Consider the following 72089-nt stretch of genomic DNA (forward strand, 5'->3'; position numbering starts at 1 on the left):
ATACATATAATAATAGATGGAAAAACAATCTTCTATGCTATGACTTCAAGAGAACACATTTTTGCAAACTTCATGTGGGGATGAGAATTCTAAACAAACTCTTAAATTTGCATATCTATAATGCAAGAAGAAGATACCTCTAAGGAGAGCTTTAAAAATTAGGTCACACTAAATGAGATGGTCGTGTAGAGTGGCTATGTTTAAATCAAGTAAGACCAAAAAGTTTTGTGAAACGGCTACTTCCTACAAAAATCTCTATAATAAGAGCAAAAACTAGGCATTCTCTTTTTGCCCCCAAGAAACATACATATGACCTACTAGAGTACAAGAAGAAATTATGTAACGCCAGAATTTTCATTACAACAAATGCAAATGCAACACAAGGTTATTGAAAAGTTTGGATAACGGTTGATAAGCTTATCACCTGAAACATTCATTTCTGGTCTCACATTCTTTTTGTCGATTCACAGATGAAATTCTTAGGCGTTGTCATCCCGAATATCCTCCCAACCTCATTGTGGATTGCATGTCTGTCAAAGATACGTAATTCAATTTCGTTTCATGCCTATCCACAAGCCCACAATTCCCTATATGGTTCCCTCCTGCCACATGTCATCATTTTAGACCTTTAGCTTGGTACACCATTTACCCCTCTCTTGGGGCACAATGAAACCATTTGCCCCTTGGCATTATTACACATTTAGGTGCACCTAGGCCTCTGAGCACTCAGAACCACCTAGTCGATGCCAATACACCCTCACCTAGGACCTTGGCAGTTACTTCCCTTGACCATTTAATTTACGCACATGAAATATTACAAAAGTCGGTCATCCAAGAGAAAATGCCCACCGATCTTTCCGAGGTCATGCTATCTCGGCTAGAGCATAACATTCCTTCCCTCTTCAAGCATCAACGTCCTCGATGATGAAATTTGGGAACACCCTCCGTAACTGGTATACGGATTCCCAAGTAGCTTCTGGTAGAGGTATACCATGCCATGCAACCAACACCTTGGGTATCTTCCGATTGCACACTTGCATTGTTCCTTGGTCCAGGATTCTTGTTGGTTTGCGTCTTGCATTATCCTCTATCTCCTGAAACAAAACAACACCTTCGATTAGTGAGTCACCTGTATGCAAAACTGTATGCAAAATTTTCTTTAAACGAGAAACATGAAACACTGGGTGCACCTTACACCCCGGTGGTAATTCTAATTTATAGGCTACCTTGCCTATTCTTTTTAGAATTAACCATGGCCCACAATATCGAGGTGATAACTTAGCACACTCTCCTGCAATCAAAGACTTAGAGTGCGAAGGAACTCTGAGAAAAACTTTTTCTCCTTTCTTAAATTCTCTATTGGATCGGTTTTCATCCGCATACGCCTTAGCTCTAGCTTGGTAGATGTTAGCTCTCACAAGTGCTAGTAGCTCCTGCATCTAAACCATAAAGTTCGCAGCACTAGGCACTTTCTGAGGTATTCCAACTATGGTTGGATTTGCTAGTCTATAACCATAGTTCAGCTCAAACGGACTGAACCCTGTAGAGGAATGTTTTCTATCATTGTAGGCAAACTCCAACAATGGCAACCACTTGCCCCATGTATGTTGCCTCAATAACACATATGCTGTAAGCATATCCTCTAAAATTTGGTTGATTCTTTCTGTCTGACCATCCGTTTCTGGATGATCCCCACTACTCATTCCTAACTCAGTCCTTAGTGTCTCAAATACCGCAGTCCAAAAATGACCGGTAAATTTGACGTGTCTTTGTCAGACACTATGGATTCGGGTAATCCATGCAGACGAAATATATGTCTAATAAACAAATCCACCACTTGCGGGGCACTAACAGATTCTCTAGTTGGAATGAAGTGAGCCATCTTGGTAAGACGATCAACCACCACAATGCTAGAATCATATCCACCTTGTGTCATAGGCAGCCCTACAATAAAGTCCATGGAAATGCTCTCCCACTTACTTAGTGGTATCTCCAAGGGCTGTAAAAGGCCGGGTGGCTTCACCCATTCTGCCTTACTTACCTGACACGAAAAACAACGTGTCACATATTCATGAATATGCTTTTTCATCTTTGGCCAAAAGAAATCTCTCTTCACGAGATCATATGTCTTCTCAACTCCTGGATGTCCCGCACATGGGCTATCATGGCATTGTCGAATGCCTCTCTGCCTGAGATCATTCTGATTAGGTACTACTACCTTGCCATTCCTTTTCAGCATACCATCCCTTATGGCATATCTTGCATAAGTTTGGCCTTTTCTAGATGCCAGGTCATCCTTTTCCCCAGGTTTTAACACATGAGCCTTAGGCCATAGGCTCTGGATGAACTCGTCCACCTTTTGAGTTTCTCTAATCTCGGCCATTAGAGCACTCTCTAACACCGTGAAACTCATGTTATGCATAATGCGTGACAACGCATCAGCAACTTTATTATCCTTCCCTCTTCGGTACCGAATCGTCAAATTAAACTCCTGCATGAGTTCTGCCCACCTAGCTTGGCGGCCTCTCAAGTCAGGTTGTTTACTAAAATGTTTCAGAGTATCATGATCAACATCCACATAAAACTATGATCCATACAAATAATGTCTCCATGTTTTCAAAGCATGGATAACAGCATACAACTCTAATTCATGAGTTGGCCGATTCCGTTGAGAGGGAGAAAGCTTCTTGCTTTCAAAGGCTACTAGCCTTCCCTCTTGGAGGAGAACTGCTCCTACCGCAATGCCACTTGCATCGGTTTCCAGGAACAATGGTTTCTGGGGATCAACTATTTTTAACACTGGTCCTGAGACCACAACTTGTTTTATGGTATTAAAACTTTCTTGTTGATTCTGTCCCCATATAAAAGGTACTTTATTTGAGGTCAGATCAGTCAATGGCGATACTATTTCGGAATATCCTTTGATATGCCTTCGATAAAATTAGACAAATCCCAAGAATGATCGCAAAGCGGTCAAACTCTGAGGGATTGGCCAAGTCAGTATCGCAGCCACTTTCTTTGGATCCATTTCTACCCCCTCTGGAGTAATTATGAATCCTAAATATTCAAGTCTAACCATACACAATATAGTTTTCTTCTTATTTACATAAAGACTGGCTTTCCTCAAAGTACTGAACACTATTCTTAAGTGTTCGTGATGCTCAATAATACTTTTACAGAATATCGTCAATAAAATGTACTACAAACTTTCTGATATACGGATGTAGTAAATCGTTCATAAGCATGACGAATGTAGCTGGAGCATTGGTAAGTCCAAAGGGCATTACCAAAAACTCATAATGACCAAACCTGCTTTTGAAAGCGGTTTTATGCACGTCCTCGGCTCTAATACGGATCTGATGGTAGCCACACTTAAGATCTATCTTACTGAAAATTACGGCCCCATGTAAAGCATCTAGCAAATCATCGGATACCTGTGCTTAATAGTGATATTATTCAATGCTCTGTAATCTATACAGAGGCAAAAAGTATTATCTTTCTTCCTCTTTAATATCATTGGCGAAGCAAAAGGTGAAAAACTGGGTTGAATCTGCCCCAGCTTGAGGTATTCTTCCAGTTGTCTTCGCACCTCAGCTTCCTCTGTAAAGCTTAATCTATAGGGAGGTCTATTTACAGGTTCTGCCCCGGGATAAGCTCAATTTTATGTTGAACATTCTGCTCTGGAGGTAACCCATAAGGTAACTCATCCCTAAAACAATCAGAGAACTTCTCGGATATCTCCTTAGCCAACTCGGCCATTTCCCCAGCTTGGGTAGCCTCAGTGCTAGCCGATGCATCATCAATCGACTCTACCGATGCTATACACAGACACAGAAACTCTTTCGGAGTCTTCCGAATTTCCATGGCTGAAATCAATGGTCCTCGAGGTAAATCCTTTTCACCTCACAAAACATATTCTACCCCGTTCATCTTGAACTGGTAAATATGCTTTTTCCAATCAATGGCTGGATTTTTCCAAAAATGCCAAGCCATGCCTAGGGCTATATCTGCGTGAGCAAGCCTGGTCAATTCAAAGTCCAGCTTCTCAACATAGTCCTGTATTCGAAGTTCCAACTGGGTAACCCTTTGGTCCCATACTTCAGTTAAACTTCCGTCCGCCATCTTGACCGTATAAGCATAGTCAGACGGACTAGTTTTCAACTTGAGCCTCCTAATAAGCTTCGAGTTAATTACATTGTGTGTTGACGCTGAGTCGAACAACACAATCACATCATGATTGGCTACTTGCCCTTTCATTTTAATCAACTCGGGCTCATCGAAAGCTGTATACCCTATTGCTGCGGGCTTTGAAAGGATGTTATCAAGTGCATCGCTTACTTAGTAACAAACACACTTAACAACACAGGTACTAACCTCTGAGAAGGTCCCGCTAATTGCATCTGCATATGTTCCGCATTGGGACTCTCCTGCATTTCCGCGTCGCATTCAGATATTATCATATTGGCCGTGCGACGATCTTTGTTTAGTGGACAATCTTTCCACTGATGTCGCTGAAGGCAGCCGAAGCACAATCCTTCTTTTCTAGCTTTTCTTTTTGCTCAAGGGTCAACGAGGACTTTGACCAAAGCCCGGGCTGCCATTGGAGTTACTTTTCTTTTCACCCCAACGGTGGTACTTGTCTTTGCTTGTCCCTCAACCAGCTTCACCTGCTTGGTTTGGCCACTTGGCTGTGAGACACTTGTCTTTGAAGTTCATTTCCTCTGAAATCCTCCTTTTCTCGGGTACTCATGCTGAGTCCCTGCCTGCACAAACCCACTAGGTCTGCCTCTGGCATCCTCATAGTTCAGGGCTACTGCAATAGATTCATCTAATGGAGTCACATATTTAGCCCGAACTTTCATTTTAATCTTTTTGTTCAGTCCATAGATATAGTCTTTCAACTGAAACGACATAGGGAGAGGGTCTGTTATTTTCATAACACATTCCCTGAACTTGTCAGTGTACTCTGCCACCGACAAATTGCTCTGGCGAAGGTTTCTGTAAGCATCCCAAGCTCGGGACTCGTCGTCAGGTGGAAGAAAGTGTTTCTTAAATTCAACCTTAAACCCTTCCCAGGTGGTAGGGGCAACTTGATCTTTATGTTGCTTTATCCACCATCTATCCGCTGCCTCAATAAACAGGTGAGTGGTCTCACGGATTTTCTTTAGATCAGATCTGATTTCGCAAATGGCGAAGGCTTCTTTCCACTTGTGTAACCAAACCTCGATCACATCAAAACTGCGCTCAGTCATCCGACCAGCGTCCTTCTCCGGTCTATAGTTGGCAATATTAGGTACCTTGACCTTCGCACGTTCTGATGAGTGTATACTGGACTCTGGCTCTTTTCATTTCTAGATGGTCTAGCCGACAAGGCTTGCACCATCTCTCTAATTTCATTTTGACCAGCGTTCACTTGAAGCTACTGGTTCATGATCTGTTGTAAGGCATCTTCTAGTACAAAAATCCTACCCACCAGAGTAGGTGTTGTGTGATGGGACATTTCTTGTGCAGACCGTGCTCTAGATTCACCAGGATTCACCCTAGCATCTTGTCCCTTTGCCTTCATTGTTTCAAAAGGAAAAACATATTATTTTTATTTTTTTTTCTTCACTTAGAATTTCCTTCTGCTGTACAGGAATAAATCGGCTGCAAACTCTACTATACAGGAACAAATCGACTGCAAACTGGAAACTAAAATTTTATATAGAAGGAAAAAAAATGATGCTCCCTGGAAGCTCCACGAATCACAGATGTCCAAACTTCCCTCTTTTGCGAAAGCCTTTACAAGTCTCGAAAATCCAAGCTATTCGCTTCTTCAACCTGCTCTCTATTTCGGAATCAGCCTCAGCCCACAGGTTATCTACGTGACCACAAACGCTCCCTTCTAATCTCGTCGTCCAGCGTATAGCAATTCAGGTACTATAGAATCTGAGAATCCTAAGGCTTTCGCACTCACAAGTTGGAAGTGGATTGGATTTGTGTATTTTTTCAAAGCTGACAAAAGGATCGCACGTCATCCAGACTGAAGACACGCTTTTTCGAAACAATTTTCCCTTCATACAACTCATTTGAGTGGCCAGCCATCGCATTCTTTGAGTTACATTCTGTACAAATATTTTCAAGCGGGTGCTCCGAATGATACGCTTCCTTATCTCTCTCTTGCTTTTTCATCGACCGAACCAAAAATGTGTGGCTTATCAATTGTCGCAGGAGCGTAAGGTTCCCTTTCTCATCAACGGCTCTACGTTGGGAGATCACTATCACCCAAGGCTTCCGTCAACACCTCGCACACCGCTATTAAGGAATTCGCCGTCGTTTGGTGTAAGGCTTGCAAGCAATGAATTATCCAGGAGACAAGGAATGAAGGAGAATTGCCCGCCTGTGTTACACACCCACGCTTGTGATTCAGGCCTTAGTTTTCCGCCATGCGGTTTCTTACAACCTTACGAAAAATACACATTCTCGCCGTTCGACGTCTTATTTCCTTCACTAAGATCGTCACAACCTTGAAAGGATATGAGCCTAGGCTCTGATACCAAATGAAACATTCATTTCTGGTCTCACATTCTTTCTGTCGATTCACGGACGAAATTCTCGAGTGTTGGCATCCCGAATATCCTCCCAACCTCCTTGTGGATTGCATGTCCGTCAAAGATACGTAATTCAATTTCGTTTCATGCCTATCCACAAGCCCACAATTCCCTAGATGGTTCCCTCCTACCACATGTCATCATTTTAGACCTTTAGCTTGGTACACCATTTACCCCTCTCTTGGGGCACAATTAAACCATTTGCCCCTTGGCATTATTACACATTTAGGTGCACCTAGGCCTGAGCACTCAAAACCACCTAGTCGATGCCAATACACCCTCACCTAGGACCTTGGCAGTTACTTCCCTTGACCATTTAATTTACGCACATGAAATATTACAAAAGTCGGTCATCCAAGAGAAAATGCCCACCAATCTTTCCGAGGTCATGCTATCTCGGCTAGAGCATAACATCACCTTTATGAGGGACAAGAAGACCACAAATAGAGATCACAACAAATTTAAATTTAAAATTTAGAGTTCTCCAAAGCCTTTATCAAAGCATGGGAGAACCCAATTTCATTCATTACATGGTATGCTTTCCATTTCTTGGCATTCAAACTTATGAAACTTATCACATACTAAAATCTAATATGAGCGTATCTTCTGAATCTAGAACATATTTCTTATTACGAATTGAAGAATACTAAAGTCTTTCTAGTTGGAACACACAAGGGATGAACTTGCCGTGCAAGGCAAGGGATGGACGAATTACATTGCAAGGCAAGGGAGGGACAAATTTACATAGGAAGGTAAGATGCAGTAACAAGAGATGGGTTGGAAAAAGTTTTTCACATGGTTTGTATAGAACCTCTCATGGACGCTTTATAGTTCAAGACCATAAAACTTACATGAAGGGTAAGAAAGCTACATGGTCTTTAGAATCGGAGAGGGGATATATTTTGAATAAAATCAAGGGCAAGATCCAATCACAAAAGATGGAGATGAACTACATAACGAGAGTTCAATATATGGAAAAGCAACGATCAAGTACAAATAGCACTATTAGAGGAATCAGTTGGTACAACAATGATGTCTCAAGATTACAAAATGACAATGCAACATCAAAGATTATATTCTCTATGAAGATATATACATTGTACATTTGACAGTAGATGTTGAAATAAAATTATCTTTAAATAATTTGGCTACCCTCTTTTAGGCTCAATCTCTTCCCATTGTTTTCTAACAGAAACGATGTTTCAGCTTTCTTTCAAAGATAATAAAGACCAACCTGGATAAAGCTGCTCTCAACGTGAGTTCCATATCCATAGGTGTATGCCGAGTAGGTCAAAACAAATTATAACATATTATACAATTCCAATAGTTTGTGTGTTCCTCAACCAGTCCCTAAAGCTTGAATTGCAAATTCTATCTTGATAAGAACGAACCCTTTTGAATTTTGGTAAAGCTCAACATCTCCAAGGAGGCTTGACATAGCAATTAGGGATGTAATAGCAGCCTCTATTATACCTGTGAAAAACGAGGACCTCACCCTTTTGCATGAGTTGCATATAAAACAGATGATATAAATGCACTTCCATACACTACACTATGCAAGCCCATATCTCTCACAAGGCATTGGATGTAATCTGCCAATTATAAGATAAATAAGGCTAAGACAAACAGTTTTACACTAAGCAGCTGATATCCCTCACGAGGTATGGATGCAATCTGGTCCATATGAGATTGAAAACGCTAAGAGAAATGGATGCAGAACTATGACAGCCTGGAGTGGCTGACCACATCATTTAAAAGGGAATCAAATTTGAAAATTATTGTAACCTAAATACTTGGGAACCAATTTGAATTCATCTGTATCTGTGTTAGCCAAACCACAATTTCAGGGAGCTGTAGGTAGATGGAATGCATGCTTCAGAATGACCGGTAGTTGAAAAAGAAGCACTTGGAACTTCATGACAATGCTTAGTGAAACTGATCTCATATTACATTACTATCATCTTTATTGTCCATATGCAAACTTTCAAACTAACATGCATCGACAATTGGTTAGCACAGCAACAAATCCCTTTAGATGTGCCAAATCCTTTGAGAGGGGTTTGATGCCCCCCATACTCATTCTGCATGTCTTAAACAAGCATAAATAGCATAATATCTCTCATTTGATGTGGGATAATTCACAACCTGTTCACTTTTGGACTTGCAAACGTAAAGCTCCTTTCATAATTATATAAACAAATATGAATACACTGGTCAAGAACTGTGAGAAATTCGTCTGTGAAAAAGGACAGCCAGAACTTCTCTTATAAGGCATATCCATAACATTATTCTACCATTGAGCTGAAAATTTGACCCCCTCGTCGTCATCAGATGTACCTTTGAAAATAGCAGCCTTCCCACGTTGCTCCAGCAGTTTCAAGGCCCGAATCAATACTACTCTGTCAATCCCAACCAGTTCTGCAACAAAGCATAAGGCAAAAAGAAGGTGAGTATTTAACAATAAAATGGCGGCTTATGCATCTCTTGAACATATTTTCAAGACACTTTAGATCTCTTTCACAGACCTAATGGACATTGAATCTTCCACATTTCCTACATGAAAAAAATCCCCCTCTCCTATCAATCTCCTTATTTGGCTGCTAGGCTGCCAATGCTGCTACTGACACTGGTACTGTGTCTGGATACATGTCCACATAAACTTTTCCATGGTAAGACATTGATTGATGTGGAGTCCACAGGTGGATACACTACGGGCAATGTACGCGTGCATACGTACGTGAGTTTTAAGTGTTGTATCTTGGCCATATACTGTTAGAAGATGAGCCTCATGAGGGTTATTTTCACATCAAAACCATGGTGAGTTGTAATGTGCATAAATTTCATGATCATGCCAAGCAGCAAGCACAACGCCTAATTCTTTGACAAAAGTTGCAGGGACCTTAGTTGGGGGTTCGGTTGATGTTCTTATGATTCAAGAACACACAGTTTCTTTCGTAGAGGCCCAGATCTCCAATCACCAATGGTGGGTCGAAGCGGAGGCATCAATATTTTGTTGACCTTAGCCTTGCACCTGCTCTGTTTGATCGGGAAGAGCTCACTGGAGAACTAGCAGTTTGGGCGGGCCTCATAGTAGATGACCTGAAGATCGGGAACCCAAACTGTGCATGCTTACAAAGAGGACAAGGGACCCTTTTGGCAAAATCTTACGAGTTGCTATTGTGGGAGGCCACTTCAACAACCTACCGTTTACCAAATACAAGCTGGGGAATTTGAGAGGGATCTCCTACAGAACAAGGTCCATGGGAGAAATTTGTATTTGCTAATAGCAATCTACGCCTCCCGGAAAAGTTTAAAGGCTTGAAGGAGCTTTTGCAGGTTACATGACAGCTTACTCGAAAAATCCAAATTCTCCATTTTTTTTCAATGTCTGTAAACTATACGACCTTCAATTTGCTATGATCTAATACCATTATGTGCATATGCAGGTCAACCTGGACAAGGTGAACAGTGACAAGGGGCCCTTGCACAAGATCTCACACCAGAGCACAGGCCCCCGGGATGCTGGGCAGCCTAGTCATGCCGAGCAGAGATGAAGGCTAAAGATTCTGAGATGGTTTGACAAAGGTGAGGAGCTGGAGGACGAGGGGAGGAGGAGCACATCGATAGAGGATCACCCGCATTGGCAGATGTCTACAAATAGGTACCTCTGCTAAGTCCCCATCCATGTAACCACCTTTGGTAGAGCACATGCTAAAAAGACAGGGTTAGGAATAGATGATAGATTCTCTCTAATCATCAAGCTCACCTTCTAGCAATAGACCCAAAAATACTTGGGATCACCCCTGAGATAAAGGCCTAGAATTTCACTCTTGAGACCTGGCTCATAAAAAGAAGCCACAGCATCCCATATGCCTCAAATACACACCTGAGGTGTTATCCTACTACTAGGCTCCATGGCATAACACTAAGGAGTCCATGATCCACAATGATCAATCCTTGATTAATAAGAGCTAAGCCACATAAATAGCGGCAGCCCCTACAACTATATTTAGCAGGGCTTGATTATTCACCCTAGACCTCCCTAAGATGCTAGTTACCGTGCCCCTATCCACAAGGATTATTCTCCCTGGCTACTACCCATTATACCTGAGTGAATGCGTCATCTAAGTTAGGTGTGAACTAAATAGGGCTATTTTCCCTTAAATGAGTATTTAACATTCCTTGCAGGTCCTGCAAGAAATCAACAGCAACCTTTACCTTCACGTTCTTAGAACAAACAGCTTGATCTTGGCTTACACCCAGACGTAAGCATAAAGGGGGTGAGCATTGTGGCTGCATGCGCCTTACTATTACATGCAAACTGGAACCTCCCTCAGCCCATCCGCCCTGCAGCTCCCCCTCTGCCTCAGCCCCTGCCTCAACACACACCCTGTCCGTCCACCTTCTCCGCCCAGTACAAGGAGTTCGTGCAGGCATCCATGTATGATGGATGCTTGGGAGAGGTGTAGACTGGTCTCATGTTGAGCTCTCATGTGCTATAGGTGGGAAACCATTAGTCCCTTCCTTGAAAGCCATCAGTCCCACATTAGATCATACTAGCAGGATTTATTGCCACTCCTCTTCATCTTGATGCAGCTTTCTAGACTTTGGATTTCTTGCAGCATGCCATAGCATATGGTGAGATCACAGCAAGATATGCTTCGTGCATATGTTGCTGCGAGACAGTTTGAGGGGGATCGGTATCTCCTACTGCTTGTGTTAGTTTGGACTGAGAGCAAGAGAGGGGGCAAGCTGGGCTGGGGCAGGAGGGGAGAAGGCAGGATAGGAGCTAGAACTCAAGGAGCTCAGGTTTCCTTAGTTAAAGCTGCAGTCTAGCATCTTGGCAAGGCTTAGAAAATAACTTTCAAGAATGGCAAGACAAAGAGGTTGCCAAAAAGAGGCAAACTCAGTTCTAAAGAAGGATAGCACTGAAGGGAACACTTGAGAAAAGCAGTTTGCATTCTCTTTATCCAAGTTGTGACTGCTTGCGAGACAAAAATGTGTCCACCCCCAATAAACAGTTCTAAGAAGCCTGCTTGGGATCAGGAAATCCATCCACCCACATCAGAGTCACACGATTTCAGCAAGCCACAACTTCGACAAATGTGCCACCTTGTAAGTTTCCCTGATGGCAGCTATGGCACAAACACACATCTACACGAATCTAGAAAACTGCCTGAACCCATAATGGAGGAGCAAAACAATTGTTAACCTCATCCCACAAAACTAAAGAATCAAGTTCATCATGCACAGAAGTTCACACAGAGTGATTAGCCTCTATGACATCCCCACAGACATGATTAACACACAATAATTGGTGTAGACCTCTGAACAAACACATGCTCTCAAAAATGTACACATAAGCCACACACAGGAAGATCAACTTATACAAAGCCTTCATATGAAAGTTTTATCAAAACTCAAAAAAAGACATACTCAGTTCTGACAAAGAGTAACTTAGGAGAAGACAATTCAACAAGCAATCCACCTTCTCCTATCCAGCCTACAATACCTTGTGACAACAATATTAACCAACTTCTGTTAACCAGCTTTTGTCTCTCCCAAACAAGCAATTCTAAGCAAAGGGTTTAGAAAAGATAGCCTATAGGCAAAAAAATTAACCAATATCGAGAGGCTGCAACTTGCATGAAAATCTCACATGGTGATATCTGGATGGTTCCACAAACATACCTCAATTTATCATGTAAAACCAAGATAAACTGTACAATTTTTAACCTCATGGTTGTCACTGAAAGTTGAAAAACATCAGTTCCATCATGCATAGCCTGGACAAACTACTATGGCATCCACCCTGATGTCTTCAAGGTCATTGACAAGCCCAAACATTGTGCGAACATATGCTCCCATATTTGCACAGATGTCCAACACCAACAATTGATACGAACTTTTTATACTAAGTTCCTAATAAAACTCCAAGGGCAAAAAGTAGATGCCATCATTGCAAAGGCCAGCACTTACGAAGCAGGTTGATAATAAAGTAGTCCACATTCTCTCCAAGCACAACTGCTTGTGAAGACTAGCATAATTTCTTAAGGCTCTGTCCACCCATAGAATTCTAAGAAATATGTATTAAAAAAGGATATGAGATCTGCATGGCAGCTAACACAGTAAAAACCTGTATCAGGAAAGTTTGGGAACAAACTCATCATCTAGAAGCAAAGCAAACAATGCAGCTTTCAAGTTCATGCTAGTCAGTCACAATTAAAACCTATGAATATCACAGCAATCAACAATGACATGCCATCAGCACCCAACAATGGTGTAGACCATTGTCTTTACTATAGGCATTGTCACATGTATACATGGCATGATGAAATAACATGTGGCAATGCATATCTGAAAGACAAGTACCCTTGAATAATTAAATATAAGCTCACCAACACACAAACATCCATTTCTCTTACAGCAAGGCAAACAAAACTTCCCAATATACATGCAAGTTCCTACCACTGCCAAAGTGTACTTTTCCAGGATTGGGCAGGCACAATACCTGTTTCACGAGTATCATCACCAGAACGAATCTCTTCAATTGTCATCACGCCATCTTCCATCCCATGTTCCCGAACCTGCAATACTCGAAAAAAAAGGGCACGAAACTGTTTCTATAAATACCAAACATCATCCTGGACAAAGCATAATCATTAAACTACATTCGTGACTATGCAAAATTCATCAAGCATTATACACATGCCAAGGAGAAACAACAAATTAGCAATCTGCAAAACTCAAGGAAGCAGGTCAAAAAATGACCGAAAAAGGTCCTCCTCATACCAGAATCTATGTGTTCTTTCCACCTGAGAACACATAGATTCCAGTATTAGGAGGACCTTTTTCGTTCATATAGTGACCTGCATCCTTGAGTTTTGACAATTGCTATTTGCAGATTGGTAACAAATTATGCGAGGCCTTCTTACACAGCTATATGATGGACTTAAAACAGATATGTATCTTGCTAAAGAACACCTGGAAGTTTCCAGACAGGTCTCCTTATTACTGGCAAGTATTGCAGGAACAGATTGGCACTTACCTAGTTTGTATGCGTAAATATGGTGCACAGTTTAAGAATTTTTCTACCAGCCATTTTGGTTGTGCTACCAGCCATTTTGGTTTCTCTACCAGCCATTTTGGTTCAGCTGATGCAGATGTAATAACTTCATAGAATCTTTCTTATTAATACAAACCATCTTTTCTCCTCTGTGTGCTCAGTGCCTTTAAGGACAATCATATTAAATGATAGCATGAATGATCCATTTAATTCTCTCTTTTGGGAGGGCGATAGTAAAAGATGCTGTCCTAATTGCACGCAATGCTGAATAGTAGCCCATATGAGCTTCAAAGTAAACCATCTGAGCATGATGTACCAGATAAGGATCTGCCTTGCAATCGCACCATTTGCTAGTCTATGCTCAAACTTGTCAAGAAGTTTGTAACCGTCTAGGCTTCATTGACTACATTTCGTATGAGCGTCTAAGAAGCAATTAACTCTGACCAAACTCATGTTTGAAGTTTCCTGGATTTCTGTTACGTCATCCATAATCACAGAAGGATCACAACATGGTTATGGCAAGGTGGGAAACCAGGAGGGCTTGACAATGCAACGGTGGACACAATAACTAATGCCTAGGAATATGTAGGCCTGTTATTAGAGTGGGGTACCAAGAAAGGATAAAAGATTAAGGTCCTTTGAAGGAAACTTGGCATTCTAGGAGGATTATCAGTTTAAAGTAATGCCATTTGATTTAACTAATGCCAGCAACTTTTATGACACTTATGATGAGGCCATATTTAGGAAAATTTTCTGCAATATTTTTAGATGATATCCTAATCTTTAGTAAAACGAGGAAAAAGCATTTGGAACATTTGAGGAAAGTGTTCCAATTGCTGCGAGATAATTCTCTATTTTGCAAAAGAATCCAATGTGAATTCTTTGCAAAAGAAGTGAAGTACTTGGGACATATTATATCCCAAGAAGAGATTCGCATGGATCTCGAAAAAGTAAGGGCCATTGGCCACATCCTACAAACCTACAAGAATTGCAAACATTCTTAGGTTTGCCTGGGTTTTATAGGAGATTCATCCAAGACTATCCTAAGATTGATGTTCCGATGACGGACCGGCTTAAGGAGGTGGGATGAACTTCAAAAGAATAGCTTTAAGAAATTAAAAGTGGCTATGGCGTTTGCTCCCGTCTTAAAGGTAGTGGATCCCAATGAACCATTCGTGGTTGAAACAGACACTAGTGATTTTGCTATTGGGGCAGTATTTTTACAAAAGGGTCAACCAGTGCCTTTTGAAAGCAAAAAGTTAGACCGTGCCCAACGAAATTACTCGGCATATAAGAAGGAACTGTATGCTATAGTTTAAGCTTTGAAGAAATTGAGGCACTATTTGTATGGTGCCAAATTTGATATCATTTTGTATCAAGAAAGCATTAATTGCATTTGTAATCAGCCAAAGCTTAAAGAAAGAAAAGCTAGATGGGCTGAAATAATGCAAGAGTTTGATATCCAATTGACATATCGGAAGGGGAAGTTCAATGTGATAGTAGAATCCCTAAGCCGAATGCCAATTGTTAATGAATTGAGTTTTACCCAATTTCAAAACGATTTCCTAGAGTCCTTAAAAGAAAAATGTGAGTTTGATCCTCACTTTTTTGAAATATGGAAAGCAATTGAGAAGAAGGATCCAACTAATCGAGGAGCTTTCACTAAGAAGTCACATGGAAATGGTAACACATCACAAGTTGGTAATAGATAAGGACGTCCAACGTCATGATAAGAAATATTAATAATCCATGATTAGTAGACATTAGAACATTATTATATATTATACGCCAATAGTGTAATATGTATCTGTATCTATGATGGACACTAATCGATTTGTTATGGTGGTGGATCATCTCAGTAGAAAGAACTAGTCGAGCTGGAGCCACTGCTTCAAACAGCATCAAATTTAGCCATGTGACACTTATTCTACTAATTAAAAATGTGCAAACACGTGTCTAGATCCTAGGGGCAATAGGAAGGAAAGGGTGCATTAAGGTGCATTGAATGGTAGATGCATGGGTCATAGGCTAAGGGTAGGTGTAAATGGGAAGATGGAACTTGAGTGATCTCAAGGGACATTAATGAAAGGGTATCACCTTTCATTGTGAATCTCACGTAACATTCTCTCTATTCACCTTGCATTCATTCGCCATCTCTCACATACCTTGCATGTAGGTCGAAAAGAGAAACAAGTACTCTCACAAGGACACTCTTCCCCATTAGAGGGCCAATTGGCATTCAAATTCTACATGCATTTCACACATTCCCATTCTCGAGAAGTCTGGTTCTTCACATCCAAGATTATGTATTGAAGTGCCAAAAATGCCAGGTCCATAAGGTTGAACGCCTTAAGGTAGGAGGTCTCCTACACCCATTGGAGATTCCATCTGGCAAATGGTATCTCCATGGAATTTATTGTTGGATTGGGCACAACTCTATGTGGGTAATTGTGAATCGATTGACCAAGATGACTCCCTTTATTCCAACCAATGAAGAGGTAAAAACTCCAAAATTAGCTAGGCTATTTGTAGAGCATATTTATAAATTGTATGGGCTACCAGCGGGAATTGTTAATGACCAGGATAGCAAGGTTAACAGTTGGAGGGTTGTGTTTATGAGGTTGGAAACTTCTTTGAATATGAGCACCGCGGATCATCCACAAAAAGAAAGAAAGACAGAAGAAAATTTATTAAAGTCTGCTACAGACCGATGGGTCTATCTAACATGCAACGGTAATCTGATCGTGTAATTCATAGCAAGACCACCTTTAAACCTTTAGCGAGGAATTAGTGTTGTACACCATAGAGAGAGAAAGGAGATGAGGGTAGAGAGAGAGTAGAGTCGACAACCGATTTGTGCCCACTGAGGACCCCCTTCCCCAATCAAGGGAGAATTTGCTTTATACTTGGAGAACTGAGAATACAAAGAACACTCTTCGAAAGAGCACAGAACGCACTTCTGAAGAGCTCACTATGCACACATAGAGCAGACCCAAAGTCCTGAGAGGTAACACCGATCAATACCGGCAGGGTTACGATGCTTCAGCTTTGGCGATGTGGCTTTTCAAGGACTCCATAATCTCTGCCATTGATTCGGTGTGGTTTTGTTGGCTTCAAGAGATGGAGACACCATCCAGGTGAGGAGTGATGTAAAACGCCGTCCAAATGCCGCTTCATAAGGTGTGCGACCAATACTCGAAGAATAGGTATCGTTCAGAATGGCCTGCACAAGAGGAAGAAACTGCTCTCACTTTCCATGAGCATCATGACAATATGCTTTCAAAATATCAAATGCCATACCATTATAATTTTCCGTCTCGCCGTTCAATTGCGGATGGAAAACGTTGAACATCTGCAGCTTAGTATCAAAATTATCAAACAAGACTCACTAAAAGTTAGATGTAAACTTGGAGTCCCTGTCGGATGTGATGGTCTTTGGCAACCCTCCAATGGGATACCAATACTTGATAAACAAACGAGCTACATCTTCAGCACAGACCGTTTGTTTGCAAAGAATAAGCATACAATATTTACTAAAGTAACAAACAATAGTAAGATATTGAGTATTACGCATACCTGCAGATGCTGGAAGTGGCCCCACGAAATCCATACCTATGTCCTGAAAAGGACCATCGGGGATTGGCAATGGCATAAGCCTGCCTGCCGCTTTCTTGTGGAAAGCCTTGACCTTTTGGCATATCTAGCAATTCTGAACATAGCCGTATATGTCCTTCCGCATCTTTGGCCAATAGAAATAGTGCTCTAACTTCTCCAAAGTCTCGTTAATACCTCTGTGACCACCGGTAAGGACGTCATGGACATCATGAAGAAGCAACTGCCGTTTGTCTTTGAGTACACATAATCTTTTCTTATAGAAAAGCCAACCGTTCTCTAATGAGTAAAATGGCCTGGAGCAAAAGCGTCGTGGCTAACTGAAACTGCGTGCCAAACTCTGCTGCCTCCGCATACTGTGCCTTCATGCTATCAAGCGTCGAGTACAGTGGCTTGCTCAATGGTCTGGATGAAACCTTTCCGATTAAGAGTGACGCAACAAGGTTGTTTTTGCCAAGAACGTACTCGATCACTTTCCCAAACTACTAGAATATCTGGCTCCACCGTTGTTGCCGATCGCTCCATTGCACGCTAGGCATTTTCTGAAGCCACTTAAGGGCTTGGTGATCTATCTTAACCGTGAAAGTCCATCCATATAAGAAAGGCTTCCAATGTTTTAATGCCTGGATGACACCGAGGAGCTCTCTATCATAAACTGAATAGTTCTTTTCGGCATCGTTAAGCTTTCTGCTATAATGTGCCACGGGCCTATCTTCTTGCTGTAAAACTGCCCCGATGGTGACATTGCTAGCGTCTATGATTATAAAAAATGGATCATCCCAAGAGGCGATCTTCATAATCGGTGCTGTCGTGGCCAACCGTTGCAAGTCATGAAAGGCCTGCAAAGCTTTGCCTGTGACTTGAACTGTGTGTCTTTAAGCCCTTGAGTAAATCTGTAAGAGGGGATGCGTGTGTCGAGAAACCATCCATGTGTGAGCTGTATGCTTGAAACAAACCACAAAGGATCGGATCCGTGAGCCGTCATGGGGACAACCCAACTTGTAATAGCTTGAATCTTCTCTGGGTCCAATCGAATCCCTTGAGCACTCCAAATACTAAATTTCCTGCAAGCCGAATTCACTTTTCTTTGCTTTGAGGTATAGCTAGTTATCACATAATAACTGAAGGGCACATCGCACATCCTTAATATGATGCTCGACTGTAGCGGAAAAAATAAGGATATCATCGAGAAAGATGAACAGTCACTTCCCAATATACTCTGCAAATACCCGTGACATCATCTTGTTGAATGTTGGTGGTGCATTCTTCAGACCAAAGGGCATTACAACGAGCGACTAAGAAGGTCTAATAAACCCTGCGAGCAGTAATTGAGATAATTGCTACTCTGACTCCCCCTCCATAGACTTCGAAAATCGATACGGGAACTTACTTGGAGGTGTCGAGTCCGAAAGTAGATTTATGCGATGGTCTTCCGGTCGTTTGGTGTTGGGGTAAAGGCACTATGGCCACCCAAGTACAGTTAGTACACTTAAGTACAGTTAGTACTTTTATTTGTTAAGTACACTAAGTACAGTGTACTTAGTGTTATAACCTTATCCTTATAAAAGGTTGACTGTGTGCTTGGGGAGGTACACACATACTTTCAATTATCCCCACACTCCTTGTGTCCTTGTGTGTGTGTCGGTGTGCTCTCTTCCTACTCAGCTCACTCTCTCTCATCCTCTCAACTGGTATCAGAGCTGGAGCAAGCACATTCTCCCTCCCACTCGTCTTCTTCAGTTGCAGCTTCAGTTGTAGCTCATTTTTTTGTTCGCGACATTGCCCAAACGTGGGTCTTAGCAAGTTGGAGCAGCAGCAGCACACAGAGAAGAAGAAGGAGCAGCAAGCTTCAAGGAGAAGCAGCAGCAGCATTTGCTACTGCATCACGCAAGGAGCAACATCAAGCTACTCCAGCAGCGCCAGCAGCTGCTAGCGCTGCCAGTGCCACCAGCGTCGCCTGCAAGCGACTCCAGCAGCAGCGGCGCCACCAACGTCGCTAGCCAGGCGACGCCAGTAGAAGCGGCGCCACCGTCGCCAGCCAGGCGACGCCAGTAGAAGCGGCACCACCAGTGTCGCCAGCCAGGCGGCGCCAGCAGCTCCGCCACCAGCGCCAGCTGAGCTACCAGCTCCAAATTTTGGCGCCAGTACAGGTGCAATTTCTGAGCTCATCGTGAGCATTGTTGGTCAAATGCACTCTCAGTACGTAGATCTACTGTTTATGCCTACTGTGTGAGAGAAAATCTCAACATTGAACTGCAGAATCAAGGGGCTTTTGTAGCCACAGCCAAGCATTGGCTTGTATACGCATGTGTTTGCATTTATCCTCCTGTTTGGAGTTGATTCTTGCAGGATTTGGATGCATTTTGTGACCTACGGGACAATGGAAGATGCATATAGTACACTAAGTACTACATTGTAGAATTGAGCACTGATTGTGCAAGATAAATTGGGGATTTTGCAATTGGAATGCATATCAGTGGTGGGGAAGCAACTAAATGCCTTACAGTGATCAGTGAAGCGGTACATGCACTAAATTCTCAGAATTTTGCTTCCAGTCAAGGGGCTTTTGCCTAATTCTTGTTCTACAGTGTTACACAGTTTTAGGGGCAACTGGAAGCTTGATGTTGACAGTTTTGAACAGTTAAACAGTCAATTTACTGAAGTACAGAGTGCACAAACTACTGCGGTTTTTTACTGTAATAGCAGGGCAGATGCTGTTGAAAATCAGGGTACTGCTGGATTGTACAACAGAGCATTTATTGATGCATACAGTTCTGCTGTTCTGAATCTGCAGCAAGCAGTAAACAGTCAGAATTCTCTGATTAAGTGGGAGAAAAGTTGCAGGTGCAGGTCCTGTTTTTCATTGCAGGAATTTTTTTTTTTTTTTTTGAGCACAGTACAAGTGCCTGTGTGCACTTTGTTTGCAAGGAGTCAGGCACCCAAGTGTGGGTTATATTTCTTGCTGATTGTAATGGCTTCATCCTCGGAATCTTCTCTTCTCAATATTAAAAAGTTGCAGGGTGCTGCTAACTACCCAATGTGGAAAAAGATGGTCCTGAATGTGCTAATTCTCAGGCAGTTTCATGCTCCTATTATACACAAAGGTGTGAAGCCCAGTGGCACAACTGATGATGCTTGGACACTAGCTGATCTGTCAGCAAAGTCCATAATTGAATTGTCACTCCATGAGAGTGTTGTTTGGAATGTGGATGGTGAAAAAACAGCCTGGGGTGTGTGGAAAAAGCTACAGGACACATATGAGCAGCAAAGTGTAGCCACAAAGATATATTGGTTGCGCAAGTTCTTCAATCTGAAGATGAAGGAAGGGACCTCCATGGATGCACATCTCAATGAGTTTAATTCAATTGTCACTCAACTTGCAAATCAAAAGTATGTGGTGGATGAGGAAACCAAGGGTATGGCACTCTTGATCTCTCTTCCTGAAAGTTGGGATACATTCACCACAGCTGTAACAAATGCAAATACTTTCATAAGTTTTTCAGATATCACACGGTTGATTTTGCAAGAAGAGCAGAAGCTGAAAGCTCAAGATGCAGTAAAGCCTAACAATGCCTTAAATGCAAGGGGGAGAAGTCAGCAAAGAGGCAAATCTCAGGAAAGGGGAAAAGGGAGGAGCAAGTCCCGCTCCAACAAAGATGTTGAGTGCTACTACTGTGGCAAAAAGGGACATACCAAAAAGCAGTGCTTTAAACTGAAAAATGATAAGAGAGACAAAGCCAAAAACACTGATGCGTCAAATGCAAAGGCAATTGTACCAGTAAGCAATGGCAAGAGCAGTGTGAAGATTGAAGAGCTTCATTCTACACACGGTTATGACAGTGAGGGAGAGGTTCTATTTCTCTCTACTTTGGATGCTCATTCTCTCCATGCAGGAAATTTTGCAGACATGCACTCTTGGATCATTGACTCAGGTGCCTCATTCCATGTTACACCTTACAAAGAATTGCTTGTAAGGTATGCAGCAGGCAGTAATGGAGTCGTTTTTCTAGGGGATAATCATGCATGCAGTATTGTCGGTGTTGGAGATGTCAAGCTTGTATTTGCTGATGGTACTCAGCTTATGCTTCACAATGTCAGGCATGTACCTGAAGTCAAGAAAAATCTGATTTCTACTGGCATGTTGGATGACGAAGGTTTTGTGACCAGCTTTGGTCATGGTTTCTGGAAGGTCACCAAAGGTGCCCTGGTTGTTGCCAGAGGCTCTAAGGTTGACACAATGTATACTCTCCATGCTAAAGTATGTAATCATGCTGATATTCATGCCACCGAGCTGCCGAATATTTCTATGTGGCATAGCCGGATGGGACATATGAGCATAAGTGGAATGGAGCAATTGGCTCGCCTTGGCTACACCGTCTCTTAAATTTTCTGATTTAAAGTTTTGTGAGCACTGCATATATGGTAGACAGTTACAGTGTCCTCATAAAAGGAGATTAGGACATAAAAATGCTCAACTTGAGCTTGTGCATACAGACGTGTGTGAGATGCCTAGTCCTTCACTTGGAGGTGCACGGTACTTTGTCACATTTATAGATGATTCCACAAGGAAGGTGTGGGTGTATCCTCTTCGATTGAAGAGTGATGTCTTTCCAGTGTTCCAGAAATGGCTTGCTATGGTTGAGAACCAAACAGGCAGAACACTGAAGGCTTTGCGGTTAGATAACGGTGGGGAGTATATGTCTAATGCATTCAATGCATTTTGTGATGCTAGAGGTATTAAAAGAGAACTCACTGCTCCTTACAGTCCAGTGCAAAACGGCACTGCAGAGCGTATGAATAGAACCATACAGGAAAAGTCCCGCTCTATGATGTCACATGCTGCTTTACCTCATGGATTTTGGGCTGAGGCTGTAAAAACAGCAGTACACCTCATCAATAGGTCACCAAATAAAAGACTAGATGGCAGAGTGCCAGAGGAGCTTTGGACAGGAAAACCTCCTTCCTATAAGCACTTGAGGGTCTTTGGCTGCACTGCATACGTGCATATACGCAGAGAAGATCGCAGCAAGCTTGATCCTAAGTCTCTTAAATGCATTTTTCTTGGATATGGTGACAGTGGTGAGATGGGTTACCGCCTATGGGATCCTGTGAATAAGAAGCTAATACGCAGCAATGATGTCTTATTTGATAAGTCATGTATGTTTAAGGCAGCAGATAAGCCTTCTGATGCTTCAGAGGTTGACATTGATGACTCAGGACATCCTGTACAATTCAGGCAAGCTGCGAATCAGCCACAACAGCAGCGTAATCAGCCAATGCATGATGCTGCAGCAGGTCCAAATGGACAGCCCACAGTGGCGGAAGATGTACTACGGGACATGCCACCTTTGGAAGACCTCCCATGCATAATTCTGCAGCCTGATCTACTGGAACAGCCACCTGTTTTAGGTGAGCAGCAAGTTGGACAGCAAGACCAATGGGTTCGAAGGTCCACTCGACAAATGAAACCGCCAGACAGATTTGTTCCAGGAGCAGATTTTATTATGCTTACAGACTGTGGAGAACCTTCCTCTTACAAGGAAGCCGTGCAAATGCATGATAAAAGGCTATGGGAACTAGCCATGAAGTTTGAAATGGACAGTCTCCATAAAAATGGTACTTGGGAATTGGTGCAATTGCCTAAAGGCATGAAAGTACTGCCATGCAAGTGGGTGTATAGATTGAAAGTCACACTTGGAGCTAAGCCAAGGTATAAAGCCATGTTGGTTGCCAAGGGCTTTAAGCAGGAGTATGGTGTCGATTTTGATGAGATCTTTTCTCCAGTGGTTAAGATGACCACACTCAGGATTGTACTTGCTTTGGTTGCATGTGAGAATTTGGAATTATGCCAAATGGATGTGAAGACAGCCTTTCTTCACGGTGATCTTCATGAGGAGATCTACATGCAGCAGCCAGAAGGATTTGCAATCAAGGGCAAGGAGTCACTTGTATGCAAGCTTAAAAAGAGCCTTTACGGGCTGAAACAGGCACCAAGGGAATGGTATAAGAAATTTGATACCTTCATGAAGTCCCAAGGTTTCAGGAGAAGTGATGACGATCACTGCTTATATACCAAAAGGGCTGCAAATGGCAGCTTAATCATTCTCATTTTATATGTGGATGACATGCTTATTGCTGGTAAAGCTCGTAAGGAGCTTGATGACCTTAAGAAAAGATTGCATGAAACCTTTGATATGAAGGACCTTGGTGATGCAAATCACATACTGGGAATGCGGATACGGAGAGACAGGGGACAGCGTTTGTTGTATTTGTCTCAGACCAAATATAATGGCAAAGTATTGCACAGGTTTCATATGGAGGGGGGGAAGACCCTTAGTTCTCCATTGCCTCCATATGTGAAACTCAGTGCAATGGACAGCCCACACTCAGATGCTGATAGGGCTGAAATGGCCAAGATTCCGTATGCTTCAACTTGTGGCAGTCTCATGTATGCCATGGTTGCCACCACACCTGATATTGCGTTTGCAGTGGGAGTGGTTAGCAGATATATGGCAAATCCAGGCAAGAAGCATTGGAATGCAGTGAAAGGTATCATGAGATACCTGAAGGGCACACAGGATTTGTGCATATGCTTTGGCAAGCGAGATGCAAAGGTGCATGGTTATGTGGATTCAGATTTTGCTGGTCATCCAGATAACCGGAAGTCTACTACCGGTTATGTTTATACATTCACTGGAGGTGCAGTGTCATGGATGTCAAGGATGCAGCAGTGCATAGCCTTGTCTACCACGGAAGCTGAATATATTTGCAGCCACAGAGGCATGCAAGGAGGCCTTATGGTTATCTCGGCTAGTGGGAGACTTGGGCATTACAGGTGATATTCCATTGTTGCATTGTGACAGTCAGAGTGCTATTCAGTTGGCACACAATCCTGTCTTTCATGCAAAGACAAAACACATTGATGTGAAGTATCACTTCATCAGGGAGGTAATAGATGATAAGCTGATTCAGCTTGTCAAGATTCACACAGATGATAATCCAGCAGATTTGTTGACAAAAGGCTTGCCTGCAGAGCGGTTTGCACATTGCCGACAGTTGATGGGTATAGGTTGAGCCTCATTTATTTTTACTTGAGGGCATATTGCCTTTAAGTGGGAGGTTGTTGGGGTAAAGGCACTATGGCCACCCAAGTACAGTTAGTACACTTAAGTACAGTTAGTACTTTTATTTGTTAAGTACACTAAGTACAGTGTACTTAGTGTTATAACCTTATCCTTATAAAAGGTTGACTGTGTGCTTGGGAAGGTACACACATACTTTCAATTATCCCCACACTCCTTGTGTCCTTGTGTGTGTGTCGGTGTGCTCTCTTCCTACTCAGCTCACTCTCTCTCATCCTCTCATTTGGGAGGAAGCTGAGATGGCAAATCATCCTGGAGCATGATGTCTTGGAACTCTTGGAGTAGATCCACCATTGCTTGCTCCATCAGAAAAGCAGCTTGAACTGCAATGATTTGGCACTGGATGTAGACCAGTGCACACATGGCATCGTTGCGGGTGGCGCGACCTGCTTGAATATGCGAGATTAACGGAATCCTTGGTATGCTCCGATCGCAGCGTGTCATGGCGGGCTCGAGGTAAAACTTCCACAATAGTGAAGGTGTCCTGCCACCAATCAGGCATCGGTACATGCTCACGGAACCACTGAATCCCGAGGATCATGTCGCACCCCATCAAAGGAGTCAAAATAAAATCCCATGTAAGCATTGCCTTCTGAACTAAAAAAGTGAAATGGATGGCCTTATGCGTGATGTGTGTACGCAAGCCGAGTGAACCTATCCACTGCAAGCTTGTGAGGCACCAAGGTGCACCCCACTGTCTTGGCAAGTTGAGGGGAGATGGCATCTTCTGAACTCCCCATATCGAACATGACAATAAACTGATGCCCGTTAGCTGTGCCGTACGCTCGAATGAGCACATTCTTTTGATCTGAGAAATCGCCCTCCTTACTACTCTGAAAGACCACCGTGGGAACGGCGTTCAAAGCAAGGAAGACGACATTCGTAGTTGAGAGTGGAGGCGGGGTTGGAAGCGCCAATACATTGGTGACGGACGAAGTAGGCACTTTCACAGCCTTCTCGGCAACCCACTTCGGACAATCCTTCTTGCCATGCCCAACGATGTGGTGGCAATGAAAGTAGCGATGTTCTTGGTGGTACCGCTTCTGCTCGCCGGAATGTAGATAGCCTCCTGTAATGCCCGCTTTAGCCTTCTCATCTGGAGTCATCTTGGGCTTGGACTCCCTCTTTTGACCAAAAGCCTGGCCGTCTTTCTTTTGAAACTGGTTGTCTTTCTTTTGATCCTTACCTGCTGTGTTGTTTGACTGCTGCGGGGCTTTGGAATCTTTATGGACCTGCTTGTTTTTCCCCCCCTTTCAGCATCTCTCCGGATTCTGTGCGAGAATCAACGCTCGCTCGTAATTCGGTGCGTCGAAGTTCCGAATGGTATAACGGATGTTGGTATCCAATCCTTTAATGAATCACTTCATCTTGACACCCTCCGTCACACCCAACACCAGGTCACCGCCTCACCCATAAGATGAGGGGTTGCGAGGTGGACTTTGTCTTGCTCATCTTGAATCCGCGCTAATGGAAAATGAGCTATAAATTGATGAATAAATTGCAAAATTGCTGAATGGTCACACTTACCATCATACTTAACAAAATTTGGAGTGGAAAAAGTGAGTGGTATTACCTTTGTCGATGACGAAGCTGTGGCGGTAACAGCTACTGCACTCAAACTTGCCTGCATAGCGGCTAACATCTGTTTGTGTTGGAGAAGCATCGCCTCTCGATCTAGCTTTTGTTGCCTCTCTGCCTGGGCGAGCTCTGCGTATCGCAATGCCTCCTCATTTTTGTGTTCCTCACGCATCCACAAGAGCAGTTTTTTGAAATTTGTGGTTCCCCTTTCTTCTAGCAGCTTTTCTACTTCTTTTTCCTCCAAGCGTTGTTTTGTCTGGTCCAGCTGTCTTTTGCTTTCTTCTAGATAGGATGAATGTTCTTGGAGTTGCTGTAGGAGAACCCGATTCTGCTCTCGAAGATTCGCCATCACTTCTTGAGCACTTAGCGGAAGCGTATCTTGTGGGTAGTCTTTCTCCTCTTCAAAGTCTTCAAGGTTGAGTCCTTTTCCTGACCCTTCCATGGCGCTTGATTGTGTGTTCTTTCAAGATCTCAACACAACCATACACTTGCGGTAGTCAAGCTGGATACAGACCGAAGCTCTGATACCAATGTAACATGCGACGGCAATCTAATCGTCTAATTCACAACAAGATCTTTAAACCTTTACCAAGGAATTAGCGTTGTATACCATAGAGAGAGAAAGAAGATGAGGGTAGAGAGAGAGTAGAGTCGATAACCGATACCCACTAAGGGCCCCCTCCCCAAATCAAGGGAGAATTTGCCCGAGAAATACAAAGAACACTCTTCGAAAGAGCACGGAACACACTTCTGAAGAGCTCACTATGCACACGTAGAGCAGACCCAAAGTCTTGAGAGGCAACACCGACCAATACCGAGACCTTGATGCTGTCCACACTGATGATGTAGGACGCTTCTGCAAGGCAAGGGAGAGGCTTGTGCTGTCCACCAGAATGCAGTGATAGGTCCTATAAGAAAGCTGAGAGATGACTGAAATAAAGAGCTGAGAATGAGCTGTGTAAAACTGTAAGAGATAACTGAAAAGAGCTGCTGAAACAGACCCAAATCTTCCTCCATTCGCTGTCCCGACTCCCCGTCTGATGCGTTGCATGAACAACTTCCCAGAGGGCTGAACTGATGCCAAAGGCTGAGGCTGGTCAGAGGGCCACTGGGGGTGAGTGTCAGGCTGTTCAGAGGGGGCTGAGGAGGAGCTGTAGGAGGCTGAAGTGCTTATGCAATTATTGCATTAGGTTTGGGAGATGATTATGTGCATCATATTTCAGATTTGCAATCTCCTTATGAGGCTTGGCATAAGTAGATGTGCTATTTGGTGCTAGCTCTCATAACTCTAAATTGACTTTGAAGATTAAGTTTTTTGATTAAAGATGGATGGAGACACTGTTGCTATAATCCCTATGAAATCCCTCACGCTCTTTGAATTCCATCTCGCTCTTCTGAGAGAGCAATAATTGTGAACGAAACTTCCTTTTCTGCTCTCCCTCTCTCTCTCTCTCTCTCTCTCTCTCTCTCTCAACAGAGACACTAGGGCCCAGGACAACATGTCGGGCTGGACCTCCCCGAAGGTATTTTTATTACTTGAAGAGAATCTGTTACAAAAGTTCAGCGTAGAGCTGTCTGATACTCTCTTTCAAAACGTGAAAAATCCCCTTTATTACAAGAGCTTCAAGCTCATTTCAAATTGGCAACATGCCACTTGTCTAAAATCTAGACTAAGTCCTATTACATGCCACTAAGGGCACTCTGGAGTCTTCAAAGCACTTGGTCACACGAACCGCCTCCTAGATGCTTGTCAGGCTCCCGTAGCGCTTAGGAAAAATAACTCTTCCTAGTACCTCCAACAATTAATTAAAGCGCACCACCTGTACCTGAGCCATAATCTCCTCTCTCTGAGTCGCACTGACTCTATAAGGTGGTCTGTTTGGTGGCTCACTACCAGGCATTAACTCTATCTGATGATCTTCTAGTCTCTCTGGGGATAACTCCCCTGGCAAAGTATCAGAAAAGCAATCTTTAAAGTTTACAAGAAACTGAAACTTATCTTTGTCTGCATCATTCATTTCAGCATGCATATCATTCTCTTTTTCTTTTACAAAAACCATGTACGCAGAAATTGCAGACTTTATTGCTTTACCACATGTAACATCAGATACAATGGGGATAGTCTCCCCTTTATTCCTGGCAATTAAACGCTGATTTTTTCCCCTATGCACAAACTCCAGCACTCTTTCAGGAAGAGTCAACTTCACTGCCTTGCGATGAAACCAAGGCATTCCCAAGACTACATCATGATGTTTCAGTGGAGAAATGAAGAAGTCTTCCTGATCCACATAACTCTGTACATGAAGACGGAGCTTCCCTATCAAGGAAGTGACTGGCACATGATTCCCACAGAACATCTGATGGCATCCAAAGTCCTGCCCAACTCCTCCGTCTTTATTCCCAGCCTCAGGGCTAGATCCTCTGATATGAAATTATCAGTAGCCCCTGGATCAAATAAAATTAGCGCTTGCTGGTCTCTAACTTTGCCCCATGATAGCAGCAATTCTCGTTCTTCTAGGTTTGAAGCATGACCCAGTATGTCAGGAATCCCCCCCGCCATTGGCTTTTGCGGTCCTCGTGGCTTCTCTGCCTCTTTTCCCTTCGAAGTTGAAGGCTTTTCTGGGCACTGGGCAGCCACATGCCCCTCTTTGCCGCACCTGAAGCATTTTCCATCTCTACGGAATTCAGCTATTTGTTCAGGGGTGAATAGAGATTTGCCTTTATAAGCCTTTGAAAACTCAATACCCCTCGGCTTCTGAGGCTGAAACCCTTTCTTTTCAACCTTGGGGTACTCTTTCTTTTCTAATTTTGAAAAATCAGTTTTCTTTCTATCAGCATGTCCTGCATGCAAGGATAGCACTGTAGATGGATCTTGTAACGGCACAAGACTAGCTACTGAAGCTGAATGCATAAGGTCTTGAATGTTCTTTGCCCCCAAAGCATTCACCTACTGCCTGAATTCTTGGAGTGAGACCTGCTCTGTACTTTCTCATTTGGGTCCCTTTGGAGATCTTTTTGAAAGGTGCAACCTGCAAATAAGCATCCCAAAACTTTTGGTTGTACACATCCACTGTATCTCCTGCATCCATATGCAAACCGTCCCAATCTTGAAGAACATGGTCTCTAAACTGTTTAGGCATAAACTGCTGGTAGAAGGCTTTCTTGAAGTCCTTCCACTTCCTTGGGGCTGACCCATCTGTGGTCTGTGCACGCCACCATGCACTAGCTGTTGCTGTCAAGTGCAAACTGACCATTCTTAACTTGGAGGATTCTGAAAACTTTTCTGTGCCGAATGCAGCATCAAACTGCCTGATGAACTGCAATGCTTTGTCTGTATGACCATACTGTCCATTGTAGGTCATAAACTTGACAGATTTACCTCCCTCTTTAAATTCCTTGGTCTCTCTGGAAGACTCTCTCTTCCTAGACTTCTTATGTTTTCTTCTTTTCCTGGATGGTTTATCTGATAAGGAAGAAGAAGATACAGAAGTCGAACTCGAGGTAGACGGTGATGGACTAGGAGATTGGTGATGATGCCTCGATCTCTTCCTGCTATGAGACCATCCCCTATGAGATCTCTCTTTCTCAGACTATACACGAGAGTGTGCCTCTGGCATTGGCACGTCATATACTGCATTAGGCATAGCTTCTGCTTGAAACAAATGCCGAGCCCTTGGATCCTTTCTGAGATTTTCCATCTCTTGTATACGAGCATGTACCATCTGTTCAAATTCTTGTTGAGTTTGCTGCACACTTCTCTGTCTTGGATGTACATCCCTATCTTGTGAATCCCACTGGATAGGTGATTGATCCATATTCTGAGATCTGCAAATTTTTTTTTCACACACCGTGTAGGTAACTGATGCACAACTACCTTTGCTTTTCCAACAGAAAAATACCTCAACAAGAGATGTCTTGCATTCACAACTTGTGCCAGTAATTGGGCTATCAGTTCAAAGCATAAACCCACAAAATTGCTAAAGCATCAACAATTGTATTGCCCTTTTTCTGGCTACTGCAAAAAGCACTCAGAAGCATCTGATTCATCTTCCCAGTGCACAAAGGCATGCATTTTCTTTTTCTGCAAATCTCTGATTTCTCTGTTTTTCTGCTGCTGCTGCTTTTCTGACAGTAGAAGTCTGACAGGCAGGTGAAATCTGCTAGCAGAAACAGTCTCTGCAACTGTCCTTTTTTTTTTTTTTTCAAAGAACAGTAACCAGATGGAGTAACTGGTTAGTTACTCTAACCAGACTGACTGGTTCTGGTCTGGTTAGTCTGCAACTAGACTAACTGGACTAGTCACAGTCTGGTTACAGTGACCAAATTAGTCTGGTTGGGTCAAGTTAGCTAGACCTCTGACCAGGGTTAACTAGCCAGAGTTAAACTTAACCACTGGTTAGCCATATCAGCCTGCCACGTGTCTTGCCACGTCATCTGCTGAGCTGTCTGCCACATCAGCTACCTGATCTGGATGCCACATGTACTGCCACGTCAGCTGGTGTCTTGCTTGCCACGTCACCTTGGTTGCCACGTTGGCTTCCACATCAGCCTAAGGTTGAACCTTGGCTGAGAAAATACGCGCAGACGACGGAATTCTCCAAAGTTTCGCACATCGCGCCTTCACGTCCGGCGAGAAAAGAAAGATGAAAGCTTCCGTCAGCACTCAACGTAACCAGCGCAATTAATCTCCATTATGAAACTTATGTCGAGCCACGGGCCTGCTCCATATATGCCTTCATGGAAGCCTCGCCAATCGTTGCGCAATATATAACGGGATCACCCATGTGATGAAACCATCTACTCAACAATTCGTCATAGCATAGCCTCCTCGAGCGCTATCACCTTCACCAGGGTATGCAAAATGACACAGGAAGCCAAAAATCATTTCGAGCGTTCACACGATACCCAGCAGCTACTTCGCTCGTTGGCAATTTGATCGCTTCATTCGCTTTGACTCTCCGTTAGAGGCGTCCTTACGCCGTCATAGGCATGAGACCCCAGGCCTACTAGCCAGCACCCCTTGTGCCCACGCCATCACCAGCGTATCTTGCCTCAGGTGCCTTCCTTCACACTTGCGTATAGTCTAGCTTCAGCATACAATCCAAAACTGAACAATTTGCGCTATCTCTGCCCGTTAGCCACTATTGCCTCCTCACTAGATCGTCACAACCTAGGAAGGCCATGAGCCTTGGCTCTGATACCAATATAATCCCTATGAAATCCCTCACGTTCTTCGAATTCCATCTCGCTCTTCTGAGAGACAACAATAATTGTGAACGAAACTTCCTTCGTAATAACCAGAAAGTACACTTTCTTTTCTGCTCTCCCTCTCTCTCTCTCTCTCTCTCTCTCTCAACAGAGACACTAGGGCCCAGGACAACATGTCGGGCTGGACCCCCCCGAAGGTACTTTTATTACTCGAAGAGAATCTGTTACAAAAGTTCAGTGTAGAGCTGTCTAATACTCTCTTTCAAAACGTGAAAAATCCCCTTTATTACAAGAGCTTCAAGCTCATTTCAAATTGGCAACATGCCACTTGTCTAAAATCTAGACCAAGTCCTATTACATGCCACTAAGGGCACTCTGGAGTCTTCAAAGTACTTGGTCACACGAACCGCCTCCTAAATGCTTGTCAGGCTCCCGTAGCGCTTAGGAAAAATAACTCTTCCTAGTACCTGCAACAATTAATTAAAGCGCACCACCATGGCACCCATTAATTGTTAGCGCTTTGCATGCAAATAACACACTGTGGACTAATTCTAGTCACGGTGGGCGTCCCCACTGAACACATGTGCACACCTAAACAAATATAAAAAAATATATTTATTCTCTGGTTGACCGGAGTCAACACTCTTGATTATAATTAAGGAGCTTTGACCAAGGGTCGAGGCGCCTTAATTATAGCCAAGTCTCTCCAACCGAAGTTGGCATAACTCTCCAACCGAAGTTGGCATAACTCTTCGACCGAAGTTGGCACATCTTGGTTAACCGGGGTTAACCCTCTTGGCGTATGCCAAGTCTTGTTGACCAAAGTCAACACTCTCTGACCGTAGTCAGCTCTGTAGTTCTCTGGCTAACCGCAGTTAACCCTCTTGGTAATAAACCAAGTCTCCTTGACCAAAGTCAGGTTTACTTGACTAGAGTCAAGTATCTTTGACCATAGTCAATCCCTTGACCATTAAAAGAACTCTTTGACCATAATTAACACATATAAAACACTTTAATTATGATCAAATAAATGGTCAACTGTACTTTGACTTAGGATATTTACATTGTGGTGACAGTTGCGACTCATGTCTGCACTATGATGAGTCTTATGACACAATTGGCCTCAGTCAACTCTCCAGTCACTGAAGATGATGCAATGGTTGTGCTCTTGAAGAGTATGCCTCACGACTTTGACTATGTTGTGACTACTTTGAAAGATTTTCCCCAACCATCACTAGAGTGCTCTACAAGAAGAAGAAAGAAAGAAGACTTCAAGGAAGATAGAAGATCAAACTCAAGCACTTAAAGTGAAGTTATCAAAAGGCAAGTACAAAGCATATAAGCACTGTGGCAAGACCAATCATCTTGAAAAAGATTGCTATAGAATCAATCCTTACACTTATTATGGCAAAAACAATAACTCAGAAGCTTTGCAATGAGAAGAAGAAAGACAAGGCAAATATGATTGAAGTAAGAACTCCATCTAAAAATAAAGAAACAAACTCGGTGGTAAACTTTGCTAGTCGGATCTTGTACCCTGATACTCCATTCAGTTCGAAACCTACCCTTTCAACACGACTAAATCTGTGATCGAACTCTGAGACCCTGCTCCTGTCTCCTTGATTTGATGAGACGGTCTCTATGTCGGACTGCTAAAAGCTGCTAGACGGTCTCTATGATGATCAAACTAAAAGGGTCGATCAAGTCATTGAGGATATGCTTCGAGCATATGTAAGTAAACGGCAAACTAATTGGGAACAATATTTGCCCATATTAGAATTTGCATATAACAGTGCCAATGTAACCGGCCTTTGACTGACAAAGGACAGTAAATCTTACTCTATCTTCTCACAACACCAAAATACAACCACCATGTTCCATTGCCATTGCCCAAACACAATACTTAGAGCAGACAATTCCATAGCATAGCATAGCATCACTGAACCATACAAAACAAGGGAACCATTGTAACCGGCCTTTGACTGACAAAGGGCTATATATCTTACTCTATCTTCTCACAACACTAAAATACAACCACCATGTTCCATTGCCATTGCCCAAACACAATACTTAGAGCATACAATTCCATAGCATAGCATCACTGAACCACCAAGCGACCTCTAGATATCCTGTGAGCCTGTCTGCACTGTGGGAGCGGAGGCGCTACCCTCCCCATGAGCATCCAGTAATGCTCCAGACCTGTGCTCTGCTGAACCGGAGTGAGCTGCTACCGCAGTAGGCTCTAGACCAAATGCCTCAAGGTAGAGCTGCAAAACCTGTGGTGAATCTACGAATTCATTCTCCTCCATCCAGATCGCATCGTTTGCAGAATAATTCTTGCACTTCACTCGATAACGTCTGGAAACTCTACCATTAACCTTTCGATCCTTATGTGCCACAATCTGCTCAGGAATCAAGACTTCATCTTGCTCATCAACTTCAGGTTACTCTTCAACTAGCATATCCTGTGGCACTTCTCCATGAAAAGTCTTCAACAAGCTAACATGGAAAGCATTGTGGATGGTCCATACCTCATTGATCTTCTCAAGAACTTGAAAGGGCCCATAGTACCTCATATTTAGCTTGGTATACAGCTTTACCTTTCCTTTCTTGCTCCTGAGATGTGCCTTAAGAAAACGCAGCAAAAATCAATCACCTTCCTTGAAGACCAGGTTCCTGCAATGCTTATCTGCAGCTCTTTCTGCTTGTCCTGGCTGCATTGAAGGGCATATTTAACCTTTTCATACGCTGTCCGTAAGTCTTCCGCATACTGATCAGCCACAAATATCTTCTCTTTTGTGTGCGAAATAGGAAGAACCTTTCTCCCAACTTCCACTATTTCAAACGGTGCCTTACCAGTGGAAGAATGCACTGTGTTGTTGTATGCATACTCAATCAGCGGCAAATATTGTTCCCATTTTGCTTTGTGCTCAGACACATAACAACGTAGCAAATCCAATGCTGTAGAATTTGCCTCTTCTGACTGGCCATCAGATTGTGGATGATATGAAGATGAAAACAACAGTGAGGTACCCATGTTATCAAACAAACCTCTCCAAAAAATGCTGGTCATCCGTGAATCTCTATTGCTCACGATAGACTCAGGCATCCCATGAAAATAAACTTCAAGAATTCCTTTACCATTTGCTCAACTGTAATCTTCTTCCTCACTGGAATGAAGTGAGCCGTCTTGCTAAATCTGCAAATTATAGTCCATATGCCATCATGACCAGAAGGAGTGCGAGGGAGATCAAAAACAAAATCCATAGCAATGCTCTGCCATGGTCTATCTGGTATAGGCAAAGGCTGAAGTAAATCGGGCTGCTTTTGCATGTCATACTTCACCTTCTGGCAAATGATACGTGTCCTGACATAAGCCTCAACATCCTTCCGTAGAGAAGGCCAATAGAAGTAGTGCTCCACTGCTTTGATTGTAGCATCAATACCCCTATGTCCTGCATACGGTGGGGCATGACTTTCAATGATCACCTTATGCCTCAATGGCTGCGTCACACACAGCTTACCGTGCATCATCATGAATCCCTCCTTGAGTGTATAATGATCATGCCGATTCCCCTCCATAAGCTAATCATAAATACGTGCAAAAGCATCATCTATAGCATACTACTCCTTCATGGCCTCTAGCTCATTGTGATAAGCAATAGTAACTGCAGATACCTGTGGTTTCTTGGACATAGCTTCCGTACATGGCCTTTTGGAAAGTGCATCAGCCACTACATTCTTCTTTCTAGCCACATAGATGAAAAATGGAAAGGAAGTTTGCCCATCTCATGTGCTTCTCTCACAACTTTCTCTGAGTAAGATGTTGACATGTATTGGAACATAGGACCAGGAAATTCAAACCACCATGAAATATTTGCACTCAAAATGCTACCAGCGTGAGGTTAATGGAAAGTTGAGGTTTGCTTACAAATTGCAAGATAATCTCAGCCCAATCTTGAGTTTTCCGCCAAAGAATCAAGCATCTTCTATGTCCTTTATCTAGCCATTCAGCTCGGCCTGAAATATGCCCAAAAAACAATATAAATATATAAAGAGAACGTTTATCCTCCCAACAAAGATGGCCATTAAGATCAGCACTTCACCTTCTGCAACTAGTGCCCCCAGGAAAAGTTCCCTAGCTTCATAACTTAGTTTCCCTGTCCGTCCAACATGAAGAGATGGACAAAAACAAGGCTTGTAAGTCAACGTAATTAGTTCACTAATATCACATGCTGGAACTCTCTCTCAATGAAGATAAACTTAGACCCAACAAGTCACACTCTGAGGCCTAGCCCGTTGATCTTCGACCTTAAAATACCCCTGACTATGGGTGGGTTCTGTGTCACTCACTATCGATTGATGTGTTCACAAACAAAGGACTATCTTCCTCGAGGCGGATGATGAAAATTTTGTGCTGTTTGCAATACTTAAGGATGAGCTCTTTCCACAATAGGATCTGCTTATCTCGAGTATCCTTGACGGGCTGCAGGCTGTAAGATCCAAAGATTCTCAGCAGAAAAACAACTTGCAAAATAAGATGATGTGGGTCCTGATACCAGAGTTGGAATAGCCAACAGCTAAGAACTCAGCAGCTAGTGACGGTGTTAGCAGAGATCTTACGTGAAGTAAGGCGGGTAGTTGAAGAAATAAGGCCATCGGAACTCCTCCATGCGAAGTACTCTTCAGCCCACTGTAGAGGTTGTTTTGCTGTTTAAGAAACAGCTTATTTTAATCAAACGAGAGGAGAGACGCAAATGGGAGTAAGGAAGAAGAAGCTTTTCTGAGAAGAATGAGTTCCATACCGAAAATATAACTGACAACAACACGCCCTTGTGAAGTACATGGACCAGCAAGATGATGGTTTTTCAACTAGGCAAAGGTAGACTAATGGGTTCTTCACTTTTGGACAATCAAGAGCACCAAGATGTTGATACAGAATGTATGAATGCTTCTCATATAGACATGAGGACTATATATAACTATGCCAACTATATATTACTATGCCACCACATCCATTGCAACGAGCTCGCAAATGTGAAGGCAATTTCTAATTGTAAAGCTTTATGTTGAACTTTTCTTTTTTAAAGAAGAGAAACTTATGTCCCATTTAATTTGAGTATATTCTTTGACTTAAATATCTCTAAAATTAATATTATGACAACGTAATGATAGATAAGGTAACTCACTATGGACTCTATATAACTCATTTCAAACTATGGGTTGTATAAAGTCTATCAAGCTAATAAAATGGTACACTATGCCAAGAACTTGTGCTAGAATCCAATTTGTAGTTAAAATGTTTATCAATCACAATCCTTACTTAGAATTTCATGATCAAAGATTGAGGATGGTAAAATAGTCGCCATGAACATGTTTTCATTCCAAATGGCATATGGCATCAATTAGCATATATGCAACATACCACCCTTTGCAAATGAAAGGCAAAAAAAAGCTACAAGAAAATGTCTACTCTTTTCTTTTTTTTTTCCTAAAGAGTATAAAAAGGGCATAATGAAATATTCCCTTTTCTATGTAAAAAAAGCCTTGTTCCCCTAGCATGTCTAAATTGAAATACCAAATGGGTAATGCTACGTTAAAATTGAACTTTTTGTGGCAAATTGGGGAAACCATATATATATCCACTTTTCACTATAAATATGATAGTAGTTAATTGGACAATAAGTTGGTAACTAGTTCCAAAGTTTCAGAGGTTTTCTAATGTCACAAAGAAGGAGCTCCTAGATGCAAGCTTTGAGCACCACAAGACAAGAGGCGGCTTTGAGTGGGAGGAGGTGAAAAGATAAGAGGAACTTTGGGAGAAAGTCAAGGGAATGAAGGGAGGGGATGGAAGGTCTAAGAGCTTTGGGTTAAGACTTAGACAAAATTTCAAAAGCCAATCCAAGTTTTTGTTCATCGACAACATGCATCACGATGAAATGAAATCTTGAAGAGGACGCAGATCAATGCATGTGCCAAAAGGAGTTTTGAGTGTTTAAATTATGTATTTGTTTTGGCCTTAGCCATTTTTGTATTATATTTTGGTTGATCCATTTCCTTGATTCCAACAAAGTAAACAAACGAGAGCTCCACTGGATCTAGACAAAGGGAGCGAATTGGATTCCTGAATCTAGCATTGACAAAAGAAGCTATTCGAGATCTAGGGAAGAATGAGGCCTACCTTTGGCATTTAATTTATAAACCACCATCCCAGATTACTAGAAACTTTTCCACTAAACTAATAGTATAATCTCTATAAGAATAGGTCGCATTTACAAAAGGAGCTAAATGGAGTGATCATATGCATGCTTTTGCATAAAGTGGTTGATGCGCTCCGCCTAATGTTGAGATGATGAGGCACAAAGTGGATCTCTTGCAACCTCTTGCATTACTCTTAAGCCACAGCTAGTTATGAGACCATTCACATAAGAAACTAATCAAACAATGGAGCATGACTCCCTGAAGCGAAGGCTTTCTACTCGCTAGCTGAGCGAACATCCACCTTCAAATAGGGAGTGGTTGAGGATGGTCGTGTATCTCTGTCCATGCAAAGCATGCCGCATGGGTTTAGTACCCATTGATTATCATGATTTAGATGCATAAATTCAATTTTTTATTCGTACAATACATCATCCTTGGAAGTGCTCAATCTCAATCTTAAAAATATTATGACATGTCTCAATTGGTATCGAATTCATTTAACATTTCACAATGCATCTTCACTAACTAGTATCAAATTCATTTAAAATTTCACAATGCATCTTCTGTAATGGAGAAATATTGTATATTCATTCTTATTGACCTAAATGTCAATTGCAAATCTCTCACATCAAATTTGCCTAGCTAAGTTCTCCTTGAATTGACATCTCATCTCCAAGTTGTGCCTCCACAATTCAACCATCCACATAAAGTGTAATGATTTAAGATTTTCATCTTATTTCAAATTGTATAGATGTATCAACACCTCTGTGCCCGTGAGATGACATCCAAAGAACACCACCTGGACCTCCACTCTAAACTCTTCTTTGACTCAACAAAGACCCCTCCCAAGCTCAAGACATGCATATGTACTTTTGCATGTGGAACCTCCACAGTCACCACATTCGCACATACAAAGACATGCATGATAGACATTTTTGGAGGCCTTCTCCCAAATTTTTGCGCATCTCCAACAAACACCTTGACCACTATTCTAATATTCAAGTAGCCATCCACTCGTATGTGCTTCTCCAAATGTGATATAGGAATGGATTAGGGATAGAGGCTGGGGTGCATGCTAATTGCATTGGTTAACAGAGGAACAAAGGTGCTATTTTCAACATGCAAATAATGAACAACGAAAGCATAATTACAAGAGGTCCGAGAGAAAGAGAGAAGAGTGAGAGCATACCTTGGCATCATATGGGTCGAAGAGAATTGTAATGGAAAAAGAGTGGAAAAGGAAATAGTGAATAGGATTGTCCCTCCCTTCAAAAGGTGGAAATGCATAAAAGACTAAAAGTTTGACTTTAGTCTTCACCTGTAATATGCAAGCTTATGGAATGCAAAATCTCTTTCTCTCTTCTCTCTTCTCTCTTTAGTCTTGAGTTTTGAGTTGTGTTGTGCACCTTATGCTTGCCTATTGTGAATGCCACTTTCCCACACTCCCTCTTATTCCATTCCTTTCTCCTCCATCCCTCTCCCTCTCCATTCTCTTCTCCTTATCCCCCTTCCCCTTTCTTATCTTATGGTTTCACTATGGATTCAAGTTCAAGAGCCATTGGAATGACACCCTTGGTCGGCTCACGAATGCATTACCCCCACAAGGAGTAGCTTGGTAGAGTAGTCTTTGTTGGCATTCCATCAAAGTCCCCATGACATACAAGTCACTGTCGTTAGACTACACATCTTTGGTTGGCTCGTGCATGCATTGCTCCTTAGTTTAGGAGAGGAGTCTCTATCGACATTCCATCAAACTACCCATGACGCGTGAGTCATCACCAGACTATACATCTACTATGATGCCAACCGGTCCCATTACATACACCCAAAATACTTCTTGATGAAGCAACGGTGGCCCTGGTCCAACCTTTGGTGACCTATAAAAGTAAGATCCCAACCTTTTTTTCAACTTTTCCCATTTTGATATCCCCCTTGTCCCCACCACCCTCAGTCTAGTTTACCAACTTGAGTCCTCTAAAAACACCTACGGCATGGTACTTGACCCCAACATTGCGGCCACATGCCACTTTTTTGGGCTTCTCATCATTTTGCTCCATGACATCTACGCCAGTGAGGAGTGCCACCTGGACATCTATTTTGAACTCTTCTTTGACCTCAATGAAGGCCCCTTCCAAGCTCAAGACATGTGCATGTACTTTTGTGTGTGGGACTCCATAGTCACCATATTTTCACATACAAAGACATGCACGATAGTCATTTTTGGAGGCCTCGGCCCCAATTTTTCTGCATCTCCAACAAACAACTCAATTGCTATTCTATCATGCAAGTCACCATCTTCTCCTCCCTGATTTGCCATATGTGATCCAGGGATGGATCATGGATAGGTTGGGGGGCATGTTAATGACATTGGTTAGTAAAGGCACCATTTTCGACATGTGAAGAATGAATAATGAAAGTGAAGCTACAAGAGGTATGAGAGAAAGAGAGGAGAGAGAATACCTTGGTGCCATATGGTCCCAAGGGAATTGTAATGGAGAGAGAGAGAGAGAGAGAGAGAGAGAGAGAGACAGACACAGAGAAGAAAAGACAAGTGTGAGTAGGGTTGTCTGTTCCTAGAAAAGGTGAAAATTTATAAAAGGCTAAAAGCTTGACTTAAGTTTTCACCTGTAATGTGCAAGCTTATGGAATGCAAAATCTCTTTCTCTCTTCTCTCTTGATTCTTGAGTTTTGAGTTATGTTGTGTTCTTTATGCTTACCTATTGTGAATGACTTACCCACATTCCCTCTTCTTCCATCCCCTTCTCCTCCATCCCTCTCCTTTCTCCCTATCCCTTCTCTTCTCCCATGCCCCTTCCCCTTTATTCTCCCATGGATTCACTGTAGTTTCAAGTCTGGTATCCATTGGATGACACCCTTGGCCGGCTCGTGCATGCAGTTCTTCCACAAGGTGTAGCTTGGGAGACCAGTCTCCATCAGTATTTTATCAATGTCCCCATGACATGTGAGTCACCATCAAACTACACAAGGAGCACTAGGTCTCCTTCGTTTAAATCCTTGTTGTGTGGGGCTTGTGGTTAAACCACTTTTTATGCCTTGATTTCTCTACCCTTAAGTAATAGGCTACTCATAACCTTATTTCATCTAGCTTACAAGCTCTGTTAGGTGCTCAAAGAAGGCATTTTTTTGTACGCCTTTCCCTAACTATGATGTGCAGGCTTGGCACTACAAATTCCGTTGGTATAACTACCTCCACCCCAAAGGCTAAGCTAAAGGGTATGCAGTTTTGGTAGCCACTGTATATATCATGCGATAAGCACTAGAGTATGTTGCTAAGAAAATTGCTTGCAAGATAGGTCTCCATTTTAAGTAATTTGCAATGACACCACCAAATTAAATGCATCTTCTCCAACTATGCTTGTCATCTCAATAACAATGCCACTGCACTTGTGTTGATGTAGATACAATCTCTTGTTGCCCTTGTTACGGGGAGTGAAAAGCATAAGTACATGACTTTTTATGCACTTATGGTGTTCAATATCACATTACCCACCCTTGTATGCATTCATTCACTAGATCGTTCATTAGTATGCTACGGATTAGGGCACTTTTCCCTTCACCATTGGTTTCTTTGTCTATCTTTGTGATGTAGGATGTGTAGTGTGAGGCTACTCCATGTGATTTGAGGACAAATTGAACATCAGTATTAGCTTCCCATAGTTTCAATAAAGTTGGCTTGAAGTTGGTGGTGTATATGTCCTTTGGATGGGCCTTTCTAAGAATATCGTTGGGGCTAGGAAATACTACTACATAGCGTAAGAATGTATTTTTTCTTGGACACCTAAATCTCTTTAAAGAATGCTTGGAGATCTAGCATTGTTGTTGATTCTTATTATAGCATTGCAAAAACTATTTTGTACTTGTCTTTGTAAGGGTCTATTACTATGTTGTTTGGTAGTGGAACCAATATTTTTGTTTGCTCCTCGGTGGTTGTGGGAATCCAAATCTACAATATTTTCATTTTCTTTTGCATGTTTTTCTATGCTTATGGGTTTGTAATTCTTTTTGTAGGAGATCAGGAAGTGAGGTGTCTATTGTTATGTAGTTGTCGATATAAGCCTATGACTACACACCAACGCCTGCATTTTCTCACAAAAGCCAGCATTAGAAAGAAAAAAAAGGTGACTTCATGCTTTACCTCTCCCGCTCTTTTATATACAAAAACAAAACACAAATTTCCTCCCCTTTGTTAAGGATGGTGTAAATGGCACCATACCTATAGGACATAGGGGCAAACCCTTATCCTAACACTAATGGGTTCACATATTTATGTTCAATATAACTTAGTGTACAGATAGCTATATCATGTGCACTCCTCTCTCTCTCTCTCTCTCTCTCTCTCTCACACACACACACACACACATAGCTATATCATGTGCACTCCTCTCTCTCTCTCTCTCTCTCTCACACACACACACACACACAATTACTATCCCTTCCTTCATTGGTGTTGCCACTTGCTCTTTAGAGCTCCCCTCGACAACCCCTCTTAATTTCCCTAATTTCTTTCCCCTCAAACTCCCTTTTTCTCCCTAATTTAACTCTCTCTCTCTCTCTCTCTCTTTGATTTTTTATTAAGTTTTCCTTAATTTTCTTTGTATTTTCTTTAACTTTCCTTTTTCCCTCTCAAGTATTTCATAAAATTTTTTTAAAAACTTTTCATAATTCTTTTCAAATTTTCTCATTTTTTTCTAAGTAGTTTCTTTAATTTTTCGCTCTATTTATTTCAAGATGTTTTCAAATTTGGCATCACTTTCCTATTTACTTCTTCTTTTTTATAAAATTTCCTAATTTCTTTTAATTATTTCATTTTTGAACCTTTTATCCAATTTTTTATTAAATTCTAAACCCCTTTTTTAAATTTACTCCTAACCCCTTTAACTAAAACTACGCCTAAATCCCTTTTTCTTTACCTAAAACCCCTTTATTTAAAACCCCTAATCCTATCTACTACTAAAACTACCTGCTAATCTACAATCTGAGCCATGCAATTTCATGCCATGGTTTCCTAAAAAAAAGACCTATCAGAAGCCCTGATCTCCCACCTCGAAGTCTGGACTCCTCACTTCTTCAAAAGACCTTTGATCTCCTCGACGTTCCGCCGACTACTTCCATGAAACTATTTAAACCCTCTCAAGCTACCTAATACCTAGTATTACTACTTGCTACCCTTTGTGCTCTCCACTGCGTGGCTGCTGCCCCCTCTACTGTTGTGCCATGCACTTATAGTCCTTTGTGATGTCGATCCAATCCCCGTCCCAACTTCCCATGCCCCCGCCATCCTTACTCTGGCAGCCTCTCCAAGCTCCGAACTCCGTGCTCTAAGCTTCTTTACTACCAAACAAAACCTCAGGCTCTCTGTCGGCACTCATGCCTTATTTATCTCCCTCATATTCATTTCCTCTATCTGCACAGCAAGACTGCGACCTCGCTGCCCCATGCTCCAGCCTCCATTCACTCCACCACATCATCGTGAAGGTTATTTGTCATTCCTTCCCCCCCTCCCTTCCTTTTCTCTAAAAGCCTTTCTTAACTTGTTTGGCCTTTTCTTTCCTTTCTAATGTTTTTAGTAACTAAAATAATTCTAGTATATGACTCTCACCATATTTACCCCACCCATTGCTCTATTAACCTAATACTCCATTACACTACTATATACACTATTTTTACCCTTTATTACTTATTACTACAAACACTCCTAACCTCCCTAACCCTTTATTTAGAACTCTAATTTAGTCCTTATTCTTCTATTTATTAATATTGCTTTTTTCAACTTTCTTCCCCCCCCTTACTAATGCTCCATTCTCCTAACTTTTCTAACCCTTGTAATTTTTTGTTAACCCCAACTTCTCGAAGGACTAATCTATTCATTACCATACTCCATCCATAATTTTAAAAATTCCACCTCGCATACATTTTTTGTTCTTGTCCATTTGTTCCTAATTCGATTTGTAAAGCTCAATTTTTTCTACCCCATCCTTCTCTAAACTTCTTTCTCATGATTTTCCACTTACCATCTTAGTGAGTTTGTTAACCCCCCCTTTTTTTCCTTGCATACCTCTTCTTTCTTTCTCCATAATGTTCCCAAACTCATTACCTTTTTCCTACACTCTCCCCCTAATTCTCACTATTACCCCAAGCAATTTTCTATCTCTCTATCTTCTACATGGTGATAACTATAAAATTTTTGTTCATTAAAATTAATTTCTCTTTCGCTCTGTAGAAATGCTTCACTTCTAGTGATCATATCATTACTCCATACAAACTTTTCACTCACAATTTTTATAACTTGCTTTGTAAGTTAGTTGTTAAGTGTTTATTTTTATTGTGACTCGGATAACAAGGGAGGGGTGTTTATGACACCTGTCTTCTCAACTAAGGTTTTAACTGGTTCTCACCACGTTTTTCTTGTTGGATGGTGGCAGGTAGGTAGACTCCCCTCTTCAATAAAAGTGATGTTGCCAATGACTCATCAAAGCTTTACTGCTCACATTTTCTCTTTTAGGATAAATTGTTCATCCTTTAATGATGCTACTTCATTTTTTGTGATGTTTATTGCGGAGTTTATCTATTAAACATTTCTCTTTCGTATTCAAAATTTGTCTACTCTTCACTATGGAAAGGGGTGCTGTAAATGTCTCTACTACACACACACACACACACACACACACACACACACACACATATTCCCTTGTCAGATTTTCTCACACAATTAGGCTATGGAAATGATTGTCTAAGATGCCTCTTTCTCTTACTCCATCATCATTAACCTTGGCTATGTCTTCTTAACTACTTCTATATAAGCTTGACTTTAGAGGTTGATTATATTTTTGGCTCCCCCATCCCCTTTGGTACCTCATGACTAATGTGATCTAGCTAGATAAGGCCAAAAAATGCCCTTAAGAATGGATATCTCCCAACCTTGGATTTCCGGTTATCACTTGGCAAGCCATGTCCTTTGGCACCAGTTTATCATATGTCCTTATGTTATATTTCCCTTAGAGTATGGGGAATTCTCAATCCACTGCTAGCTACATCTAATAAAGGATGTTAGCACCCTCCCCTAGGTGTTGACTTCAATTGTTAAGGTGATATTTAAGGTGTCATTTTCATACTTGGGGTCATTTTACAACTAGGTCCACTAAAGGGACTATGGTAATATGGTTGTTACTTCAAAATTAATCCATTGCATGCTTATAGGGGCCCTATGTTGAACAAAGGACCTCACATTTCTTTTGGACCACTCACTTAATTATACGCTTAAGAGTACATGGTCCTAGTCTTGGCACTTATGAGAAAATTGGCTATAGCAAAAAAGCCTTGATTCCCTTATTTGTCACGTAAGGACACCCGCTACCATTCCTCTTTCACAAGCTTGCAATGCCTCTACTTCCTTGTCATGTGAGCTCGGTTTCTCTCGGGCTCTTTCTTCTCCTCTCCCACTTTTCTCCACTTTTCTCCACCTAGCTCCTGTATTCTTTCCTCTCCTCTTCCCATTTTCCTCTTGAGTCTCTACTAATGTGCTCGACCCTACAAGCCTTCCTGGGTTCCTATCATCCCATACCTTAGCTAAAGCTATGCTACTAGCCACTCCGCTTCTCACAACTAGTAGTGATGGATTCATCTGATGCTAACCTAGCTAGCATTAGCATGGACACATCTCTTACGGTAGCCATTTCCTTCTCGGACAACTAGGCAATGCCACTCATCAGGTTAGACTTATGACTGGCAAAGATCCTCCATTGCTTTTTGCTTTCGATGGTCCTAACATGTAAAATGGTCACCATTTTTAATTTATGTTATCCATGTGTAGCAGGACACTATGTGCACCTAACTTTGAGTCATTTTTCCTTCGATGATGTTGCTGCTCCTTTGGACTCTCAATGATCCATTATCATGGATCTAGTGCTACCATTGATCGGCTGCTTTACTTAGCGACATTGATGCTTTATTAGACTTACACTATCATCAGTAGATAGATTGTCTCAAGAGCAGTAAATAGTTTGGAAATGTCATGTAGATAATGATAAATATTGGGCAGTCATGATTTATTATGTTGGTGCTAGCCATCCTTTTATGTAATGGCCACTGGAGACAAAAAGCACCTTAAAAGCTCTATATTGTAGACAACTCTAACTCTCAAAGCTCCCTTCTGAATCACATCTTCACAGTGTCAACTTATTTCTCAGTGTGTTGTCCATGCATATCGATGTGTCTTCCTCAATTGAGAATTTAAGGTTTACGAGCTAAATTTGTAAGGTATTTGGTGATTTTTTTCAGAAAACCCCCCACCCACAAGTTCTTAACTCTCTTGATTTATCTTCCCTTTTAAATCCCCCTTCTTCATATGTGTTATATGGTCCCCCTCGGTATTTACTTTCCACCTGTTTATGTGTGTTATACTTTCCACCCCTTGTTTTTAATAATATAAACAATTTCTTTGCTTTAAATTATGGGCTTTAGCTTTAACTATGAGAGGCGGAATCCCCCCTAATCTTTTAACACATTATAATTTTCTAACTATACTTGTACATTATGCCCCTGCACACTTATATTTAATAAGTAATACTTTACCCTAAACTAATCTCATACTAAACTTAACATAATCTAACCTTAGGGCCCTATCTTATTTACCACTATTATTAACTACCACCCCACTCTCCCCCATTGTTCCCCTTTATCCCTTACATGAACCTTAAACTACGTGGTCTCCTGTAACGGCTTCCATTTGGGCTTTAAAATGCCACCTCTCACTCATTGTGTAGCCATTGCGTTCCTCTTTACGACCATTATGCCTCAATCTCTTTAGCTTCTACACCCTCCTCATGGCTTCAACCATTACTCAGGTCATTCTTATGCTCCATGACTACTCACCCTTACTAGTTCGGGTCGGCTCTTACTTCTTCTTGCTCTTGCTGTCCTGCCTTCCATAGCCTCATCTTCTTGGAAGCTTTGTCTTACGCATAGCCACTTTGGTACCACCCTCTTTGTAGTCTCTCTTTTGCTGCTCCTCTTTGCCCTTCGCTGTCTTTCTTTCCTTCAACGCCCATCGCTCTCTTGGCCTTACTTTTTGGAACCACCTCACTGTCATTAATCTTTATGAGTCCGTCACCTTTCATTTTTCTTGCAACTAAGCTTGTCTTTGTGATCATTTCTTAGCCATTTGAATCCATTACCTTTGCCAAGTTGCCTTTAAAAGTTCTTTCATTACTTGGTAGCCATCTTCATCCATAGTTTCCATGCTTGCCTTCTAAAAGCTACTAGCTTCTCTTCACCGGTTACTAGCTTCTCTTCACAAGCTTCAACGCTCATCTCGGAGCTGTTGTGTGCCTTTTGGGTTCTTTTAGAGTCGGTGCTTGCAGTCGAGCTTCTTTCCACCGCTCCTTTCTTTTTCCTAGCTACCGGGTTCACTACTCAGGACTTGCTACACTCTTACATATTGGTGTCTTTGCTTCAGGCTCGGTTTTTGCTCCTTGTTATCGTTGAAAGTAGAGTGGAGGCTCTCTTTGTCATGGACATTGAACACGTTTTCTTAGTGACACGTACTCTGTAGATTTTTAGCCCTTTTTACCTTGGTTCTTTGGTCAGTCAACCATAGAGTTGACTGTACTTTCTATTTATTACTCTAATTGTACTTATATGTATTTTTGACTCTACTAAATTTACACATTTTGCTTTCAATTTAGGCTTGCTTTCATTGTAGCACCTTGGGGTTCCTTATAGTGCATTGAAAATCTATTCCCTACTACCCCCAAGCAAACAGAGAGGGCTCAAACAAGCTCTTGTGCCGAATCATGACATGTACCGTTGAGGCAAGCCACAACGATTGGGAGCATAGACTCACTGCTGCACTATGGGCCTATCGAACAACCTACAAGGTGGCAACAAACTGCACTACCTCTAGCCTTGTGTTTGGGGTGGAAGCAGTAATGACCATGGAATTTATCATGCCTAGCCTTAGAGTGGCGGTTAGGGATCCCATATCCGATGAAGCAATCCTCAAGTTTTTTTTTTGTTTTTTGCATACAAAAGAACTTTATATATTATTTACATAATTAGATTAGATTTTCTTGGATCAAAAAGAGATTCATTGCCACAACTAAGGTGACTTGCAAAAGACATTAGGTACTCAAGCCTCTTCATCCTTCACCATAGGTTTTTTCGACTTTCGGTCCACTAGTGGAGGCCTCTTACCAATCAATAATCCCCACTCGGATAGACTTGTCATCTGTCATGAAGTCTACCATGTAGTTGGTTGCTTGCAAATCAGTGTGTGCATATCTTTGTTTGTGAACTACTTTCAAATCACTGGTAATAACAGCACAAATGGACAATGCATGATGATAAAATTAACCTTTCTCGCAACCTAGTGAGTGGAGATTTCTAGTCAAAGCGAGGTTCTTCCCTTGATAACTCCTATTTGATAGGGGAGTATACCTGAAGAGAACTTTGACCATAACCTCTCTTCATTGGGGGGGTTTCTCCAAATAAACTCATTTTAAGGAAGCATTTTCATCGTGAAACTACCTTGGAATTTGAAGAAACGCTTTCATCACCTGTATTCATGGGGGGTTTCTCCAAAGAAATCCATTTGTAGGAAGCCTTCCAAGGTATTTTCAACAGCGAAACTATCTTGGACATATTTTTAAAAATGTCATAACTTTCACATCCAATGTCTGAATATAATCATTTAGCCACTCAAATCGAACAAAAAAAGTCATTTATGGAAATCCATGAGGTTATTAGTTATAAAATATATCATTTAGTCTTAAATTCTGAATTTAATTTTTAAGTCATTAGAATCTTAATGGTTGTTTTAAGTTTTTAGGTAAAGCAATAGGAGGGAGGGGGGATTAGAGAAAAGACTTTAGCACCTATATTAAGAGATTCAACCTGCATATCTGTCATTTTAGTCCATGACATAAACACAAAGTTTAGACCCACATATTTAAAGTATTATGTGACATGACACATATCAAATGTATGAATGATCTTGTGAAATTCAAGGCTCCTCTTCCTCTTTATGTGTTATGCTCCAATTGAGATTGCATGACATCATCAAGGTCAATTGGCATTATTCTTTAGAGGACCAACATTTATTTGTGTTGCACTCTATGTATATTGTCAAAAGGTTTTAATGCCAAGGTTGTTAGTGAGGGTAAATGGCAAAGACCATATAGATTTGAAGTATTGACTATCTTACTTGTTTCATAGATAATGTTTAATCTTTCAAAGACCACATCTCTCTCTCTCTCTCTCTCTCTCTCTCTCTCTCTCTTTCTCTCTCTCTCTCTCTCTCTCTCTCTCTCTCTCTCTCTCTCTCTCTGTGTCTCCCTCCCTCCCCCCCTCTCTCTCTCTCTCTCTCTCTCTCTCTCTCTCTCTCTCTCTCTCTCTCTCTCGTAGCGTTACATCAAGAGCAATTCATTTTGGATGGGGAATCATTAGAGATTGTTGAAATCCCATACCTACCTAAGTCCTCTTTTTAGGCTTGATCTTAATGAAGAGATTATAATGCAATCCCTCACCAGAATTGAGAGACAATGTTTCAAATCACACTTCTTTCAGGATCCTTGAACTAAGTCTATTCGCGTGAATTCTTTTGTTCATCCAGATGGTATGTATGATATCCCATTTGGGACCCAGACTTTGAGAGATCTCAAACAATGGAAGCGGAATGGAAGAAGGTGTGAGAGAGGGAGAGCTAGAAGAGAGAGCCACACAAGTTTTGGTGGGTGCAGAAAACCCTAATTTTCTATGTCATTCATATATATGTGTGTTTGAGTATTGTACATAATCCGGGTTAAGGTACAGTGTCCAATGCCCATCCATACACGACAATACTTAAACCGCTGACTAGGTAGACTCTTCATCAACATCTCTACAGGGTTATCATCTGTATGAACCTTGACAAGCTCTATGCACTTGTCCTCAAGTACCTCCCTAATAAAATGGTACTTGACCTCAATGTGTTTGGTCTTCTCTACATGAAAGACTGTATTCCTTGCTAGCTGAATAACACTCATGGAATCACTATGCTATGTCGGTACACCTATATGAATTCCCAAATCTCCCACTAGCCGATCAAGCCATATAGCCTCCTTGCAACCCTCTATGGCTACAACATACTCGGCCTCAGTGGTAGACAATGCAACACACTTTTGTGTGCAAGACATCCACGACACTGCACCACTTGTAAAGGTGAACACATAACCAGAAGTGGATCTCCTGCTATCCACATGCCCTACATAGTCTGAATCTGTGTACCCAAAAACACGCATCTCTCCTCTGCCAAAGTAGATGCACATCTCCTTGGTACGCTTCATGTACCTCATGATGCAATTAATTGCCTCCCAAAGCCTCTTTCATGGATTAGCCATGTACCAGCTAACAACTCCTACTGCAAATGCAATGTTCGGTCTAGTAGCTATCATAGCATACATAAGACTCCCAACTGTTGATACATAAAGAACCTTGGCCATCATGGCCCTCTCCTCATCTAATTGGGACTATCTTCCTAACTCAGTTTCACATATGGAGGCAATGGACTGATTATTGCCTTCGCCCCCTCCATATTGAAATGTTGCAATACTTTTGTAACATACTCCTTCTATGAAAGCCAAAGGAGTTTCCTACTCCAGTCACGTGTGATGCGCATACTAAGAATATGACCTGCAAGTCCCAAATCCTTCATGTCAAAGGCCTCATGCAACTTGGCCTTCAATGCATCTAGCTCATAAGTGTTCTTACTAGCCAATAGCATATCATCCACATAAAGAGCTAGGAGTGTCAGGCTATTATCCTTAGCCAGTTTAGTGTAGAGGCAGTGATCAATCTCACTTCTTCTGAAGCCCTGGGACCGAATTAAAGCATCAAAATTATGATACCATTCTCTAGGCACTTTCTTAAGGCCATAGAGACTTTTTTTAAGCGTCCAAACCAAATGCTCTTTGCCCTTTTCTTCAAAGCCTTCTAGCTGTACCATGTAAATTTCCTCATGCAAATCCCCATGCAAGAAAGTTGTCTTGACATCCATCTGCATAAGCTTCATATCCTCTGCTGCCAAGTCCAAGTACGCAATTAAGTGTGGTCATCTTTTCAACTGGAGAGAAGATTGCACCAAAGTCCACATCATTCTATTACTTGAACCCTTTAGCAACCAAACGGGCCTTGTAGTTAAGCACATCATCACCTGTGACCTTCATCTTGTAGACCCATTTACATTGCAATGCTTTCTTTCCATGTGGCAAAGAAACCAAGGCCCACCAAGTCTTATTTTTCTTGAGTGAATTCATCTTTAATTGCATAATATACTCCCACTTGCCTAGATCCTCGTTCATCATAACCTCTCTATAGCAAGAAGGCTCCCTGCAATCAGTAACCATCACATAGTCTGCCCGTGGAACAAATCTCTCAGGCGGTCTAGATACTCTAGCTAATCTTCTCAAGGGCATTTCAACTTGCTGTCCCACTTGTATATCAGCCACATTTGGCTCATCATTTCCACTAATAGATGATCCATCATTTGCCCTTGATTGTGTACTTATGGGAGTACCTGGTGCACCATTTCTTGCACATTTGGTGCATGGATAGCTTGTTGTCTATCAATATATGCGGGTGGATTCACATCTTGGAAAGTGATTCTCCTCATTTCCACATCCCCCATGGGTGCCTTATGCATCTTCTTCTCATTGTAGACCACATCATGGCTTTGTATGATCTTCTAAACAATGGCAAACCCAATGCTAATAAGAGCTAAATGCCTCAATTATAAATACCATCCATGGGAATAAGCATCAATAATGTCTCATCCAAGAGAGCATAGCACTATCAGTGCATCAACTGCAATGTGTCAAAGGTGTCCCTCAGCATAAAATAGAATCTGTATGTTAAACATCCATCAATAAAGCATCCCACAAGGAAATCTGGGCCTATCAACGCATCCAATAAGAATCACAATGCATCCAAATGGCTTGTAAAGCATCCATTGTAGTAGAATGATTGCAGACCTACCAGAGATTACAGATTTGCCCGATGTATGTGAAGCTTGCATGATGGGCAAGCAGCATCGACAGCCATTTCCTAAAGAGGCCAGCAGGGCAACGACTCCTGTAGAGCTTGTTCACACGGACCTCTGCAGAAAGATGGAGATGGAAGCTTTGGGTGAGACGGAAGCTTTGGATGGTTCCTACTACTTCATGATGCTGATCGACGACTATAGTAGAAGGATATGGATATACTTCCTGAAGACTAAAGATGAGGCTTTTAGTAAGTTCAAAGAATGGCATGTAATGGTTGAGAAAGAAACAGGGAGGAAGGTGAATAAGTTGAGATCAGACAGCGGTGGTGAGTTCACATCAAGTGAATTCGAAAGTTACTGCAAAAGTCACAGGATCAAGAGGCAGAAACCCCTGCCACATACATCACAATAAAATGGAGTAGTAGAGCGCAAGATGCGCATCATCTGTGAAATGGGCAGTAGCATGATGAAAGGGAAAGATTTGCCAAAGACTTTTTGGGCTGAAGCATGTAACATGGCAGTTTACATTATGAATCGTAGCTACACGAAGGCTGTGAATGGGATGACTCCACTGCAGGCCTTTTCTAGTAAGAAACCTTCAGCTGCACATTTCAGAGTTTTTGGATGTGACTGTTTTGTGCATGTCCCTGATGCTAACAGGACCAAATGGGAACCGAAGAGCCAGAAGTGTATTCTCTTGGGCTACAGTGAAGAGGCGAAGGGTTACCGTCTCTATAATCATGTTACCAAGAAGGTAATAGTAAGTTGCGATGTGGTCTTCTCAGAATAGCTACATCAATTGGAGGAGGATGCTTCCTTCCCAAACAACTAGGACCAGGATATCCATCCATTACAACCACCAACAGCAGACCGAACTCCCCCAATGGTGCTTGGGAGGATTCAAGATAAAGAAAAGAAAGAAGAGTCTACAGAACCACAATGGCAATGGCCATTTCCGAAGTGGGTAAAGCAGCATTTGGATGGCACAGTACCTCTAGCCATTGAGGAGGAACCATCCAAATACTGTCGGTCCAAGAGATAAGAGGAGCAAAGAAGGGCACAGGAACACTTGGTCAACTACGCTTTGATGACAGAGGTGATCTGTGCTGAAGAACCCAAGTGTCTTGAAGAGGCACAGGGTGATGATAGTTGGATGGAGGCTATGTAGTCGGAGTATGGCTCCATAATGAAGAACAACACTTGGGACCTTGTGGATCGACCACCAAAATGCAAGGTAATCAGCACCAAGTGGGTGTACAAGACCAAGTACAAGTCCGACCGCACGTTGGATAAGTACAAGGCTTGGCTCATGGCAAAAGGATTTGCACAGGTACATGGTTTTGATTATCAGGATACTTTTGCTCCCACAGCTCGACTAACCACAATTCGCAGTGTTTTGGCTTTAGCAGCACACGAAAGTTGGCTCGTGTTTCAGATGGATGTAAAATCCGCCTTTTTGAATGGAGATCTCAAGGAGGAGGTATACGTGGAACAACCACCAAGTTTTGTGATCCCCGATTCAGATCCCCGCTTCAAAAGGTAAAGTCTGTAAACTAAAGAAGGCACTTTACGGGTTAAAACAGGCCCCATGAGCGTGGTACCAGCGGATTGATGCCTACTTTCTGCAAAACGGGTTCAGGAGGAGCCCATCTAATGCAAATTTGTATATCTATAGAGAAGGAGGCAGGTGTATGATCGTGGTCCTTTATGTGGATGACCTTGTCATAATAGGGAACCGTGAAGAAAAGATCTCACAGACAAAGCAGTTGCTAGGAAGAGAGTTTGAAATGACAGCTGATGCATTTTTATTTGGGGATTGAAGTTTGGCAAGAGCCAAAACAAATCTTCATCTCACAGCTGAAGTATGTTGGAGAGATACTGAAGGCATTTGGCATGGCTGAGTGCAAGACAGTTGGCACTCCTATGGAGGTTGACGTGAAGCTCTCAAATGAGGAGTCCATGGGACTAGTAGACTACCTACAAGAACTACAATGCCACGAACATGATTGTTAAATTGTCCATCAAATATAGAATCCAGCAAGGCTATAATCCACACATCACATCGTTGCAATGTATTTAGGATAAGAATGCACCATAATCCTCAAGAAATCCTCATATTCCTACTAAAATATATCACATTCTTGAACCTCTAAACTTGTTCATGACCACTACAACAATATGCAAACTAGTGCAGCCGATTGCCATGTATGTAGCACCCTTTTGGGGGAGTGATCTATTGACGACTGAGTGGAGGAAATTCGAGTTGCCTACAGGTGACTATGGGGTTCTAGATGATTTGGAGTAAGCCCTCGGTTCCACATGAGATAGTACAAGCACAATTCGCCATCAGTTTTGCGGTTGGTGTACTAAGCAGGTTTTCCAATAAGCCTCGAGAGAACCATTAGAGGGCAGGGATGCGGGTGTTGAAATACATCAAAGGACACTTGATTATGGAATCATCTATACCAAGGGCAACATCTTGATCGGATTTTATGACTCGGATTGGGCAGGAGACGTGGACAGTAGGAGATTAGTGACAAGTTACTGTTTCTCACTTGGATCTGGAGCTGTGTCATGGGTCAGCAAGAAGCAACCCACAGTTGCTCTTTCTTCTACCGAGGTTGAGTACAAATCAGCATGTTTTGCTTCTTGTGAGGTAGTGTGGTTGAGGAGGATTTTAGGGGACATGGGTGTAGTGCAGAACAAGCCTACACAATTATCATGTGACAATCAGAGTTGCATGGTAATTGCAAAGAACCTTGTGTTCCACGCTTGCACAAAACACATTGAGATTCAATATCACTTTGTACGCGAGCTCATCATGGATGGAGAGGTCGACTTGGTGTACTGTCCGACTACAGAGAATGCTGCGGACATCTTCACGAAGGCTCTTAGAAGAGACTTGCTAGAGAGGCATCTTCATCGACTTGGCATTGGGCCGAAAAAGTAAGTTCACTTGCGGGTGGACATTGAGGGGGAGTGTTAGATATCAATGCTTCACTCTCGTGTAATTACGTGGGAACCAGCTAACTCTACTTGTAAGCCCCCATATGAGGAGAAGGCATTTGAGTAGCTCGGTTATCCAGTAGGTCCTGTTTTGGACACCAGATGGGGGCCATGTGTGGCCTGATGGCTGGACGGCTTCAGATAAAGTTGGCACACTACCAACTAGGCTACATGCAAGTGTGGGAAGGCATCCCATGACTGATCGCACTAAGGGTAGACGGAGCATTTCCCGAGGCAGCCCACTCTCGGGCTACGGGGCCCGTTTGGAGCCCCAGATGGTCTCGGATGGCTCTAGGCTGAACGATGTCTGTAGGTCAATTGCTCTATTCTGCGCCATGGTTCTAACGTGTGGTCAGTGGCTATTTTGGATGGTTGGAAGAGCCTAATTCGGATGTTTTTCCTATGATGCATGACATAATGATCCAGCCACTACCAAACTTGTCTCAAAGCCATTAGTGCACTTAACTCCCACGCCAATCAAAGCATCACACCTATTTTAGAAGCAAATTAATCCTAAAAACTTTGATTTTTTGCTTTACAAAATGAGAACGATTGCTAAGACTACCCAGAGGGCAAGGCATCGAACTTTGGGCCAAGCTCCAAAACCAGCCATCAACGTCGCTCTATAAGACTCGTGTGCACATACCCTTAGCGTAGCTGCGTGGAATTCCCAAATTCTAGCGCAGCATTCCATTGCTCAATTCACTGAACCTGCTGGACTCGGCATTTATGCCTGATCCTACCTCCGTCAAGGTCGTCGATCGGTGGGGATTTAATCTCCACCGTCCAATTCAGAGTCTCTAAAATCCAGAATGTCACCCCCAAAATCCGGCGGCATGAACTTCAAAATCCGGCGGCTATAAAACATGCGGCACCTCCCTGTCTACCTTGACGGCCGGGAAATGCCACGTGTTGACCCTTCCGATCGAAATCCAGCTGGATTTTGCCTCACGGCCACGCCGACCGGGTGCCGGAATCCGGCAGGCTTCCTCCCCACAAGGGCCTCCCCATGGTCCTTCTTCCCTACTTCTTGAGAGCCTTGAGGTGCCTTTGTTGCAGTCTGGATGGCGACTGGCTCAAAGGGTTGCAGGCAGTTCATCAGGAAGTAGATCCAATGAAGGGTTGGCAGTCCAAAACTCAGATCCAATGAAGGGCTGGCAGTTCAACATGCGGGAACACCAGCAGCCTCCCTTGACGCAGCGAGTTGCTCTGAGAAACAACACCGGCCTGGAGCTACATGTGCTACCATCCTTCACTACCTTCCAATGATTTCAGGTACGTATGGCGCTGTTCTTATCAGTGGCACCCAGCATGCCTCATCTTGCAATTGAGCCTCCATCCTTGGCCAGAAGGCAACCAGACAGGATAGTATTTTGCACGCTTCCTTGCCCTCTGGCTGCGCATTCGGACACAGACTTTATAGAGCTGAACAGGAGAAGGAAGCCCAACAACGCCACCCTTGCAGCAGAGGTGCTAGGCGATCTAGTGACCAGCAACGCTTGTCATACGCATACATCAGATTGTCACCATCAGAGTGGCCTTGCTGGGAAGGAAAACTGCTCACCTAGAAGCTTGCATGAGCAGATCCTTAGTGAGCTTGCTCCAGACACAGATGTTACTACCTATGCCTCGCTCTTGAGGCGTTGCACCAAAGCCAGGGCCCTGCCTGATGGTGAACGTGTGCATGAGCACATGATCAAGCGTGGATTTGCGGGCGAAAGGTTTTTGAGCAACCTTCTAATCCAAATGTATAGCAAGTGTGGGAGCCTGCAGCATGCACGTGATGTATTTGACGCATTAATCTATCGGAATTCGTACACTTGGACAATTATGATCTCTGCCTGTGCCCAGAATGGGCGTGGCAAAGAGGCTTTACGACTGTTTCGTCAAATGCAGGCAGAAGGCTTCGAGCCAAACGAGGTCACCTTCATCTCCATTTTGGGTGCGTGTGCCAGTGTGGCAGCCTTAGAAGAGGGACGGGAAATGCATGGTACCCTTGTTGCCAACGGATGGGAGTCTGATATTGTTTTGGGGACTGCCCTAGTCAATTTGTATGGAAAATGCAGGAGCCTGCATGATGCGAGGGCTGTGTTTGAAGAGATGCCACTAAAGAATGTGATCTGCTGGAATGCCATGATAACAGCGTGTGATCAGGGCGACGAGGCCCTGCAGTTGTTTGGTCGAATGCATGCTGAAGGCTTTGAACCACATAAGATCACCTTCGTCTGCGTTTTGGAAGTGTGTGCCAGCCTGACAGTCCTAGAAGAGGGTCGAGAGATGCATGCTCTTGTTGCTGGCAACGGATGGGAATCGGATGTTATTGTAACAACATCCCTTGTTAATATGTATGGCAAGTGTGGAAGCTTGGATGATGCAAGTGCTGTGTTTGCAGAGATGCCACTCCGAGATGTTGTGGCCTGGAATGCCATGATGGCAGCATACACCCAGAATGGGCACAGCAAGGAGGCCCTAAAACTCTTGGGTGAAATGCAGGCAGAACACTTTAAGCCAAATGAGATCACGTTCTCCTGTGCTTTGGACGTGTGTGCCAGTGTGGCAGCCCTAGAAGAGGGTCAAGAGATATATGCAGCTGTCACTGGCAACGGATGGGAGTCAGATGTTGTTGTGGGGAATACCCTCATCAATATGTATGGCAAGTGTGGGAGCCTGAATGACGCAACTGCTGTTTTTGCAGAGATGCCACGAAGAGATGTGGTCTCCTGGAATGCCATGATGACAGGCTGTGCCCAGAATGGGCACACCAAGAAGGCCCTAGAGCTGTTTGTTCAAATGAACACAGAAGGTTTCAAGCCAGGCAAGATCACCTTCATCTGCGTTCTGGATGCATGTGCCAGTGTGGCAGCCCTAGAAAAGGGACGAGAGATGCATGCCATTATCGCTGGCTATGGATATGAGTTGAACGTTGTTGTGGGGAATAGCCTCGTGAATATGTACGGTAAGTGTGGGAGCCTGGAAGATGCAAGGGCTGTGTTTATAGAGATGCCAGTAAGGGATGTGGTCTCCTGGAGTGCCATGATGGGTGCGTGTGCTCAAAATGGGCACGACAAGGAGGCCCTTCGACTGTTTGGTCGGATGCAGGTAGAAGGCTGCAAGCCAAACAAGATTACGTTAATCTGTGTCATGGATGCATGTGCCTGTGTGGCAGCCCTAGAAGATGGTCTAGAGATGCATGCGACTATTGCTGGCAGTGGATGGGAGTCCGACATTGTTGTAGGGAATACTCTTGTCAATATGTATGGCAAGTGTGGGAGCCTGAATGATGCAGGGGCTGTGTTTGCAGAGATGCCGATGTTGGATGTAGTCTCCTGGAATGCCATTATGGCAGGGTGTTCCCAGAATGGGCACAGTCAGGAAACCCTGCAATTTTTTGGTCGAATGCAGGCAGAAGGCTTTGAGCCAAACCAGATCACCATTATCTGTGCTTTAGATGCATGTTCCAGTGTGACAGCCCTAGAAGAGGGTCGAGAGATGCATGCTAGGGTTGCTGGCAATGGATGGGAATCAGATCTGGTTGTGGGCAATGCCCTCATTAATATGTATGGCAAGTGTGGGTGCCTGGATGATGCGGGGGTTGTGTTTGGAGAGATGCCTCTGCAGGATGTGGCTTCCTGGAGTGCCATGATGGCAACATATGCGCAGAATGGGTACAGCAAGGAGGCTCTTGAACTGTTTGGTCAAATGCAGGCAGAAGGCTTTGTGCCAAACGAGATCACATTCATCTGTGTCTTGGATGCATGTGCCAGTGGGGCAGCCCTAGGAGAGGGTCGAGAGGTGCATGCTGTTGTTGTTGGCAAAGGATGGGAGTTGGATCTTGTCGTGGGGAATACCCTTGTCAATATGTATGGCAAGTGTGGGAGTCTGGATGACAGCAGGACTGTGTTTACAGAGATGCCACTGCAGGATATAGTCTCTTGGAATGCCATGATGGCAGCATATGCCCAGAATGGGTATGGCAAGGAGGCCCTACAAATGTTTGGTAAAATGCAGGCAGAAGGCTTCAAGCCAGACAAAGTCACCTTCATCTGTGTTCTCACTGCATGCAGTCATACAGGTCTAGTTGAGTATGCTAGGCAATACTTCGTCTCTATGGACGGAGAACATGGCATAACCCCCTCAGTTGAGCATTATATGTGCATGATTGATATTCTTGGGCGAGGAGGACTATTGGAAGAGGCAGAAAACTTGATCCTCAGCATGCCATTTGAACATGCTGCTCCAGCATGGATGAACTTGCTTTCATCATGCAGAATTCATAGTGATGTGGAGCGAGCAGAGTATGCTGCGAGTCTAGTTTTTGAATTAGCACCAACAAATGCATCACCATATGTCCTGCTTTCAAACATGCATTCGAACGCAGGTGGGTCCGGTGTAGTGAGATGAGAAAGACGATGACGAGTATGGACATGAAGAAATTGCCATGTAGCATTATGGGTGCATTGCATCCTTGTCAATCTAGCTAGAGGTCTGCTTTCCCTAGTAGACCGTCTGAGTTGCTATGGCTCTACTTGGGGTGTTGCTGGCAATTCTTGCTCTTCTTCATCAACCTGTTCTGTAGATGACTGTGAAGTCGATGCTTCTATCTCCTGTGTAGGTGAGGTTTTCCATTCTGATTTCTCATCAAAGATTACATCTTTGGAGATAATGACCTTGCGGTTGATGGGATCATACAATTTGTATGCTTTGCTCTCTTCACTATAGCCAGCCATGATGCATTTGCGTGACTTCGCATCCAATTTCCTGCGATGATCATCATGTATGTGGGCATATGCTATGCAACCAAATATGTGGAGATACCCAATGTGTCGCTTGTGTCCAGTGAATGCTTCATAAAGAGTCATACCTTGTATCGGTTTGGTAGAAAGCCAATTAAGCAAGTAGTTTGCTGTAGCTATTGCTTCTGCCCAATACTAATTCAAAAGATGCTTTTCACTAAGTATTGCTCTAGCATTGTCTGCTAAAGTCCCATTCTTCCTTTTAGCTCTTGCATTCTGCTGAGGAGTATCTACACATGTGAATTGTCTTCGAATGCCGTGATTTCTGCAAAAGTTCATGAATGTTGAAGACATGTATTCACCTCCTCTATCTGATCTCATGACCTTGATCTTTCTGCTTGTCTGATTTTCTACCATGGCTTTGAATTCTTGAAATCTAAAAAACACTTCAGATTTCTGTTTCAGAAAGTAGACCCAACAATATCTGTTGTAGTCATCGATGAAAGTCAAGTAGTAAAGTGAACCATTGATGCTGCGAGTTTGGGCATAACCCCATACATCTGTATGTATCAAATCAAGAATACCTCATGCACGAGAGGTACTTCTGACAAATTTGGTTTGCTTTTGTTTGCCAAAGCAGCATGCTTCGTAAACTTTTCCAAGAAACTGTAGCTTTGGAATCCCAATTGCCATATTCTGATTCCTGAGATCTAACAAGTACTTGAAGTTGACATGACCATGTCTCTTGTGCCATTTTGCAGATAGTGGCATTTGTTGCGGTTGAGCTGACATGGCATGCTTATCTGGTACTGTAGCTAGCATTCTGTATAAGCGTCCTTCCTTGACACCTTTTGCTACTAGTTGACATCTTTTAGATTTGTCTCTGATAGTGCATTCATCATCGTCGAAGATGACTTTGTAATTGTGTTCTGTCATTTGACCTACTGACAAAAGGTTCTTGCTGAGCTTCAGAACATAGAGCACATCTTTCACCAATCATTTCATACTAGTGAAATTGTTCATAGGGATAACACCTGTCCCTTGAACCGGATATGGTGTATTGTCTGCTATGTAGATGACATTTTATTGACCTTCTAATGGCTTCATTTCAGTGAACCATTCCTGATGATTTGTCATGTGAGATGATGCACCGCTGTCGATGTACCAAGGATCCTGTTCCACTTGGTCGACTTGATAGTTGTAATCCTCTTTGGGATTGAAATCAGTGTCTGGGTGTCTGGGTACACTATATCAGTCTGATGCATTTCCTTGCTTGCAAGAAACATATTTCCATGTTCATTTGCAAAATGACTGTGACTAGAATGTCCATCACGATGATTTTCTCTGCCTCGAAAATTTCCTCAATTATTGCTGGATTGACTGCCTTGGTTGTACTGCTTCTTGCGGCAATCTCTTTCATAGTGTCCAAACTTGTGACAGTAGTTGCACTAAATGTTTGACACATTGGCGGATGCATTCCCTCATCCTTGAAATCTTCCTTGGTTGGAATGATTTCCTCTTTGCTGATTCTAACGTTGTTGAGGATGATGCTGATGCTGATTTTGATTTTGTTGACTTTGATTTTGTTGCTGATGATGACCACTTTTTTGATATGATCTACCTCTGCCACTGCGTTTGCTTCTGTCTGAAGCTGTGAATGCCTGATCATTAGAATGACCTTTTCGAGCTTGAATAGCTTGAGTCCTGAGTTCTTCAATCAAGTAGAACTGACTAAAGTTCTTCCAGTGTCGAAATTTGCCATTGGATGGCAATACTCTGGACTAGATTCTCGTATCCCTCTCCTACTCCGTTCAGAATGACTCGAACCATTTCTGCAGAGTTCATAGTCTCTCATGCTACTGCAAGTAGATTGTTGTAGTCTTTTATGCGGAGTACATAAGCATGACCGGTTTCACTGCTGTTGCGGAAACTTTGGTTGATCTGGTTTCTCAGTGTGAGAATCCTAGATGTGTTCTTGGACTCGTAGAGAGTTGCAAACATATCCCATGCTTCTTTCGATGTCTTGACTGTGTTGAGCTGTCCTAGCATGACATCTTGCACATTCTGCTAGATCAGATGATAAGCGTACTTGTCTTTCTTATCCCATTCTGCTTGAGCTCGGGCAATGGTAGGATCTACTACTGGTGCGAAAACTGTTTGTGTAGTTGTAGATCCCATTACTGGTGCTGTAACAACAGGTGGAGTAGAGCTACTAGTGGCTGGATTGTCCAATGGTCTAGGTGTAGACCAATCGACATACTCCCATTTGTCCTGAAGTACAAGAATGGTCTCCATTCGATATTTCCATGTACCATAATTGGAGTTGTCTAACTTAGCAGATGCCTCCAGATTGAGGTTGCTAGTCGTAGACATGGTGCAAGAAATGTACTCAAAAGTGTCGTGAAAATCTCTGTATGAATCAACTGTGAATACACTGACTGTGCCAAGTGAAATCTCTGAACCATCGGTGAAGATAGAACTGCAATATATATAATCTGATCTGTATTACAAGGCTTGTGGCAATGATGCCGGGAATAGCCAAGAGGCTTTACAAGGTTGAAATGATGTGCAGGATGCCATCAGATAGCCGAATAGGCTTTACAATGGTGGCATGTGTGTGTGAAATCAAGTGCTATCTGCCCATTGAAAAAATCTACAATGTCTCTATACTCTCTGAAGTCTGCGCACTGAACTGATGAACGTAAGGTTTTAGGTAATGTAATGATGTGAAACCATATGTGAGCGTATGGTTTGACTATGAGTAGGTACTATTTCAGGAATGGATTAGATTGGCAACTTGGGAAAATTCAAAGCGTCCCCTCTATGGTGATCTAGTCTACTCTGATCTAGATCTATACCAACCGATGAAGTCTGCGCACTGAACTGATGAACGTAAGGTTTCAGGTAATGTAATGATGTGAAACCATATGTGAGCGTATGGTTTGACTATGAGTAGGTACTATTTCAGGCATGGATTAGATTGGCAACTTGGGAAAATTCAAAGCGTCCCCTCTATGGTGATCTAGTCTACTCTGATCTAGATCTATACCAACCGTCAATCGATGAAAGAATAACAAATAATTCCTTTTCTTTTATTCTTTTTAAGTGCTGGGTTAGATGCGTCGATGTAGAGGCAAATGTGCGTGAAGGAAGTGGTTTTGTCGGCGAGGCTCAAATGTGAGTGTAACTTGCACCAAAATGTGCGCATGATGTGACAAGCACGTAGAGCATAAAAAAATGAGTGACTTTCCTTTTTGGAGTGCCCTCAAATTCTTCCTGGATCAAGAGATACGGCTTGATCTAGGTGGAGGGGCAAAAGGAGTGCAAATGGTGCTCAATGATGATGTGTCATTGTGGGTCACATGCAGTGATGATGTGGCAATGTGCCTAGAAAAAGGTGTGCCAGTGGAGCCTGTGCTGAGGTGGCAGGAGTGGTCACATGAAGTGACTGTGGAGCACTGTGTGTGCCTACAGAGGTTAGTGCTGATTGGACAACTGAGGTGGCACTATTGAGGTGGCATAGATGATGATGTCAATAGGTGACATGGTAATGATGACATGGTAGATGATGACATGGCACAAGTGATGTGGCAGATGATGTGGCACAAGTGATGTGGTAGATGATGTGTCACTGATGATCTGGTAGTGGTGATGTGGCATTGGTGATGTGATAGCTGATGTGGCAGTTAGTGATGATGTGGTAGATAAGGTGATGTGGTAAGTTGACTACCTTGATGATGTGGAATGATAATGTTGCTGACGTGGTGAATACAGTGACACGTGGCCAGATAGGGGTGTCTGATGAGGTGGCGAGTGGATAAGTGCCACGCGTCGCTTGGAGAACCCTTGGGTGAGGGGATGAGACAAGTGATGGAATCATATGATAATCGACAAAATCTTCATAAATTCCATCACCGAATTTCTTGAGAGGTGTCGTTGGTGGTACTACTGAAGAGATGTTGTGAGCCTTTTGTGGTAGGCACTGTTGGAGTAGGGCTGGCTATTGGAAGGCTGCTATGGCTCTGTGGGAGAGCAACCTGTTGGCTTGTATAGCTGCTTGAAGGAGGTCGACTTGCTTGAAGGAGGCATTTGAGGCTTGGAGCCTAGTTGCAGTTGATTGCAGTCGCGATGCTCGTGGCTTGAGGAAACGGTTGTTGAGGATTGTTGGTGGTGGCTAGTAGCCTGGCTAGCTATGTTTGGAGGCTTTCATTGAAAGCACTATAGTCCGGTGTGGAGGCAAGCTCGTTGGAGGATCGTTGTGTGCATGTTTTGAAGCTGATGGCAATGGAGCGTCGTTGCAGCTGGCTCAAGAGATCCGAGGGGTCATTGAAGCTTTAGTTGGAGCTACTATTGGAGTTCGCAGTCCAAGTCACAGGCATCTCCAATCCTTGACGAATTCGATTATCGTGTTCCCACAGTTTTGCTTGCAACAAACGCAACTGGCACTGCTTGATTGCGTTGATAGGCAGTTGGATTTGAGGACCCAAGTTGGTGTTGCGTTGATCAGTGTTGCAGCCCTCAGCCGTCCGAGCTGAGGGGAGGGGAACGAGGGAGGTGCTTAGGTTGTTGATGGCACAGCGTTGAAGTCTTCACGGTCATTACATTAGATGTGTGAGCTCCTTGGTTGAACCTTTTGCCAACCGATGATAGGTGGTTGCATGAGTTGCTCTTGCTGGAGACGTAGCTTGTTCGGAAGCTGACTTGAAGGTCTCCAACGTCAAATTTGATGCAAAGAATAACTCTCTATCGCACACACAGTTAAGGGATCTCAGGGAGTAGTTGTAGAAGGTAGAGCTTCGGGCTCTCTCTCCCTCTCAAACAATGAAATCAAACAATACTTGTCTCTCAATGCACACTACTCTTTCTTTCTCTTAAAGGATCTCTCTCTCTCAAGTGAAATCGAAGAACAATACTTAGCTTTGTAGTGCAGATTCTAGAAACCTTTAGTCTCCTTGGTTCGCAAGATAGAAGAAACTATGGGGCTCTCCCTCTCCCTTAAAGCTCACTAAAAAACTCAGTCTCTCCCTATCTTTCTCACAAGCACAATGGATATCCTCACAAAGAACTCAAGAAATGAATGTAAAACTCTCTCTTTCAATAGATCTCTCACAAACTATCGAAAGAGATGAACGGAAATCCTATGGATGGAATTTCTTCGAATGAACGAAAATTTTCTATCACTCTATGATAGTGAATGGAACACTCAATCTCTCGATCTCTCGATCTCACACTTGGATCGCAATGCCTCAGCGGAAGGCAAGGGAGCTCTGATACCATGACAAAATATGAAGAGGGGAGAGGAGAAAAGTGGAGATGAGGAGAGAGGGCACAGCTAGAGAGCACACCACAAATTACTCATTGTACACTAGATTTAGTTGAAAAAATAGAATATATACAAACCCATTTAGGTTTAGGGTTAGGGGATCTAACCCTTTCCTTTATAGCACTCTATAAGGTTAGTGCTATGCACATACGATCACGTGATGGTGCTATGCACACATGATTAGATGATGTTGAGCGTGAACTCTCAACACCATTGAATGTCAAAGATTTTGCATTGCTTCAGATCTACTTTAGCATGCCATTTTTCCTCTTGCTTTTTTAAACAGTTTAGGCCTCATAGCACTTGTTTGGGGATCACTAGGAAGTCCATTTTGGTGACATGTATGGTAAGAGGATGTAAACCATACTTATAGGTTTAATCCCAAACTTTTATTTTTTCCCAGAGAAAAGGAAATTCTGTTAATGCTTTGAAAAACCAACCATACAAGACAAAAAGGTGCTTACCATGGAAAAAAGACAAAAACCAAAACTTGGTTGTTGAAGAACCAGCCTATTTTAGGAGAACCCAACTCACTGCCTAGGGAATCTTCGTATTGAGAATGGTGTAAATTATCGAGGGGTTCACCTCCCAAAATTTTAGTGTACCAAGTGCATCCAATAAGAGGAGTATTTAAACTCCACTTTTGGAAAAAATTTAACAAGATTACAATAACCGGAGGGGTTCTTTAATTCAAGTTTAGAAAAGAATTTGTTAGTTCATTTTAGTAAAGAGGGGTGATTTTATTCGAGGGAAAATTTTAGTTGAGGGACTTTTTAAACACCCCTTGAACACACATGATACCTAGGGATTCTTAGTAGTGCACCCCTTGAGTGTAAATTGCACCATATCTTATAGGCATTAGCGAAAAACCCTAACCCTAAGGGGTTCTCATGTATATATTCATCAGTACAACATAGTGTACAGGTAGCTATATCGTGTGCACCTCTGTGTGTGTGTGTGTTAACCGCAACCATGGTTAACAGTTCGGGTACCATGTAAAGTAAGCGAAGATGTAGGAAAGAGTGTGAGGCTTATAATATAATATTTGCCTTGGAGCCAAATGGGCCCAAGTGGTATAGCACCCATTTGTGCTCACAAACCTTGAACAAAAACTCAAAAATCTTTAGTGATGAGCACCAAAAACCAGTCGGCGATTGAGCCAGACTGTGAGTCGCTGCTTTACTGATAGTGCAATGACTCAGCTAGCGCTACTTTATAACACAACAACTGCCATGTGCATTGCCAGTTGGCCACCCACCCCCACCCACCTCACCTAACACTGTGTGGTAGTTAATAAACTCACAATTGTCACTTCAGAGGTCAACCCCCACCAGGCTAACGCAGTGACATGTAACCTGTTGCTTTGTCAATCTCGCTGCTATATTCAATCGTTTCAATATTAACTCGCTACATTTATGTAATCGTTGCTTTATTCAGTTGTTGCTTTACTCACCATCACATTATTCAATTGTCTTGCTATATTTCTAATGTATCGACTATTGCTTTAAGGGATAGAGAGGCACATAGACTGTCTCTCATTGGACAACTAGGCGGAGTAGGCAACACATGCACCTAAGGTCTGGGAGGGTAATAGGTGTTGAAACCAAACCAGAAGATAGCGCTTCAAACAACATTCTAACCGGTCCATCTAATGCCGCACTATCAGTTCCATCTAGAATCTCAACTTTAAGTTCATACTCAGTGTATAGTCCTACACACATGGCGACCTTGAGCTTGGAGGATGCTATGAGCTTTGAAGCTAAAATGGGGGAAAATTGAACCCAAATCATGGGGCCTCCATGGCTCCTAACTGCAATTCCATAAGACCCTGATCCCCCCCACTCCTTCCACTACAACCTCATGTTTTAGGAAGTCTCTTTCTAATCTCATGGGACGGTTCAGCTTGTTTGACCGCCAACCTAGTCAATCCCTTCGCCAGGCAAACCAAGTGGCTGAAAGACTGCAAGACCCCCCCACCAACGTCCGTATCAGGTAATGCTTAAAGAAATCCTGTACCCATATTAGCTGGGGAACCTATAGGGGCTGCATGTTCAATTTTATGAGAGTGAACCATCCTTTACCAGGACGTCTAAGCCGTGGGTACCCAGGTTCTGGCCACCAAGCCCCACTGGACAGGGAAATCATCAAATGGACTTTGGGGAGAGCACCTTACCACATGCAAGGACCCTTCCTCCATATCTGTACACCACCTAGTGAGAAGCCTCAGAAGGTTTTCTTTTCCCCACGGTTCCATCTTATAGACCTATGCCTAACGTAAGCGTGTCTATGCCAAGGCCCAGATCAGTAAGGCCAATAGACCCGAGTCCACCACGCATGCCAGCCCCGAGACCCACAAGGCCAGGACTAGATAACCCAATTCCTATCCGATCGACAAACTTCTATAACCCACCCCAAGGGCCACCCAACTATGGTACAGTGCGAGTCCCTCAAGCTCCTCCACCTACACTGCAGATTGTTCTCATGGATGAGGCAATGAGGATCCTAGTGCAAGCACTAGGAAAGGGGGACATCACCCCAAGATGTCATGGGAAGAGACACCAATGGTTCATAAAGCCTCTTAGTCACGATCTCTAAGCTCATCAGTAAGTTCTTAGGAGAAGGATATCTCGTCTCCCATGCCAAAAGGTACCAAATTTGCAAGACCTTTGAAGACATTGGTGACTTGGATAAAGTGAATGCATTTGGCCTTAGCCTCGATGGAAAGGCGGGCCAATGGTACAGAGCCTTAGGAGCAGAGGAAAAGATCAATTGGGAGACATTAAGGAAAGCCTTTATAGTGGGATTTGCTCCCATGGGGCCAAAATGGAGTCCAATCAACCAGTTGTATGAAGTTAAGCAAAACAAGCATGCAACCCTATGGGAATACATTGCTAAGATTAAACACTTAAATTACCACTGTGAACTACATGAGAGAATGACCGATGAATGACTTCTTCCTTGATTCCTCATTGGATTAAGGGATGCTAAGTTACATGACCACTTTTTTACCCTAAATCCCATGTCCTTCATGCTATGCAGCAAGACTGCAGTGCTCCTAGACGATAATATGAAGGATAAGGCTCAACCGAAGAAATCATCCATTACTCCTTTTTTAGTATCCCATACTAGCAAGACCATTAGTACTACTGAGGTCAAGCACGTCGCCCAAGCGATCAAGGGAACCAACATAGATGAGATAGCCACAAACCTATTAAATCAAGTGGCTCAACAACTCAAGGGTGGGTTGGGAAGAGAAGGTCGAAGTAATCTGCTATTCTTTCCAAGGCGAGACAACGTGTGGTGTGGGGTAACTACCCTACGAATGAGTGCTCTTGCCTATGGGCAAGGTTGAAACTTTATTACAGCCATTGTGCTAGGCGGGGAAAGCACGAGACTTCGCAATGTAAATATCCCAAGTCAAATGCCCCTGCCCATGTACCAGCAATGGCAACCATTGTCTCTCCTTGTGCCACTAAATCAATACAATCAAGACCAACTAGCTATACAAGGAGCCCCTGGCCACTAACTAAGGGCCATTATGGGCTCAAAACCTATTGTTGCCACCACCAATTCTAGGTCCACAAACCATGCCACCACGAATTACTCCCATAAACCAAGTTATCATTGAATAGCCATCGAGTGAGTGGGAGGACCCTAATTATGTTTTATCAGCTCCCGATTCCACTTCTTATGAAAGTCCTAGTATCAAACAAGTAGGATAAGTCACTATGTCATGCAAGACGAGCGGTATACTCCAGTGTGCTAGATAGATCCTACAATGTAGCAAGCCAGAGACATGAACATTGTGAAATGCTACACATGCCAAGGTCCGCACCACACAAGTGAGTGTCCATATAAGGTAGTTGCCAATCAGACCCTTCCTGTTATAAATGCCACAGATGTCACTTTCTTAAAGACTGCTGATACAAGGACGACCAACCTGCACCTAAAGCAACAATAACCGATTCGAACACCCCCCTATGCTCTGGTTGTTTTATAAAGATTGTCCCATGAGGAGGACCCCCAGATCAGAGTTCCTGACCCTAAAGCCAACATTATTGATAGAGGCCAGGTGTCCTTGGTATCATTGAATGTGACCACAAGGAGGCTAAGTCCATGAGTAAGGAGCTCCGCAAAAAAGCTAATAGGAAAAGGGCAACTGTTGCATAGTCTAAGGTTAAGGGAGTCAAACCACCATGTGTCCTCATCCTTATGTATCTGACATGTGGACTGCGATATGAGGACTTTGTGTTGATAGTCCTGAGAGTTGTCTTCATCATAGGCATAGTGGGTGGATTTCCATTGATGATGGTTTCCTCGATTAGGGTTGTGAGACTTGTTTGATTGGCTTACATTGCCTAAGTCCCTTTGTTTCTTTCTGCATTCTGGTTCCCATTGGCCTGGGATGCTGCAATAGTTGCAATTTCCCTCACGTTTAGGAGGACCATGACTTTGAGTCGATGAAGATGGAGACTGCTTGCCATGGTACTATGCCTTGATTGCTAGAGCATCCGGTATTCTTGCCTTTTCCTCTGTATGGCCCTCTTGCACCTCCTCTTGCTGTGAAGGCCGTGTCATGATTCTTCGAATCTGTATGACCCTCTTGCACCTCCTCTTGCTGTGAAGGCCGTGTCATGATTCTTCTCAATTGCTCCTGCATGAGCATGTCTGACATGAGTTGAAATGTTGGAGGTGCATCTCAAGTGACTAATGCAATCACAAAAATCTGATCCAAGTCCATTGATGGTAAGCAGGACTAGTCTTTCTTGTTTGACCTCATGTCCAAGTGATGTGAGCTGATCGCCAAGGTACTTCAATCAGAGTAAGAAGTCAAGACCCGATTCATTTGGAAGCATTGGATTGTTGTTTAGTTGATTCTCCACCAAGAGAATACATGACATGTTGTTGGCATTGTATCTCCTTTCCAAAGCTTTGCAAGAAAGTACAGCTGAGTCCACGAAGAAGAGGGATCATCATATCTTTCACATTGAAATTGATGATATTCAAGGCAAGTCGAGCCTTGGTATCCCACTCCTTCAGTTTCTTTGTGAGCTCTAGTTGTTGCTACTGTGGCATAAGAGGAGTTGCCAAAGTTGGCTTTGGTCTCTTTTCATCTTCTATGACTATGTCTTACAAGTTCTTCAACTGAAAAATGTTTAGCATTTTGAACTTCTGATTGCCATAGTTGTTATCATCAAGCTTGCTACTCTGGTCAAGAAATATGACATCATCAAGAAATATGCACCAAGAATCAAATCCTGTACACAAATAGCAACCAAGTGTCGGTGATAGCCAAGGGCTTTACAAGGTTTGTAGAAGTGGTGCAAAAACCGAATGCCAAAATAGTCAACTAGTGACTTTACAATGTGGCATGTGCATGCAAAGGTACAACTATCGTGAATCAAGAACCCAAACTACCAATTGACTCAAGAAGAGTGAAGCTGCCCCTTGTCAAATAATGGAACATGTGTCGATATGTGTGAGATGAATGCCGATGATAGGTTCCGTAGGGACTGACACTATTCAAGAACTAAGCGGGAATGTTTGGGTAGGGATTCAAATTGGCTTTTGTGGATTATCTCCTCTAAGGTAGCTAGCCCTATAACTAGTCTACATGTCGAACGATATGAAAAAGCAGCAAAATAGATTTTATCTTCATTAGGTTTGTGCTGGGTTTAGAGAGGATGCAAGTTGATTAAGAGTGGTGCCGATGAAGAGGTTTTTGCAAATACTGCAAATTGAAAACCCCAAATTTCAAAACTGGTGCGACAGGTGCATAGAGTGCAAGCTAGCGAGCAATTTTGGTTTTTGGAGCATCTCCGAATTCCACCTACATCAAAAGATAGAGCCCAGAATAATGGCAAAATTTTGAGCACAAGAGGGCCCAAAATGATGATGGGGTGGTCACATGTAGGGTGCCTGTGAGTATGGGAGAAATAGTTGGAAATGCATAACTATGGGCTGGCACTACCACATGTTAGATGAGGTGGTAGGCAGTGAGGTGGCAGACTAAACCTGAGATGTAACCATGGTTAGTGGGATTGTGGTCAGAGATAATTGGGGTTCCTTCCACCCAAGGTCAGCTTGACCTGACCTTGGTGTGATTACAACTGAACCAAGGGTATTTCCAATAACCCTAGTTACTTGTTATCTACCATGTGGCCAAAACTGGACAAGGGTTAATGTAACCTAACCTTGGGCTTATCTGCCACGTGTCAACCTGTGAGGGAAAGAAAGAAGATGCAGAGCGACGACGATGCGATGGCGACTTGGAGAAGATGATGGTGAGTTGCCCGGTGATGCTGTTCATGGGGATGGTGAGCTGCGAGACGCTGCTTGTTGTGAAGGCGTTGAAGGTGGCTATGTTGAGCTTTTGTAGGAGATGGAGGCCAAAGTACGTGTGTCGGAGGACAGCTACATCAAGAGGGCTTCGTTGGAGTTGGTGAGCAGAGCATATGAGGCAGAGGGCTTTCATATGCTGCACAAATCGGCGCTTGTTAGCAGCCACGTCATGAGGGGAGCCGTCAGATGCCCATGGCGCAGACGCATGAGCGAGACAATAGGCAGAAAAGGTGTTGTTTGGAAGCTGAAGTGCCGGGGTGCAGAGGTCTGAGTAGAAGATGGAGACACTAGGAGTCGCCGGTTGTGGAGAAGACGTTGTATGCTGAAAGTTGGAGAACGTTGTCCAATACTCTTGCAAAGCCACAGAAGCCACTTAGCAGAGCTCCTTGCTGAAGGTCATGCTCATTGTCTATCTATTGAATGCATCGTAGGAGCTTAGAGGAAGAGGCGGCACTGTGTACCCTACTCTGTGCTGGAGGGTCGATGGAGAGTCTCATGCTGGTCATCGGAATGAAGGCACTTGTTGCAGTGCCAGGGATTTGTCGCATCCAACTGCATGAAATACATTGTTTCAGCCCAAAGCCAATCAAGTAGCAAGACACTGAAGGAATTGATTTTTGTTTTTACTTTATGGGAGCTTGAGTCGTTTGTTGTAGATTCCGGTTGGAGTTCGTAGAAGCTGCTTTACTTTCTCCTTGCAATTCGCCTTGCGTGAAGAGTTGAAGACACTGCTTTCTCAAAGAAACCTTAGAGAAAGCAAGAAGAACAGAATGAATACTCTCCAAGTATCTCTTTCCATGAAAAAATTGTCAACAAACCACTCAAAAGAGAACACTCTCTCTCAAGCTAAAACCAAAGAGCTCTCTTATGAAAAGCTCTCACAAACTCTCAAACTCACAAGACCATGAAGATCAAAGGAACTCTCTCTCTCAGAAGAAGATCTCTCACAATCTCTCAAGAACACCCAGATGGGGGATGAGGTGGGAATGCCTCAAGGAACAATATGCAAGGGCTTGAGAGCACCATTGGCTCTAATACCATGTTAACGAAAATGAGAGAGGGAGAGAGAGGAGTGCACACAAGATACTAATTGTACACTAACTGTATTCCAAGGAAAATGATAATATATACATGGACCCCTTAGGGTTAGGGTTTGGTCCCATAACCCTTATGGTGCAATTTACACACACCATTCTCAACAAGGGTTCATTTATGAGATCGAGGATAAGGATATTGATTGGGTGTCCCCCATC

The 72089-nt window shown here is 42.8% G+C and overlaps 2 protein-coding genes across 4 annotated transcripts; one reads left to right on the forward strand and one right to left on the reverse strand.

Moving 5' to 3' along the window:
* Window positions 1–7730: 7730 nt before the first annotated feature.
* On the reverse strand, window positions 7731–36234 carry VPS25 (E2F/DP family winged-helix DNA-binding domain-containing protein). 3 transcript variants are annotated; one of them, XM_087395053.1, is made up of 8 exons: window positions 36002–36234; window positions 35820–35889; window positions 35550–35689; window positions 35303–35356; window positions 35128–35216; window positions 13102–13177; window positions 8928–9008; window positions 7731–8063 (listed from the first exon to the last, which is right to left on the reverse strand). In XM_087395053.1, the coding sequence occupies exons 2-8, from the start codon at window positions 35867–35869 to the stop codon at window positions 7930–7932; spliced, it is 624 nt and encodes a 207-aa protein (XP_087251179.1). In that variant the 5' UTR covers window positions 35870–35889; window positions 36002–36234; the 3' UTR covers window positions 7731–7929. The 3 variants fall into 3 exon arrangements, with proteins under 3 accessions (XP_087251179.1, XP_087251175.1, XP_087251184.1); XM_087395049.1 differs by having other exon boundaries at window positions 7733–8063; window positions 35820–35906; window positions 36002–36231; XM_087395058.1 differs by lacking the exon at window positions 7731–8063 and having other exon boundaries at window positions 8711–9008; window positions 35820–35906; window positions 36002–36223.
* Window positions 36235–55533: 19299 nt separating this feature from the next.
* LOC147904650 (pentatricopeptide repeat-containing protein At2g33680-like) lies at window positions 55534–58898 on the forward strand. The gene has a single exon (XM_087387820.1). The coding sequence runs from the start codon at window positions 55720–55722 to the stop codon at window positions 58837–58839; it is 3120 nt and encodes a 1039-aa protein (XP_087243946.1). The 5' UTR covers window positions 55534–55719; the 3' UTR covers window positions 58840–58898.
* Window positions 58899–72089: the final 13191 nt, after the last annotated feature.

The sequence above is a fragment of the Dipteris shenzhenensis genome, chromosome 2 (assembly GCF_047967505.1).
Source record: "Dipteris shenzhenensis isolate YYH24624 ecotype China chromosome 2, Dip_SZ_1.0, whole genome shotgun sequence".
Classification (NCBI taxonomy): Eukaryota; Viridiplantae; Streptophyta; class Polypodiopsida; order Gleicheniales; family Dipteridaceae; genus Dipteris; species Dipteris shenzhenensis.

Excerpts from the sequence above, each read along its gene's own strand:
- VPS25 (XM_087395053.1), bottom strand. The coding sequence starts at position 35,869 with ATGGAGGAGTTCCGATGGCCTTATTTCTTCAACTACCCGCCTTACTTC. Across the intron at positions 13,178-35,127 it reads CTGAGATTATCTTGCAATTT|GTTCGGGAACATGGGATGGA; the intron begins GTAAGCAAACCT and ends CGAGTATTGCAG. Across the intron at positions 9,009-13,101 it reads TGATGATACTCGTGAAACAG|AACTGGTTGGGATTGACAGA; the intron begins GTATTGTGCCTG and ends GCTTTGTTGCAG.
- LOC147904650 (XM_087387820.1), top strand. The coding sequence starts at position 55,720 with ATGGCGCTGTTCTTATCAGTGGCACCCAGCATGCCTCATCTTGCAATT.